The 71722-nt window shown below is 45.1% G+C and overlaps 4 protein-coding genes across 31 annotated transcripts in view; 2 read left to right on the forward strand and 2 right to left on the reverse strand.

Moving 5' to 3' along the window:
* Nucleotides 1–22123: 22123 nt before the first annotated feature.
* LOC139390760 (proheparin-binding EGF-like growth factor) lies at nucleotides 22124–29929 on the reverse strand. Of its 2 annotated transcripts, XM_071138117.1 has the most exons (7): nucleotides 29585–29929; nucleotides 28320–28395; nucleotides 27201–27455; nucleotides 25856–26051; nucleotides 25521–25679; nucleotides 23997–24085; nucleotides 22124–23743 (listed from the first exon to the last, which is right to left on the reverse strand). In XM_071138117.1, exons 2-6 carry the CDS (start codon nucleotides 28360–28362, stop codon nucleotides 24013–24015), a joined length of 726 nt encoding a protein of 241 aa, XP_070994218.1. In that variant the 5' UTR covers nucleotides 28363–28395; nucleotides 29585–29929; the 3' UTR covers nucleotides 22124–23743; nucleotides 23997–24012. The 2 variants fall into 2 exon arrangements, with proteins under 2 accessions (XP_070994218.1, XP_070994217.1); XM_071138116.1 differs by lacking the exon at nucleotides 29585–29929 and having other exon boundaries at nucleotides 22132–23743; nucleotides 28320–28583.
* LOC139390757 (RUN and FYVE domain-containing protein 1-like) lies at nucleotides 29639–42553 on the forward strand. Of its 4 annotated transcripts, XM_071138113.1 has the most exons (15): nucleotides 29639–29982; nucleotides 30327–30500; nucleotides 30714–30933; nucleotides 31083–31268; nucleotides 31497–31632; nucleotides 38917–39018; nucleotides 39109–39225; nucleotides 39877–40044; nucleotides 40121–40218; nucleotides 40301–40414; nucleotides 40475–40604; nucleotides 40683–40777; nucleotides 41698–41746; nucleotides 41961–42038; nucleotides 42191–42551. In XM_071138113.1, exons 1-15 carry the CDS (start codon nucleotides 29649–29651, stop codon nucleotides 42329–42331), a joined length of 2142 nt encoding a protein of 713 aa, XP_070994214.1. In that variant the 5' UTR covers nucleotides 29639–29648; the 3' UTR covers nucleotides 42332–42551. The 4 variants fall into 4 exon arrangements, 3 of the variants coding, with proteins under 3 accessions (XP_070994214.1, XP_070994213.1, XP_070994212.1); XR_011629536.1 differs by having other exon boundaries at nucleotides 29649–29982; nucleotides 40301–40604; nucleotides 40683–41593; nucleotides 42191–42275; XM_071138112.1 differs by having other exon boundaries at nucleotides 29649–29982; nucleotides 30330–30500; nucleotides 40301–40604; nucleotides 42191–42553.
* A 1848-nt stretch (nucleotides 42554–44401) lies between these two features.
* Nucleotides 44402–49640, reverse strand: LOC139390595 (heterogeneous nuclear ribonucleoprotein H-like). The gene is made up of 10 exons (XM_071137816.1): nucleotides 49506–49640; nucleotides 48637–48740; nucleotides 48377–48532; nucleotides 48067–48210; nucleotides 47235–47373; nucleotides 46113–46297; nucleotides 45778–45890; nucleotides 45566–45701; nucleotides 45250–45426; nucleotides 44402–45112 (listed from the first exon to the last, which is right to left on the reverse strand). The coding sequence occupies exons 2-10, from the start codon at nucleotides 48719–48721 to the stop codon at nucleotides 45021–45023; spliced, it is 1227 nt and encodes a 408-aa protein (XP_070993917.1). The 5' UTR covers nucleotides 48722–48740; nucleotides 49506–49640; the 3' UTR covers nucleotides 44402–45020.
* Nucleotides 49641–64952: 15312 nt separating this feature from the next.
* The window catches only part of LOC139390939 (ankyrin repeat and KH domain-containing protein 1-like), a 65447-nt gene continuing 58677 nt past the window's right edge, over nucleotides 64953–71722 (forward strand). For all 24 annotated transcript variants that reach the window (XM_071138349.1, XM_071138352.1, XM_071138368.1 and 21 more), the window contains exon 1: nucleotides 64953–65390. In XM_071138349.1, coding sequence (XP_070994450.1) covers nucleotides 65115–65390 — 276 coding nt within the window. In that variant the 5' untranslated portion in view covers nucleotides 64953–65114. The remainder of the gene's footprint in view (nucleotides 65391–71722) is intronic.

The raw sequence follows: 71722 nt of genomic DNA on the forward strand, positions 1-71722 counted from the left end.
CTGCATCTCCCTTTCCTTGTCTTCCTTGCCGTTACCAGTGCACCAAGTCTGGAACAAACAGGACCCTAAACAGCTTCTACCCCCAAGCCATTATACTGCTAAACAAGACTGCAAAATAGCTAATCAAATGGCTACCTGAACTACCTGCATTTATCCTTTTTGCACTGACTTTGTTGAACTGAGTTATGAAAACACACTGGACTCTGCCCACACACTGGACTCTACCCATACTACCCACACACTCTACTCTACCCACACTATCCACACACTGGACTCTACCCACACACTGGACTCTACCCACACTACCCACAAACTGGACTCTACCCACATTACCCACACACCAGACTCTACCCACGCAACCTATACACTGGACTCTACCCACACTACCCACACACTGGACTCTACCCACACACTGGACTCTACCCAAACACTGGACTCTACCCACACTACCCACACACTGGACTCTACCCACATTATGCACTCACTGGACTCTACCCACACTACCCACACACTGGACTCTACCCACTCACTGTACTCTACCCACACTACCCACACACTGGACCCTACACACACTACCTACACACTGGACTCTACCCACATTACCCACACACTGGACTCTACCCACACTACCTACTCACTGGACTCTACCCACACTACCTACTCACTGGACTCTACCCACACTACCTACTCACTGGACTCTACCCACACTACCTACTCACTGGACTCTACCCACACTACCTACACACGGGACTCTACCCACACACTGTACTCTACCCACATTACCCACACACTGAACTCTACCAACACTACCCACACACTGGACTCTACCCATATTACCCACACACTGGACTCTACCCAAACACTGGACTCTAACCACACTACCCACACACTGGACTCTGCCCACACTACCCACACACTGGACTCTGCCCACACTACCCACACACTGGACTCTACCCACACTACCTACATACTGGACTCTACCCACACTACCCACACACTGGACTCTACCCACACTACCTACATACTGGACTCTACCCACACTACCCACACACTGGACTCTGCCCACACTACCCACACACTGGACTCTACCCACACTACCCACACACTGGACTCTGCCCACACTACCCACACACTGGACTCTACCCACACTACTTACATACTGGACTCTACCCACATTACCCACACACTGGACTCTACCCACACTACCCACACACTGGTCTACACACACTGGACTACCCACACTACCTACGCACTGGACTCTACACACACTACCCACACACTGGTCTACACATACTGGACTCTACCCACACACTGGACTCTACCCACACTACCCACACACTGGACACTGCCCACACTATCCACACAGGACTCTACCCACACACTGTACTCTACCCACACACTGCACTACCCACACACTGGACACTACCTACACTACCCACACACTGCACTACCCACACACTGGACATTACCTACACTACCCACACACTGGACTAACTTTACACATTGGACATTGAAATAGTGTGTGTGTGTGTGTGTGTGTGTGTGTGTGTGTGTGTGTGTGTGTGTGTGTGTGTGTGTGTGTGTGTGTGTGTGTGTGTGTGTGTGTGTGTGTGTGTGTGTGTGTGTGTGTGTGTGTGTGTGTGTGTTGGAATGTAGTATGTGTGAGTGTGTGAGTGTGGGTAGAATCCGGTTAGTGGGCATAGAGCTGGTGCAAGAAAGTCCATGCAAATTAAAAGGGGTCACCTTTTGCATAACAGGTGCAAGTCTCTTGGGGTATGTCTCTTTATAAGCTTGGCACATCTAGCCACTGGGATTTTTCCCCATTTTTCAAGGCAAAACTGCTTCAGCTCCTTCAAGTTGGATGGGTTCCACTGGTTTACACCAATCTTTAAGTCATACCACAGATTCTCAATTGGATTGAGGTCTGGGCTTGGACTAGGCCATTCCAAGTCATTTAAATGTTTTCCCTTAAACCACACAGGTGTTGCTTTAGCAGTATGCTTAGGGTTATTTTGTTGCTGGAAGGTGAACCTCCATCCCAGTCTCAAATCTCTGGAAGACTGAAAAAGGTTTCCCTCAAGAATTTCCCTGTATTTAGCGCCATCCATCATTCCTTCAATTCTGACCAGTTTCCCAGTCCCTGCCGATGAAAAACATCCACACAGCATGATGCTGCCACCACCATGCTTCACTGTGGGGATGTTGTTCTCGGGGTGATGAGAAGTGTTGGGTTTGCGCCAGGCATTTTCCTTGATGGTCAAAAATATCAATTTTAGTCTCATCTGACCAGAGTACCTTCTTCCATGTGTTTGGGGAGTCTCCCGCATGCCTTTTGGCGAACACCAAACGTGTTTGCTTATTTTTTTCTTCAAGAAATTTCTTTTTTCTGGCCACTATTCCGTAAAGCCCAGCTCTGTGGAGTGTACGGCTTAAAGTGGTCCTATGGACAGATACTCCAATTTCCGCTGTGAAGCTTTGCAGCTCCTTCAGGGTTATCTTCAGTCTCTTTGTTGTCTCTCTGATTAATGCCCTTCTTGCCTGGTCCGTGAATTTTGGTGGACAACCCTCTCTTGACAGGTTTGTTGCGGTGCCATATTCCTTCCATTTTTTTATAATGGATTTAATGGTGCTCTGTGGGATGTTGAACTTTTTCTGATATTTTTTATAACCCAACCCTGATCTGTACTTCTCCACAACTTTGTCCCAGACCTGTTTGGAGAGCTCCTTGGTCATCATGGTACCGCTTGCTTGGTGGTGCCTCTTGCTTAGTGGTGTTGCAGTCTCTGGGGCCTTTCAGAACAGGTGTATATACACTGAGATCATGTGACAGATCGTGTGACACTTAGATTGCACACAGGTGGACTTTATTTAAATAATTATGCGACTTCTGAAGGTAATTGGTTGCACCAGATCTTATTTGGGGGCTTCATAGCAAAGGGGGTGAATACATAATCACCTACCACTTTTCAGTTGTTGTTTTTTTATAATTTTTTGAATCAAGTCAAAATTCACTTCACCAATTTTACTATTTTGTGTATGTCCATTACATGAAATCCAAATAAAACCCCATTTAAATTACAGATGGTAATGCAACAAAATAGAAAAACGGCAAGGGGGATGAATACTTTTGCAAGGCACTGTAGGTATTACAAACTGGGTCAGGGAGAGGTTGAAAATGTCAGTAAAGACACTTTCGAGCTGGTCAGCGCATGCTCTGAGTACGCATATTGGTACTCCATGGCCCTGCATCCTTGTGAATGTTAACCTGTTTGAAGGTCTTACTCACATCGGCTGCGGAGAGCATGATCACACAGTCGTCCAGAACAGCTGGTGCTTTCATGCTTGCCTCGAAGGAACATGGAAGGCATTTAGCTCGTCTGGTAGGCAGCTCCTGGCTGTGATTCCCTTTGCAATCAGTGATAGTTTGCAGGCCCTGCCACATTTGATGAGCATCAGAGCCAGTGTAGTAGGATTTGATCTTGGTCCTGTATAAATGCTTTGATTCGTTGGAGAGCGCAGCGGGATTTCTTATAAGCGTCCGGATTACTGACCTGCTCCTTGAAAGCGGCAGCTCTAGCATTTAGCTCAGTGCAGATGTTGCCTGTAATCCATGGCTTCTGGTTGGGATATGAATGTGCGGTCACTGTGGGGATGACATCATCCATGCACTTACTAACGAAGCCAATGAATAATGTGGTAAACTCCTCAATGCCAACGGATAAATACAGGAATGTATTTAAGTCTGTGCTTCTAAAACAGTCCTGTAGTTTAGCATCCGCTTCATTGGACCACTTCCGTATTGAGTACGTCACTGGTACTTCCTGTTTTTGCTTGTAAGCAGGAATCAGGATGATAGAGTTGTGGTCAGATTAAGCCAAATAGAGGGCAAGTGAGAGCTTTGTATGCCTCTCTGTGTGTGGAGTAAAGGAGACCTAGAGTTTTTTTTCGCCTCTATTTGCACAGGTGACATGCTGGTGGAAATTGGGTACTGTTTCCTGCATTCAAATCCCTGGCCACTAGGAGCACCGCCTCTGGGTGAGCATTTTCTTGTTTGCTTATGGCCCTATACAGCTCGTTGCATTGGGCATAAACGTTTTTGACTCTATGCACACACACTAGACTCTACCCACACACTCACACATACACTGACACCCCAACACACACATACACACACACACACACACACACTACATATGCCCACACACATAACACACACACACTGCATACTGGCGCCACACATTCACACACACACAAACACACACTTCTCAAACCCATCACATATGCTGCTGCTACAGTCTATTATCTATCCTGTTCCCTAGTCGCTTTACCCCTACTTACTGCATATGTACAGTACATAGCTACAGTTGATGTTTACGTACTGTTGTCATGACTTCCACCGAAGCTGGCTCCCCTGCCTGTTCCGAGCTGCCACCGATCCCTTTTTCCTTTTCTGTTTGTTATGTCTGTATTGATTTCACCTGTTCCTTGTTTGAGATTTCTGCGATAACCCATGAAGGAAACGGCTTGTTTTGAGAACACACATTTCTCAGCCTTGACGTACAGGTCATGCTCCAGCAGTCGCCCAAGTACTTTGCGCACCAGAGACACATGCGTGGCGCGTGTGGCGGAATAGATCAGGATATCATCGATATACACCACCACACCCTGCCCGTGCAGGTCCCTGAGAATCTCGTCTACCAAAGATTGAAAGACGGCTGGAGCATTCTTCAACCCATACTGCATGACGAGGTACTCATAATGGCCAGACGTGGTACTAAACCCGATCTTCCACTCATCTCCCTTCCGGATACGCACCAAATTGTATGGGCTTCTGAGGTCCAGTTTTGTGAAAAAACGCGCTCCGTGAAATGATTCTACCACTGTAGCGATTAGAGGTAGCGGGTAACTAAACCCCACTGTGATGGAATTTAGACCTCTATAATCAATGCACGGACGCAGACCTCCCTCCTTTTTCTTCACAAAAAATAAACTCGAGGAGACGGGTGATGTGGAGGGCCGAATGTACCCCTGTCCCAGAGATTCAGTGATATTTGTCTCCATAGCCACTGTCTCCTCCCATGACAACGGGTACATGTGACTCCTGGGAAGTGCGGCGTTTACCTGGAGGTTTATCGCGCAATCCCCTCGTCGATGGGGTGGTAATTGGGTCAAATAAGCCAAATCGGCATATTCTGAGGGAATGCGCACAGTGGAAACCTGGTCTGGACTCTCCACCGTTGTGGCACCGATGGAAACTCCTCTACACCTACCTGAACACTCCTCTGACTACCCCTGGAGAGCCCCCTGTTTCCACGAAATCATAGGATTGTGATTAGCCAGCCAGGGAATCCCCAGCACCACTGGAAACGCAGGTGAATCAATAAGGAAGAGACTAATCTGCTCCCCATGATCCCCTTGCGTTACCATGCCCAGTGAAACCGTGGCCTCCCTGACCAGCCCTGACCCTAACGGTCGGCCATCTAGGGAGTGCACGGGGAAGGGTTGATCGATTGGCACCAGCGGAATCCCCAGTTTACGGGCGAGTCCGCAATCCATAAAGTTCCCAGCTGCGCTTGAATCGACTAGCGCCTTGTGCTGGAGAGAGGGAGAAAACTCAGGGAAAGAGATTAGTAAAAACATGTGACCAACATGGAGCTCTGGGTGAGTCTGGTGCTGACTCACCTGGGGTGACCGAGTAGTGCTCTGCCTGCCCTCTCAACTCCCAGACGAGATCCTCCAGCACCGATCGGCAGTGTGTCCTCTCCGACCACAACTGGTGAAGTAGGAGCCTCCTCCTCCGGTTCCCCTCGATGCGCCCCCCCCCCCCCCCTAACTCCATAGGGATTGGAGCAGGAAGGCCAGGAGGTGGAACTAACAAGACCCTTTCTGGACGCCCGCAGGCAGCTAGCAGGTTGTCCAGTCGGATCGGTATGTCAATCAGCTCGTCGAGGTAGAGGGTGGCATCCCGACAAGCTAGCTCCCTGCGGACGTCCTCCCGGAGGCTACACCAGTAGTGGTCCATCAGGGCCCTGTCGTTCCATCCCGCTCCAGGGGCCAAGGTCCGAAACTCAAGCGCGAAGTCCTGTGCGCTCCTCGTCTCCTGTCTCAGGTGAAACAGACGTTCACCCGTCGCTCGGCCCTCTGGTGGGTGGTCGAACACAGCCCGGAACTGGCGGGTGAACTCTGGGTAGTGGCCCTCGCCGAGTCTGGGCCATTCCACACTGTGTTGGCCCACTCCAGGGCTCGACCCGTCAGAGAGAAGACGAGGACGCTCACGCTCTCCTCCCCAGAGGGAGTCGGGCGAACGGTAAACAGGTACAGCTCTAACTGGAGCAAGAACCCCTTACACCCAGCCGCCGCTCCATCGTACTCCCTTGGGGGCGTGAGACGAAGAGCGCTGGATCTGGACACCGCCGGAGGAGTAGGTTGAGGAGGAGGAGCTGGAGGCGAGGTAGGGAGGCCACTCCTCTCCCATCGGTCCATTCTCTCCATCATCTTATCCATCGCTGACCCGATTCGGTGAAGGATGGCCGTGTGATGGAGGACACGCTCCTCCATAGATGGGAGAGGGGGTGCAGCTGCTCCTGCTGACTCCATGAATGGTGAAGGCTTCTGTCACACAGCTAGGAGTGGTGGGTGCAGAGTCAAGGCACAGAGAGCAGAGGATTCATAGAAAACCAACTTTATTTCGGTAAACAGGTAAGTGGTCAACGACAACACAACAGGCGCACAAAATATGACCGACCCAAAACAGGACACCAAAAACGTCTGAGAACATACTAAACGCAACCATCCACAGGCAAACAGTTTTTCACCAGATTTCAGTTTACCATCTCCTATAGGCCAGGTTCCCTTAATACTAAGGCCGACGCGGTGTCCCGTCTCTATGACACCGAGGAGCGGTCCATCGATCCTACTCCCATCATTCCAGCTTCATGTCTGGTAGCACCGGTGGTATGGGAGGTGGACGCGGACATCGAGCGGCCGTTACGGTTGGAACCTGCGCCTCCTCAGTGTCCAGCGGGTCGTCAGTACGTAGTGCTTGGTGTTCGTGATCAATTGATTCGGTGGGCCCATACGCTACCCTCTTCGTGTCATCCGGGGATTGAGAGGAGAGTGCGGGGTCTTAGGGGGAAGTACTGGTGGCCCACTTTAGCTAAGGACGTGAGGTTTATGTCTCCTCCTGTTCGGTGTGCGCTCAGAGTAAGGCTCCTAGACACCTGCCTAGAGGGAAGTTACAGCCCCTCCCCGTTCCACAACGGCTGTCGGTGGATTTTTTTCACCGACCTTCCCCCGTCTCAGGGGAACACTACAATCCTGGCTGTTGTGGAACGGTTTTCTAAGTACTGCCATCTCATCCCGTTGCCCGGTCTCCCTACGGCCCTACAGACTGCAGAGGCCTTGTTTACCCACGTCTTCCGGCACTACAGGGTGCCTGAGGACATCGTTTCTGATCGGGGTCCCCAGTTCACGTCCCGAGTGTGGAGGGCGTTTATGGAGCGTCTGGTGGTCTCGATCAGCCTGACCTCGGGTTTTCACCCCAAGAGTAATGGGCAGGTGGAGAGAGTGAACCAGGATGTGGGCAGGTTTCTGCAGTCATATTGCCAGGACCGGCCTGGTGAGTGGGCGAGGTACTTCCCATGGGCGGAGGTGGCTCAGAACTCACTCCGCCACTCCTCCACTAACATGTCACCTTTCCAGTGCGTGTTGGGCTACCAGCCGGTCCTGGCACCGTGGCATCAGAGCCAGACCGAAGCTTCTGTGGTGGTGGAGTGGGTGCAGCACTCAAAGGAGACCTGGAGAACCGTCCAGGAATCACTCAAGCAAGCTGGTGGGCGGCAGAAGCTGGTGACCGTCACCGCAGTGAGGCCCCCTTGTCTGGCTCTCGACCCGGAACCTGCCCCTCCGCCTGCCCTGCCGGAAGATGGGGCCACAGTGTGTGGGGCCATTTAAAGTCCTGAGGTGGATAAACAAAGTGTGTTATAGGTTACAGCTTCCGTCTTGTGTCGACGCGCTGCGGTGTCGGCGCGCTGCTGGGGACGTGCGTCAGGGGGGTAGGGGGGGTACTGTCACGACTTCCACCGAAGGTGGCTCCCCTGCCTGTTCGGGTGGCGCTAGGGCGGTTGTCGTCACCGGTCTACTAGCTGCCAATGATCCCTTTTTCCTTTTCTGTTTGTTATGTCTTTATTGATTATGTCTTTATTGATCCCTGTTCCTTGTTTGAGATTTGTTTTAGGGCTATTTAAGCCGGTTAGGCCCGCCTGCTTTTGTGCGGGCTTGTTTTCTGTTTGTCTGTGGATGGTTGCGTTTAGTATGTTCTCGGACCTTTTTGGTGTCCTGTTTTGGGTCGGTCATATTTTGTGCGCCTGTTGTGTTGTCGTTGACCACTTACCCGTTTACCGAAATAAACTCTGCACCCAGCATTCCTAGATGTGTGACAACTCTACACTTGGTTTGGAGTCATTAAAACTTTTTTTTCAACCACTCCACAAATTTCTTCTTAACAAACTATAGTTTTGGCAAGTCGGTTAGGACATGTGCATGACACAAGTAATTTTTCCAACAATTGTTTACAGAAAGATTATTTCACTTATAATTCACTGTATCACATTTCCAGTGGTTCAGAAGATTACATACACTAAGTTGACTGTGTCTTTAAACAGCTTGGAAAATTCCATAAAATGATGTCATGGCTTTAGAAGCTTCTGATAGGCTAATTGACATAATTTGAGTCAATTGGAGGTGCACCTGTGGATGTATTTCAAGGCGTACCTTCAAACTCAGTGCCTCTTTGCTTAACATCATGGGACAATCAAAAGAAATCAGCCAAGACCTCATTAAAACAATTGGACCTCCACAAGTATGATTCATCCTTGGGAGTAATTTCCAAACGCCTGAAGGTACCATGTTCATTTGTACAAACAATAGTATGCAAGTATAAACACCATGGGACCACGCAGCCATCATACCGCTCAGGAAAGAGACGCGTTCTGTCTCCTAGAGATGAACATACTTTGGTGCGAAAAGTGCAAATCAATCCCAGAACAACAGCAAAGGACCTTGTGAAGATGCTGGAGGAAACAGGTACAAAGTATCTATATCCACAGTAAAACAAGTCCTATATCGACTTAACCTGAAAGGCCACTCAGCAAGGAAGAAGCCACTGCTCCAAAACCGCCATAAAAAAGCCAGACTACTGTTAGCAACTGCACATGGGGACAAAGATGGTACTTTGTGGAGAAATGTCCTCTGTCCTGATGAAACAAAAATAGAACCGTTTGGCCATAATGACCATCATTATGTTTGGAGGAAAAAGGGGGATGCTTGCAAGCCGAAGAACACCATCCCAACCATGAAGCACGGGGGTGGCAGCATCATGTTGTGGGGGTGCTTTGCTGCAGGAGGGCCTGGTGCACTTCACAAAATAGATGGCATCATGAGAAGGGAAAATTTTGCGGATATATTGAAGCAACATCTCAAGACATCAGTCAGGAAACTAAAGCTTTGTCGGAAATGGGTTTGCAAATGGACAATAACCCCAAGCATACTTCCAAAGTTGTGGCAAAATGGCTTAAGGACAGCAAAGTCAAGGTATTGGAGTGGCCATTGCAAAGCCCTGACCTCAATCCCATAGAAAATTTGTCGGCAGAACTGAAAAAGCGTGTGCGAGCAAGGAGGCCTACGAACCTGATTCAATTACACCAACTCTGTCAGGAGGAATGGGCCAAAATTCACCCAACTTATTGTGGGAAGCTTGTGGAAGGGTACCTGAAACGTTTGTTAAGTTAAACAATTTAAAGGCAACGCTACCAAATACTAATTGAGTGTATGTAAACTTCTGACCCACTGGGAATGTGATGAAAGAAATAAAAGCTGAAATAAATCATTATCACTATTATTCTGACATTTCACATTCTTAAAATAAAGTGGTGATCCTAACTGTCCTAAAACAGGTAAGTTTTACTAGGATTAAATGTCAGGAATTGTGAAAAACTGAGTTTAAATGTATTTGGCTAAGGTGTATGTTAAATTTCGACTTCAACTGTACCTCAAATACCTCATACATCGACTCGGTACTGGTACCTCCCTGTATATAGCCATGTTAGTTTTACTTGTTATTTGTTATTCCTTATTCACTGTGTATTTATTCCTCGTGTCACTATTTATACTTTAAAAAATATAGATCTTTATCTTTAACTCTGCATTGGAAAAGGACCCCTAAGTAAGCATTTCACTGTTAGTCTACAAATGTTTTTTACGAAGCATGTGACAAATACAATTTGATTTGATTTGTAAGTGGTGATATTGGTAGTAAATATAGTGTGCTTTAGTGATAGTGGTAGTTTATATAGTTTACTGTAGTGGTAGTGGTAGTTTATATAGTATACTGTAATGGTAGTATATACAGCACACTGTCGTGATAGTGGTAGTATTTATAGTATACTGTAGTGGTAGTGGTAGTATATATAGTATACTGTAGTGGTAGTGGTACTTTATATTGTATACCGTAGTGGTAGTGGTAGTATATATATTGTACAGTAGTGATAGTGGTAGTACATATAGTTTTCTGTAGTAGTTGTATGTATTGTATACTGTCGTGATAGTGTTCAGTATATATAGTGTACTGTAGAGATAGTAGTAGTATATATAGTGTACTTTAGTGTTAGCGCCATCTGAGCCGCCCGTCTGCCCAGCGCCATCTGAGCCGCCCGTCTGCCCAGCGCCATCTGAGCCGCTCGTCTGCCCAGCGCCATCTGAGCCGCCCGTCAGTCAGGAGCTGCCAGATCCGCCCGCCAGTCAGGACCCTTTGTTAGGGTTCCTAGGCCAAGGTCAGCGGCGAGGGTCGCCACTCAAAGGGCGCTAAGGAGGTGGACAAAGACAATGATGGAGTGGGGTCCAGCGCCAGAGCCGCCACCGCGGACAGATTCCTTGGGGGGGGGGGGGGGGGGGGGGGGGGGTACTGTCACGTTCTGACCATAGTTCTTTTGTGTTTTCCTTGTTTTAGTGTTGGTCAGGACGTGAGCTGGGTGGGCATTCTATGTTTTGTGTGTCTAGGTTGTTTTTCTGTGTTCGGCCTAGTATAGTTCTCAATCAGAGGCAGGTGTCGTTAGTTGTCTCTGATTGAGAATCATACTTAGGTAGCCTGGGTTTCACTGTTTGTTTGTGGGTGATTGTTTCCGTGTCTGTGTTTTACACCACACGGAACTGTTTTCGGTTTCAGTTATTCACGCTACGTTTATTGTTTTTGTATGGAGTGTTCAGTTTATGTGTTTAAATAAATACCATGGACACTTACCACGCCGCATATTGGTCCTCCGATCCTTCTCGCCTTTCCTCTTCAGACGAAGAGGAGGAAAACCCTTACAGTGGTAGTATATATAGTATACTGTAGTGATGGTGGTGGTATATATAGTATACCGTAGTGGTAGTGGTAGTATATATAGTATTCTGTAGTGATATTGGTCGTATATATAGTGTACTGTAGTATTAGTAAATAAAGTATATTGTAGTGGTAGTATATAAAGTATGCTGTAGTCATAGAGGTAGTATATATAGTGTACTGTAGTGATAGTGGTAGTATGTATAATATACTGTAGTGATATTGGTAGTATATATAGCATGCTGTAGTATAGTGGTAGTATATATAATATACTGTAGTGATAGTATATACAGTATACTGTAGCGATAGTGGTAGTATATATGGTATACTGTAGCGATAGTGGTAGTATATAGAGTATACTGTAGTGGTAGTGGTAGTATATATAGTATACTGTAGTGGTAGTATATATAGTATACTGTAGCGATAGTGGTAGTATATAGAGTATACTGTAGTGGTAGTGGTAGTATATATAGTATACTGTAGTGGCAGTATATATAGTGTACTGTAGTATAGTGGTAGTGTATATAGTATACTTAATGTTTTGTATACTCATTGTATATGGAGTGTACTGTAGTGTTAGCGGTTGTGTATAGCACAGTGACTTTCACAGCTTCTGACTGTCAACTCACAATGGCTGTGTCACCACCTCATCCATCAGACTCTGAGTGGCACAGAGAGACTGGCACTTACCTCAGTACCACAGCAGCTGGGGCACGCCATGCCAACACAAGCACATGGACATATGCTCACACACATACACACACACACCCACACATGCATACACAAACAGACACGGGCACACATACACAGGCACTCTCTCGCACATGCACACACACACGCACACACTCACGCACGCACGTACGCACACACACACATATCCCTAATCACTGAATCCAGGTAAGTCTTAATGTGTTCCTGTTGATCGAATCCAGTAAGAGAATGATTACTTTTCCAGGTGTCGGTGTGCGCACTTCCATATTGCTGTGGAAACGACCCATTGTTGCTCGGCTGCTGAGACAGGAAGCACCTTTCACAACAACTCCTTGACACACACACTCCAAGCATTGCCTGAACAACTCACACACTAATAAAAATGGCCAAAGATTCTCCAGGCTCAGACAAACATACTCTTAAACAGCTTCTATCCCCTGGCCATCGTCTACTGTTCGCCATCTCCCACAGACTATTCACACTGACTCTGTGCCCCTCCACATGTCTCTACCTACTCAGACACAACCTAAGCTGCTGCTAAAGTGATTATTGATTAGGTGTGTTATTCCATTATGCTGCTGCTCATTGATAATTTATTACCATTAGTATCTATCTATTTATCCTGTTACTGGTCACTATTACTCCTGTTTACATGTATATATTACCATTAGTATCTATCTATTTATCCTGTTACTGGTCACTATTACCCCTGTTTACATGTATATATTACCATTAGTATATTACAAGCATTTAAAGTGCCTTCAGAAAGTATTTACACCCCTTGGCTTACAAAGTGGGATTCAAATGTATTTAATAGTCATTTTTTTGTCATCGATCTACACAAAATAATGTCAAAGTGGAATAAGATTTGAATGTTTAAAAAATAAAATTAAGGAAAATGAACCACTAGTATATCACAGCTGAGGAGAGGAGTAAATGGAATGGCATCCAACACATGGAAAATGTGTTTGTTACCTTTTTAGTTTTATAATATTTTTGTTTACATGTCTCCCCACACCAAATATTAACATAAACATACAAAACAACAACTTACAGACACACACAAACAATGACTACATCTCCTCTGCCCAGACCCGAAAGCTCACACCCCCATCCCTAGTGCCTGTCCACACCCCTATCCTTAGTGCCTGGCCACACCCCCATCCCTAGTGCCTGGCCACACCCCCATCCCTAGTGCCTGTCCACACCCCTATCCTTAGTGCCTGTCCACACCCCCATCCCTAGTGCCTGTCCACACCCCTATCCTTAGTGCCTGTCCACACCCCCATCCCTAGTGCCTGTCCACACCCTCATCCCTAGTGCCTGGCCACACCCCCATCCCTAGTGCCTGTCCACACCCCAATCCCTAGTGCCTGTCCACAACCCCATCCCTAGTGCCTGGCCACACCCCCATCCCTAGTGCCTGGCCACACCCCCATCCCTGTGCCTGGCCACACCCCCATCCCTAGTGCCTGTCCACACCCCAATCCCTAGTGCCTGTCCACACCCCCATCCCTAGTGCCTGGCCACACCCCCATCCCTAGTGCCTGTCCACACCCCCATCCCTAGTGCCTGGCCACACCCCTATCCTTAGTGCCTGGCCACACCCCCATCCCTAGTGCCTGTCCACACCCCCATCCCTAGTGCCTGGCCACACCCCCATCCCTAGTGCCTGTCCACACCCTCATCCCTAGTGCCTGTCCACACCCCTATCCTTAGTGCCTGGCCACACCCCCATCCCTAGTGCCTGTCCACACCCTCATCCCTAGTGCCTGGCCACACCCCCATCCCTAGTGCCTGTCCACACCCCAATCCCTAGTGCCTGTCCACAACCCCATCCCTAGTGCCTGGCCACACCCCCATCCCTAGTGCCTGGCCACACCCCCATCCCTGTGCCTGGCCACACCCCCATCCCTAGTGCCTGTCCACACCCCAATCCCTAGTGCCTGTCCACACCCCCATCCCTAGTGCCTGGCCACACCCCCATCCCTAGTGCCTGTCCACACCCCCATCCCTAGTGCCTGGCCACACCCCTATCCTTAGTGCCTGGCCACACCCCCATCCCTAGTGCCTGTCCACACCCCCATCCCTAGTGCCTGGCCACACCCCCATCCCTAGTGCCTGTCCACACCCTCATCCCTAGTGCCTGTCCACACCCCTATCCTTAGTGCCTGGCCACACCCCCATCCCTAGTGCCTGTCCACACCCTCATCCCTAGTGCCTGGCCACACCCCCATCCCTAGTGCCTGTCCACACCCCAATCCCTAGTGCCTGTCCACAACCCCATCCCTAGTGCCTGGCCACACCCCCATCCCTAGTGCCTGGCCACACCCCCATCCCTGTGCCTGGCCACACCCCCATCCCTAGTGCCTGCCCACACCCCAATCCCTAGTGCCTGTCCACACCCCCATCCCTAGTGCCTGGCCACACCCCCATCCCTAGTGCCTGTCCACACCCCCATCCCTAGTGCCTGGCCACACCCCCATCCCTAGTGCCTGTCCACACCCCAATCCCTAGTGCCTGTCCACACCCCCATCCCTAGTGCCTGGCCACACCCCCATCCCTAGTGCCTGGCCACACCCCCATCCCTAGTGCCTGTCCACACCCCTATCCTTAGTGCCTGGCCACACCCCCATCCCTAGTGCCTGGCCACACCCCCATCCCTAGTGCCTGGCCACACCCCCATCCCAAGTGCCTGGCCACACCCCCATCTTTAGTGCCTGTCCACACCCCCATCCCTAGTGCCTGGCCACACCCCCATCCCTAGTTCCTGGCCACAACCCCCATCCTTAGTGCCTGGCCACACCCCCATCCCTAGTGCCTGCATTATTGTTTGGCAGCGTTATTGTTTGCTACATGGCCTTAAATTATTCCAATTAGTTATTTATTTATTTTTCCCCGAGCCTTTGCAGCTCAGCAGGGCTAGGCTGTCCAGCCGAACGGGTATGCAGACTTGAGATCCAGAGTTGTCTGTACGGCACTACTACCGGTCATTATGTGTCTACATGTCCCTTCAAGAGACCCAGCTCATTCGTTGGAGTGAGTACTCTGGTGGGCCTTAAAGATTTTTCGTCTCCCCTTGCTCGCCCCCCTCTCCGTGGCATCCTGCGGTGGGGCAACCAGTCCAAGTCTCTTCAGGTACTCATCGACTCGGGGGCCAATGTGAGTCTCATGGATGTTACCCTGGCGTCCGAGCTGGGCATCCCCACTCAAACCCTCTCCATTCCCATGGGTGTTAGAGTCAAGCCCTAATCTGTTTCACCTGTCCTTGTCTCCACCCACTCTAGGAGTTGCCCATCTTCTCCACTTATCCCCTGGGTATTTATACCTGTGTTTTCTGTCTCTGTGCCAGTTCGTCTTGTTTGTTCAAGCTTACCAGCGTTTTGTCTAAGCTCCTGCTTTTTCGTCTCTCTTTTCTCGCCCTCCTGGTTTTGACACCTGCCTGTCCTGGCTCCGAGCCCGCCTGCCTGACCACTCTGCCTGACCCTGAGCCTGCCTGCCGTCCTGTACCTTTGCCCCTACTCTGGATTATCAACCCCTGCCTGCCTTGACCTGTCGTTTGCCTACCCTTGTTACAATAAACATTGTTACTTCTACACAGTAGGCACTTAGGTCTTACCTGAAACTTGATAGATTTCCATGTTTTTAGTATACATTTTTCAAGATGAGAAGAGAATAGTCCAGTCCATTGGGTATCTCACTACAACTCCTTATGCCATGTCTTGAAATATGCAGACATATTAAAGGTAAGTTTACATTGTAATACTTCTGACAGCCAACTTTCTAGCTCCGCCCATAACTTTGCACTTGGTACTGTATTTGACACCATTCCTCTCCAGCCATTACCACGAGCCATTCCCTCGCAATTAAGATGCCACCAACCTCCTGTGTAATATATCTTTATTAGATAAGTATTCACACCCCTGAGTCAATACATGTTAGAATCTCCTTTCGCAGCGATTACAGATTTGAGTCTTTCTGGGTAAATCTCCAAGAGCTTTCCACACCTGGATTGTGCAACATTTGCCCATCATTTTTCAAAATTCTTTAATCTCTCTCAGGTTGGTTATTGATCATTGCCACACAACCATTTTTAAGTCTTGCCATAGACTTTCAAGCCAATTTAAGTCAAAACTGTGGCTAGGTCACTCAGGATCATTCACCGTCTTCTTGGTAATCGACACCAGTGTATATTTGGCCTTGTGTTTAAGGTTATTGTCCTGCTGAAAGGTGAACTTGTCTCCCAGTGTCTGTTGGAAAGCAGACTGAACCAAGCTTTCCTCTAGGGTTTTGCCTGTGCGTAGCTCTATTCCATTTCTTTTTATAAATAAAAACAACTTCATATTACTTGACGATGGCAAGCATACCCATAACATGATGCAGCCACCACCATGCTTGAAAATATGAAGAGTGGTACTCAGGGATGTGTTGTGTTGGATTTGCCCCAAACATAATGATTTGTACTCAGGACAAAAACCTTTTGCAGTATTACTTCAGTGCCTTATTGCAAACATGATGCATGTTTTGTAACATTTTTATTCTCGAAAGACTTCGTTCTTTTCATTCTGTAATTGATAGTATTGTGGAGTAACTACAATGTTGTTGATCCATCCTCAGCTATTGCCTATCACAGCCATTAAACTCGGTAACTGTTTTAATCTTCATTGGCCTCATAGCAAAATTCCTGAGCGGTTTCCTTCCTCTCCGTCAACTAAGTTAGGAAAGGGCGCCTGTATCTTTGTAACGATAGAGTGTATGAGCTCAAAGGGATAGTCAATGTCTGTTTGTTTTTTATACCCATCTACCAATAGATGGCCTTCTTTTCGAGGCATTGGAAAACCTCCCTGGTCTTTTTGGTTGAATCTGAACTTAAAATTCACTGCTCGACTGAGGGACCTTCCAAATAATTGTATGTGTGGGGTACAGAGATGGGGTAGTCGTTTAAAAATCCTGTTAAACACCATTATTGCGCACAGAGTGAGTCCATACAACTTATGTGACTTACTCCTGAACGTATTTAGGCTTGCCATAACAAAAGGTTTGAATACTTAATGACTCAGTACATTTCAGCTTTACATTTTTTATTAATTTGTAAACATGTGTAAAATCCTTCTACTTTGGGGTATTGTGTGTACATCAGTAATGCAAAATCTCAATTCAATCCATTTTCCTGCTACCAGTCACTTTTCAGCCCTGTTTACCTGTATATCCTGCTACCAGTCACTTTTCAGCCCTGTTTACCTGTATCTATTCCTGCTACTAGTCACTTTTCAGCCCTGTTTACCTGTATATCCTGCTACCAGTCACTTTTTATGTATAAACTCACCTCAACCACTCCAGTATCCCTGTATGTTGAATAAGGTACTGACACTGACCTGTATATACAACCACTCCAGTACCCCTGGACATTGAATAAGGTACTGACCTGTATATATTTGTATTGTCATGTTTCTTTAACTCTCATCGTTACAGAGTGGGGCGGCAGGGTAGCCTAGTGGTTAGAGTGTTGGACTAGTAACCAAAAGGTTGCAAGATCAAATCCCTGAGCCGACAAGGTACAAATCTGTCATTCTGCCCCTGAACAGGCAGTTAGCCCACTGTTTCTAGGCCATCATTGAAAATAAGAATTTGTTCTTAACTAACTTGCCTAGCTAAATAAAGGTTTTTAAAAAATTGTAGTTCTTGTGTGGTTTTATTCTATTTTCTATTATTATCTATATTATTATTATTATTATTGTTATTATTATTATTGTATCGTATCCTGTGCTCTTAATCGCTATTCTACCCAACTTGAAACACACACACACACACACACACACACACACACACACACACACACACACACACACACACACACACACACACACACACACACACACACACACACACACACACACACATTTCCTGAACCCGATTAATCAACCACACTTGCTTGTTTGGTAACTTAGTAATTTCAACAGCACTGTGACTGTGGCTAAGACTGACCAAGATGACATAGGACTGGGAGGATTGGAATGTCTACCACAGGGTCCACCCTATCATACACCTCGTCAGTTTACTGTTCTTTCAAGAGAGAGAAAAATCCCTGAGCATTGAAATTGTTCAGTCGCTTCTAACGGTACACATAGAAGCATGGGATAATCATGTTGGCACGACAGAACGGCATTGTTAGGATACAGGATTGTCACCTGTAAATGTGTCTAGATTCTACTAGAATTTATCTGAGAGGAATCGTCTCAGAACCCTCGTAAACAAGGAACATCAGATGCTGTAGCCTGTTTGTGTGTCACCATACTAAGGTACCTGATTCAGCTGGAGGTGGATAAACATGATCATGACGTTCACTCATCAGTGTTCTGAGACATAGAGGAGCTGTAGAAGATTCTCTCTAGTTCTGTCTCTCTCTCTGGGAGTGTGTGTCTGTCCTGCCTGCCTGTCTGTCAGTCCCTGGAATAGCAGCTAACTATGTGACCATGACTACACTCAACTATTTCTGTGAGGACAGGCTTATGGGAGGCTCCACTACTGTACATGATAACACACACACACGCACACACACACACACACACACACACACACACACACACACACGCACGCACGCACGCACGGACACACACGCACGCACACGCACGCACACGCACGCACGCACGGACACACACGCACGCACACACACGCACGCACACACACACACACACACACACACACACTGAATAATCACTGTACAACTCAGTAATAGTTTGACAAAAATCTGTCAAAGCCATTTCCAGTTTAAAAACAATAGCAGATGTTACAGCCTCAGCTATATGGTACTGCGTCCTTCTTAGTCTGCATCGATTTCAAACGGGGCACAGCACTCTCCCTATTGCTCAACATATGGTTTGAGCAGAACACTCTTAAGACACACCCTGCATGTTGCAGCTGAATTTCTGGCTTCAACCAGTTCTCACTCCCTGTCACCAAAATCTCTGCCAAAAGAATCAGAAGAAAAAGACAATGGGAATCTTTAGACCTTTTACTGTGTGAAGAGTACTAACAATTAACTTCACAGAGACAAGACTGTTTTAATTTTACTTTTGAGTCAGCAATTTCAGATCCATCAACAATTGACTGTTAGGGGACCCATTTAACCATTTACCACCACCCCTCTCATCTCTCCAACCCTCTCACCCTCACTGCATTCCAGAGGGGGTCCCTAAACCAACAAAGACCCCACATCAAACAGCCAGGCCCATGGCTGGGGGAAGCAGGTCGCCCACACACACACACACACACACACACACACACACACACACACACACACACACACACACACACACACACGCACACACACGCACGCACAGATACAGTCTTGTAAAACTAACACACACACACATATACACACACCAGCAGCAGCAGCAGAATCCGGACAGGAGGTGATTTCACTGTCTGAGTAACAGTTGGTTGAGTCTGGCTATGAATCCATAGACTAAACCAGACCATTATTCCAGGCGATGTTATGTTACACAGCAGCACAGCATTGTTGTTTAGCCACAGGGTATTTAGGGGCTGGTGTGAGCTCTACATCACCTCTGTGGGGCGTTGCTATTCAGGGGTGCTCAGTGGTGGAAGGATTAAGTGTTATAGTATAGTTGCGTGTGTGTGTGTGTGTGTGTGTGTGTGTGTGTGTGTGTGTGTGTGTGTGTGTGTGTGTGTGTGTGTGTGTGTGTGTGTGTGTGTGTGTGTGTGTGTGTGTGTGTGTGTGTGTGTGTGTGTGGTAGAGTTGCTCAGATGTTACATTAGTAGACAGCGTCTCTGAGCGTGCCATCTGTTGGCTGTGTGACTAATGCTGTGGTGGTGTAGTGGAATGATGCGGTGTACTCTCAGATCAGGTGTCCCAACTTCATCTGCTCCCCCAAAGGCTTCCTGTTCCTGTTCCTGGCTAGAGTGCAGCAGGTTCATGTCCACCCACCCACCCACCCACTTTAACCAGCCACTTAGTAATATATCGTCTGATTGATGATCTGTCAGAGCACCTGATGGGGTCCTGTCATCATAACTACATAGTCTTATAGCTTCAGATTACTGTAGATCAAAGGAGAACAGCCGAGAACACACTAGATTACTGTAGATCAAAGGAGAACAGCCGAGAACACACTAGATTACTGTAGATCAAAGGAGAACAGCCGAGAATACACTAGATTACTGTAGATCAAAGGAAAACAGCCGAGAATACACTAGATTACTGTAGATCAAAGGAAAACAGCCGAGAATACACTAGATTACTGTAGATCAAAGGAGAACAGCCGAGAATACACTAGGTTACTGTAGATCAAAGGAGAACAACCGAGAACGCACTAGATTACTGTAGATCAAAGGAGAACAGCCGAGAACGCACTAGATTACTGTAGATCAAAGGAGAATAGCTGAGAACACACTAGATGACTGTAGATCAAAGGAGAACAGCCGAGAATACACTAGATTACTGTAGATCAAAGGAGAACAGTCGAGAATACACTAGAGTACTGTATATCAAAGGAGAACAGTCGATAATACACTAGATTACTGTAGATCAAAGGAGGACAGACGATAATACACTAGATTACTGTAGATCAAAGGAGGACAGACGATAATACACTAGATTACTGTAGATCAAAGGAGAACTGCCGAGAATACACTAGATTACTGTAGATCAAAGGAGAACAGCCGAGAACACACTAGATTACTGTAGATCAAAGGAGAACAGCCGAGAATACACTAGATTACTGTAGACCAAAGGAGAACAGCCAAGAACACACTAGATTACTGTAGATCAAAGGAGAACGGCTGTGGATATACTAGATTACTGTAGATCAAAGGAGAAAAGCCGATAATACACTAGATTACTGTAGATCAAAGGGGAACAGCTGTGGATATACTGATTACTGTAGATCAAAGGAGAACAGCTGTGGATATACTAGATTACTGTAGATTGAAAGGAGAACAGCTGTGGATATACTAAATTATTGTAGATCGAAAGGAGAACAGCTGTGGATATACTAGATTACTGTAGATCGAAAGGAGAACAGCTGTGGATATACTAGATTACTGTAGATCGAAGGGAGAACAACTGTGGATATACTAGATTACTGTAGATCGAAGGGAGAACAACTGTGGATATACTAGATTACCATAGGTGGGTAGCTTTCTAGCCGGGTAGCTTTCCAGCTGGGTAGCCAGGTCTGCTTGTGATTTTGCCAGCTCTTCTGTCATTGGCATGAACACATGTGGAGATGATTCATGGAAAGAGAAAATGCTCTTAAATTAAACTTAAGTTACTTAAGAAATTACTTAAGTAGGAACTCTTCAGAATGCTTGCAAGGGCTGGCTATACATCTTGAAGGTGACCCTTGGCCAGGATACAGGGGCTCTGGTTGAAAGGAGTAGCTGAAGGGTGGGGCGAGGTGAGGAGGGGTGAAAGGGAGGGTGAGGGGAAGGGAAGACAAATATTATCCTTTCTATAATTACAGCCAGTGACTGAAAGACCTAAAGGACACAGTAGTGTTGTCGTCCCAGACCTGGTCTCTCTTTATGAGGCCACGCTGACACACTCATACAGGAAGTTAGCTATATAAATACCAGATAGCTATATAAATGGTGACCTTAACTATCAAGGTGAAGCCTAGGACATTGGTATAGAAATATTATTCATCTATAATAACAGATAGGAGGAGTAGCTTGAGGTAAAAAAATAAAAAAAACTTCATCTTAAACACCACAGATCTTGAGTAAGATGACCTTCTTCCAATCCAAAACAACGGACCCTAAACTGACAACAGATCAGTGTTCTTGCGTCATGATTCTGAGTTGAAATCACTCATCAGTGTATAGCAGCTGATATGGATGGATATAGGCTGTGTTTACACAGGCAGCCCAATTCTGATCTTTTGTCCAATTATTGGTAAAAGATATGATCTGATTGGTCAAAGGACCAATTAATGGAAAACATATCAGAATTGGGCTGCCTGTGTAAATGTAGCCTTAGTGACACAGACAAAGTATAATAAAAACAATGACTTTGTGAATTCTGAGAAAAAAATACTTTATTTTCAGAGAAAAAAATGAACACTTTTTGACTAGAAATCACTTCAAAACTGCAGGTTGTTTCCAGTATGTTTTTCTTGAGGGTTATTTGTTTTTAAAATGAATTCACATTTTATCATGATCTTAGCATGGATCTCAGTGTATATTACCATACAGTAAATCACTGAGTATATCCCTAACCACACCCATCATGTTAAAACAAAACAACACAACTAACTGGCATGGTAACATAAATAAATAATTGAAATTGGAGATAACATTTTTGGAGATTAATGTCCAACTCGTTTCTCAAAGACAATAAAAAACTTCACCATTTGTGTGTGTTTCTATGTTCCAACATTCACTACAGTGGCTGGACTCGACAAGGCACCAGAGTTTACCTTGGATCTATTCCACATCCTGATTGTAATACAGAAAAATCTAAACTGAATTCTAGATTTTAAACATTCATTTTACATATTTCCTATATTCTATATTTTGGGATTCTAGAGTAGGTTCTATTAAATTAACTTCGTTATCTGGATGTTTTGCATGTCTTCTTCACAGAGTCAAACACAATGCAACCACGTCATAATGGTACAGAAAGAGAGACCTGTCAGTGGTCCTTTGGTGGAATACACCACAGAGCTGTTTAATCAATCAATTAATAAGTCAATCAACCAACCAAGCACAGTGGTGTGTGTTCTCAGCAGCCTGTAACCAGAGTGCCGATATATCAAAGTCAGCAATCAGGTATCCCTATGAGACCAAGAGGACTCTTACTTTGAAATGTCTATTTCTCCAAAATTACTGTACATTTTTTAAATACTTTATCTTCAATTTTTATCAATAAATATGCTTTAACATTTAAATATAAAAACACAATGATGACCTTATAGATAATCTTTACAAACTGGCAGTGCATCTTGGGTGGACGAAGCAGTTAAATATCTGCATAAATACAGCAACATCAACACATCAATAAATACATTAAAAGAGAAGTATATGGTATAAATAAAAGTTTTACAGTACACTAGAAAATGACAACGAACAAACATGTGCAGGAAAATACAAATGTTGATTGGTAAAAACAACACTCCTGTTGAAGAAAGACCTGGCAGATGAAGAGAAGATGGTGTCCTTTCAGTCTGAGATTCCTGGTAGTCTTTTAACAAGAAGCAGCACTGAGTCCAGGCCCGTTTCCACAAGGCATCTCAGAGAAGGAGTGCTGATATAAGGTCTGTTCATATAATCTTATTCATTATGATCTGAAGGCTCCTTCTCTGAGATGCTTTGTGGATACGGGCCCAGAAACATTCCTCCTTTTCCTCTCAGCTTCCATATGCTCATCACCACTTCAGTCTTTTCTCCCAGCCAATCAGAGTTCCAGTTTTAGGCAGGCTCTCTCCTGATAGGTGGCAGGGACTACCTCAGAATCCTGAGCTACCCAATCACATCTGTCCATCAGTGAGAAGGGATGGGGCTATATGTACAGGTCACGCCCATCCAGTCCCCCTTCTCTTCCATACCTTCCAAGTCTCTCTGGGTTCACTCTTGGCTTTTTTTTTTACACTTCTTCTTTTCTATTTTGAGGTAGAATTTCCCTATCCTGTCCTGAAATATAGAGGGAGAAACAATGAGCAATCAAGTTTCCTTCAACACTCAGACCGTATGAAAACAAAACCAAAACTCATCTTTCATCAATCTAAATCCAGTCTCTGTTTCACATTCATACTGTAATGTACAGTAATGTTGAGGTTTCACTTTCTGCCTGACTCCTATCAATTTAGGAGAGGAAATAACATTTCATTTCAGGACTTGAAAATAGAGGATTTTTGTCTTTCCCTGGGTTTCCTTGGTAACTCACCCTTCTCTCCAACTCTTCAGTGGTTGGGTGCTGACCCCAGTTTCACCTTCTCCTCATTCTCTACGTCGTACGCTCCTCGCTTGTGAAACCTGTAGAAAAACAACAACAGAGTTAAGACCTGTGGATCCTGGAACTGTTTTGAAACAACAACAAAAACACCTGTGGTGGGAACAATAACGCTAAACTTTGACCATATTGAACTATGACCATATTGAACTATGACCATGTTGAACTATGACCATGTTGAACCATGACCATGTTGATCCATGACCATATTGAACTATGACCATATTGAACTATGACCATGTTGAACCATGACCATGTTGATCCATGACCATATTGAACTATGACCATGTTGATCCATGACCATGTTGAACTATGACCATGTTGAACCATGACCATGTTGAACTATGACCATGTTGATCCATGACCATGATGATCCATGACCATGTTGAACTATGACCATGTTGAACCATGACCATGTTGATCAATGACCATGTTGAACTATGACCATGTGGAACTATGACCATGTTGATCCATGACCATGTTGATCCATGACCATGTTGATCCATGACCATGTTGAACTATGACCATTTTGAACTATGACCATGTTGATCCATGACCATGTTGATCCATGACCATGTTGAACTATGACCATTTTGAACTATGACCATGTTGAACTATACTGTCATATGTTTGTTATAGCCTCAACTCCCTTTCCCCTACAATCAATTAGGTTGTTTACTATTCATTTCCTGTTGGCCCATTTCCAAAAGACAGTGTCAATACAGACTTTGTCTATCTTCAGCTGCTGCATAATGCAATGTGTGTTGTGTTATACAGCTGCCCTGGTTCTATACATCCCCTGTGTTATACAGCTGCCCTGGTTCTATACATCCCCTGTGTTATACAGCTGCCCTGGTTCTATACATCCCCTGTGTTATACAGCTGCCCTGGTTCTATACATCCCCTGTGTTATACAGCTGCCCTGGTTCTATACATCCCCTGTGTTATACAGCTGCCCTGGTTCTATACATCCCCTGTGTTATACAGCTGCCCTGGTTCTATACATCCCCTGTGTTATACAGCTGCCCTGGTTCTATACATCCCCTGTGTTATACAGCTGCCCTGGTTCTATACATCCCCTGTGTTATACAGCTGCCCTGGTTCTATACATCCCCTGTGTTATACAGCTGCCCTGGTTCTATACATCCCCTGTGTTATACAGCTGCCCTGGTTCTATACATCCCCTGTGTTATACAGCTGCCCTGGTTCTATACATCCCCTGTGTTATACAGCTGCCCTGGTTCTATACATCCCCTGTGTTATACAGCTGCCCTGGTTCTATACATCCCCTGTGTTATACAGCTGCCCTGGTTCTATACATCCCCTGTGTTATACAGCTGCCCTGGTTCTATACATCCCCTGTGTTATACAGCTACTCTGATTCTACTGACCTGAGCACCAGCAGCAGGCTGGTTCTATACATCCCCTGTGTTATACAGCTACTCTGATTCTACTGACCTGAGCACCAGCAGCAGGCCTATGATGGTTAGACAGAGAGAAGACAACACCACTGCCACCACAGCCAGAGCTGTGGTCCGGCTGTATCCTCCCACGTCCCTCCCCTCTGAAGCCAGCGTGAACAGGTGACACCGCTCCCCAGAGTAACTGGGACGACATCTGCACAAGGAGACCGAAAGAGAGAGAGAGGGGGAGAGGGACAGGGGTGAGATGTGATTCATGCAACATACAGTACAGCAGGCATATTGTTATTCTGGAGAGATAGAGAGCCACAGAGCGAGTTAGAGAAAGAGAGAGATTGAGAGAGAAAGAGCGATAAGAGAGGTATTTCTTACATGCATGATGGAGCTTTGATGTCCCTCAGGTAATGACAGCTGCCATGGATACAGAAGTTCTTATACTTCTTCAGACAAGGGTTCCTCTTCTTTCCCTTTCCCTTCTTCCTCCCCTTTCCACCTCTCCTCCTCTTCCCTTCACTCCTCTCAGCTTCCAAGATGGCCGATGGGTCTTTAGGTTTAGTCGACAATGCAACTAAAACAGAAAAGAGCACAGACAAGAAATGTTAATCAACTGAATGCATGGACCTAGCCAACACATCTCATAGAATACAGGTTTTATTGTACACCAGATAGGTGCAGTGAAATGTGTTGTTTTACAGGGTCAGCCATAGTAGTATGATAGGTGTTGTTTTATAGGGTCAGCCATAGTAGTATGATAGGTGTTGTTTTACAGGGTCAGCCATAGTAGTATGATAGGTGTTGTTTTACAGGGTCAGCCATAGTAGTATGATAGGTGTTGTTTTACAGGGTCAGCCATAGTAGTATGATAGGTGTTGTTTTACAGGGTCAGCCATAGTAGTATAATAGGTGTTGTTTTACAGGGTCAGTCATAGTAGTATGATAGGTGTTGTTTTACAGGGTCAGCCATAGTAGTATGATAGGTGTTGTTTTACAGGGTCAGTCATAGTAGTATGATAGGTGTTGTTTTACAGGGTCAGTCATAGTAGTATGATAGGTGTTGTTTTACAGGGTCAGCCATAGTAGTATGATAGGTGTTGTTTTACAGGGTCAGTCATAGTAGTATGATAGGTGTTGTTTTACAGGGTCAGTCATAGTAGTATAATAGGTGTTGTTTTACAGGGTCAGCCATAGTAGTATGATAGGTGTTGTTTTACAGGGTCAGCCATAGTAGTATGATAGGTGTTGTTTTACAGGGTCAGCCATAGTAGTATGATAGGTGTTATTTTACAGGGTCAGCCATAGTAGTATGATAGGTGTTGTTTTACAGGGTCAGCCATAGTAGTATGATAGGTGTTGTTTTACAGGATCAGCCATAGTAGTATGATAGGTGTTGTTTTACAGGGTCAGCCATAGTAGTATGATAGGTGCAGTGAAATGTGTTATTTTACAGGATCAGCCATCGCAGTATAATAGGTGCATACTCTAACCACTAGGCTACCTGGTACATAAAGTAAATGTAACTATTGGTTACATAGGAACAGTTGTTCAAATGGAACTGACAATCTACCAGTTAATCCAATGAATGATAGTGCCATAAATCATGTTTATAATGGGTATTCTAATACATGTGTCAGTGAGGATTCCAGAACCTATAAACTATAGGATGGTGATTTTCAACAGAGCAATAAACAAACATAAATCACAGCGCGTTATTAATTACCTCGAGGTAATTCCACCCCATAGTCCCCTGATGCATCGTCGTCATCTTCATGGTAGTAATCATAGTACTCCTCATCCTCTTCCTCGCTTCCATCCTCCTCCAACACTGGACCCTCCACTCCGTGCTTACTCTTCTCCATCCCTCCCTCCATCCTTCTGTCGCTCAGGACATCCAACAGGTTTATAACTGCTGTGTGCTGCGACCTCTCATTCTCATACCTGTCCACCACAGCTCCACTCACCAACCTCGAGACCACTGGAAAACACAAGGAATCACATGATTCAATTATTGATGCTACACTATTCACATATCTGTAGTTTAGAGATGTAGATTCCGACTGACACTGTGAAGAGTTCACCCAGGGAGCAACACTGGGTGAACATACATCATTTCAATGGAAAGAAAAGCTTGTGTTTCCAGTGAGCCAAAACTGCTTGAAAATAAGTCATTTCAAGCAGTTTTGGCTCACTGGAAACACAAGCTTTTCTTTCCAACACAGTCATTTATTCAGGTGCCAGGAAAATGGAGGGGTTTGAGTGGGCAAGTTGAAACATGTCTCTAGACTGAGAGCCCTGCATGAGGCCCCATGGCCCCTTCAGGTGAGCCTATACAACTGGATAGTTGAATTTCAGCTCCAAGAACTGTGAGGCACCCCAAAACATCATGCATGTACAGTATTCTGTACAGGGGAGACTATAATCCTGCTTGGCTATGGTACACAAAATGTTGCATAGACAGACAGTTAGCTAATGTACAAGAATATGAGTTAAAAATAAGTATATCCAGTTACATAAAGCATGTTTTAAAATAGAAAGATGACCACACTTCGTTCTTGAATAGCATAGGCTGGCCTACACCTTATGAAAATCGTTGACTCTTCTTTTAAAAGTTTAGGAGACTTGCTCAGAAGGTCATGGTTGAGAAGTTCGCACTCTTTTACAGTCAACAAGTGTAACTCCAAGACATGTCTCTTGTGAATAAGAAATATACCATTTAGGAGGAATAAAGTCTAGGATAAACTATTACCACCAACAGTTTATTCAATGTTAAAGTATAAACGCTACAGAAAAGGAACTATATAATCTGACCTGATATATGCAAGTGTAATTTGACACTAACCAAAGGCATGGACGAGCAGGAGCGCAACTCGTAGAATCCTCATGTCTTCAAACTTCAATCACCACCAACTGTAATTCTGTAAAAAGCACTGTATGTCGTTTTCCTTTCACTTGTACACGTAGTCAATATTTGTTCTCCTGAAACGTTCCTGTCTATTCCGTCGGTTCTCAGTGCGACTTTCTTATTCAAGATGCCGGGCGCGTATCGGGTAGCCGTTGCGCACTCAAACACAGCCTTTGCCTATTGGGGAAGAGTGGAAGGAGCGCCAGACTAGAGGCGTCACGATTTATATAGACTGCCTCGACCACGCCTATACAGTTGAATACAGTCACATACATATTACAACATGTTTATATGCTATACACCTTATTATAATGGTTAATATTTACAGTGGTTGAAACCATATACATGGGTTATACAGTTACAACACACTAATGTAGGCTAAATGATCATGTCTAATTTGTTGACTCTTTAGGCATTTTACTTAGAAAAATAACATAAAGGGTGCATTGCTTAACATTATATTGCTGATCATATTTTGTCTCTTTCTGTATCATTTGAATGAAAGTGAATAAAGGACTTACAAAAGGTTATCATTAGACCTGTGACTACATTAATAGAAAACGCATGCAAATTATGACATTTAGGGTCCGTTTTCCAGGCACAGTTTAATAAGCCTGGTCCTGATTAAAATCCATGTTCAATGAAGAGTATCTATTGAAATATCTACTTAAGTCAGGACAAGACTTAATCTAAAGCTGGGAAAACAGCTAAACATGTTTGAAACTGGTTTAAATAATAACATGATGTCAATCAAAAGCCACTGATCTAAGCATTTCGCTACACTCGCATTAACATCTGCTAACCATGTGTATGTGACAAATAAAATTTGATTTGATTTGATTTAAATGGACTTCTAGGTCTGTGACTTCAGCTGTTTCATCATAGGCCTTCACACGCAATGGAGACACACCTGAAGGACACGGGACAATATCAATAGTGACATCTAGTGGTGTGAAATGGCTACACATCTATAACCTCGTAAACATTAGCTGTTGTACCCAATACGTAGCTTATTTTTTATTTTTTTAATCATTATATACACATGCGTAATATTGGTATTATTGTTGCAATTAAAAACATATATATAATAAGAATAATAAGAATGAAAATACAAATACTTAGCCTCGCTTAAATATGGTAAGAAACATTTCTAATAATGCGAAGTGAATAAAAAAAAACACCGAGAATCATAAATTGATTACTTTGGACTTTCGCAAGCATCATAGGCGACGGCTCAGGCCTTGTCACGTGTCCCATTATGGAAAAATGGCCGACGGAGTAAGTGAAACAAACACAGCTGCTGAGGAAAGCGACGCCAAAGAAGAGGACCCCAAAGTTTTGGAAGTTCTTCCAGACAGCCACCCTGTTGGCGTTAGCAGCGATGAAGAGACTTCAAAAGACAAACCGGTGACCGAGAGCAACTGGTCAACACCGACCATGTCACTGGCACGGAAGGCAACCGAGACGATCAGCAGTGGGGTCAACTACGGTGCAGCGTTGAGAAACGCCACATCTTCGGGATCTGCCGCGAGCTCTCTGAAGTGTCCGACTAAACAAAACTCTACGGAGAATGACACCAACGCTAACCAATACCTACCGGGTACGTAACAAGAGTATTGTATTGCACGCCAATGTGGAGGTATATAAACTTGGTAGGGAGTTTCGTGCTGAACCAGTGACTTCACTCTTCTGTATCTCAACCGTCATTAGCTGTAAACACAATACATCAGAATGGCATAGTCCAACATCATAAATATAGACGACTGTATTCTAACAGTCTATATTTGTCCGTGGTCATTTCTTAATGTGCTTTTTTTTAAATGACTTTTGAACCGGAAACTCCCCTCTTTCTCGCCTTTCTTTCTCTCGCTCACCTCTTTTTTTTCTTTCTCTCCTGTCGTTCTCTTAATTTCCCTTTCTGTGTCTCTCCCTCTCTATTTGTAGCAGTGAAGGACCATATGGCTGTGGAGCGCTCCAACCTGTTCAGTATGATGAAGCTGAGTATTAAGGGTCTGATCCAGTCTTCTCTAAGTCTGGGCAGAACCCTGGACTCTGACTACCCTCCTCTGCAGCAGTTCTTTGTGGTTCTGGAGCAGTGCCTCAAACACGGACTGAAAGGTGAGACTTGCTCTGGAACAGGGGTGACTGGACAACCCTCAGTCTGGAGCGCTACTAGGTCTGTTTCAGACTTTTATCAGGGTCTTGATTAGCTGAATCGGGTGTGTTAGTGCGGGGCTGGAGCGAAAGCCTGCACAACCAAGTTGGAGACTTGGTAGTTTTCACCCTTTAAAGAACACTACCTAAACATTCACCTTACTTCTCTCTCTGTAGTAAAGAAGTCATTCATCAATCAGAATAAGTCTATCTGGGGTCCTCTGGAGCTGGTTCAGAAGCTGTGTCCTGATTCTACTGATATTACCACCAGTGCCAGAGACCTGCCAGGGATAAAGACTGGGTTGGGTCGGGCTCGGGCCTGGCTGCATCTGGCCCTTATGCAGAAGAAGCTGTCTGACTACCTGAAAGCCCTGCTGGACCATAAATACCTCCTGGTGTGAGTAGAGCTTAAGGCTCTGTTGCGAGAACTAAATCAGTGTAATAAGTATGTAATAAACATGTAACACCGGTAAGCATGTGTCCTATTCACGTTTACAGTAGTTATTGTATCTAACTTAATATATCTCTCCCTCCTTCCTCCCACAGTGAGTTCTATGATCCAGGAGCGTTGATGATGGAGGAGGAGGGAACAGTGATAGGAGGGATGCTGGTGGGGCTAAACGTCATTGATGCTAACCTCTGTATCAAAGGAGAGGACCTGGACTCCCAGGTCGGGGTCATAGACTTCTCCTTGTACCTGAAGGACCCTATGACCACTGAGACCACTAAGGAGTAAGTACAAAGACTCCAGCCACTCTAGTCATAGACTGTTCTCTCTGCTACTGCACGGCAAGCGGTACCGGAGCGCCAAGTCTAGGTCCAAAAGGATCCAACAGCTTCTACCCATACACTATGTATAAACCACACTCATCTCTCTATGATACAAATATGAACCACACTCCTCTCTCTCTGTTATACTTTGTCTCTTCTCCTGTAACCTCTCCTTCTCTCCTCTGTCAGTGATACTAAGATGACAGCCATATTGGACCAGAAGCACTACATTGAGGAGCTGAACAGACACCTGAGCTGCTCTGTCTCTGACCTGCAGGCCAAGATGGACTCCATAGAGAAGACCAACGGCAAGCTCATTGAGGAGGTCAGAGGAGCTTATGTGTTTTAATCCTTGGTAGTGTTTATTAACCCCCTAGAGTTGATGCCTGCGGAAATCAAATTGGCGTAATACAAAATTCCCATAAATCTGTAAGTTTAAGCTAGACGTGTTTTTCCACTGCATCTGACGATGTTTCCCTTCCGCATCTGACCATGTTTCCCTTCCGCATCTGACGATGTTTCCCTTCCGCATCTGACCATGTTTCCCTTCCGCATCTGACGATGTTTCCCTTCCGCATCTGACGATGTTTCCCTTCCGCATCTGACGATGTTTCCCTTCCGCATCTGACGATGTTTCCCTTCCGCATCGGACGATGTTTCCCTTCCGCATCGGACGATGTTTCCCTTCCGCATCGGACGATGTTTCCCTTCCGCATCGGACGATGTTTCCCTTCCGCATCTGACGATGTTTCCCTTCCGCATCGGACGATGTTTCCCTTCCGCATCGGACGATGTTTCCCTTCCGCATCGGACGATGTTTCCCTTCCGCATCGGACGATGTTTCCCTTCCGCATCGGACGATGTTTCCCTTCCGCATCGGACGATGTTTCCCTTCCGCATCTGACGATGTTTCCCTTCCGCATCTGACGATGTTTCCCTTCCGCATCTGACGATGTTTCCCTTCCGCATCTGACGATGTTTCCCTTCCGCATCTGACGATGTTTCCCTTCCGCATCTGACGATGTTTCCCTTCCGCATCTGACGATGTTTCCCTTCCGCATCTGACGATGTTTCCCTTCCGCATCTGACGATGTTTCCCTTCCGCATCGGACGATGTTTCCCTTCCGCATCTGGGGTGAAAGGTGGCAGAGCTAGAATGGTGTTTGTCAGACCATGTGACATCCTGAAAACTGTTGTTCTCACAGAAACGTCTGTATTATGCGAACGGTTTGACCTACAAAGAAACATGAGACTCACGAACATGATGGTGTTCTCCGTTTTGCTTTACGACCCCCATCACATGACTCGTCCTGAAGTCGGTACCGCTGATCTGTCAACTTCTGTCTGTAGTGTCTGAATAGTTTAGCTACACACTAATATGACCCCTCTGTGGAATGGTTAGTCTCTCACAAACACAGATGAACTGAGCAAAACACAGATAGACACTTCAGAACAACTTCCTTTAGATAGTAAAAAAACAATAATCTGTTTAACCATGTATGAAGCTGTTATTCAATGTCTTTCTATGGGCAGTAAGGCCAAATTCAATGTTTCAAATCCAATTTTATTTGTCACATGCTCCGAAAAGAACAGGTTACAGCGAAGTGCTTACTTACAAGCCCTTAACCAACAATACAGTTTTAAGAAAGAAAAAGTGTTAAAGTATTTACTAAAATAAGTTTAATTGTTTTTTTTTATCTGTATATAAAACTAAATATTTATTGATATTAGTTGGCAGGAGTCTTCAACATTATATATGGTCATTTGTATATAGAGTTAATAATTTCATAACGAGGACAGCAATCACTTTTGCTACCGCGCTGCATGGTCGAAGCAGGAGAAGAAGAGAAGCTCACTCTGAGTTGTCATGACTTCCAAACAGTCAAACCATTCGATTACAAGACCGGAGGAAATCCAAATTTGTGCTATATACACCAAAGGCATATACACTGAACACAAATGTATAAACCCAACATGCAACAATTTCAAAGATTTCACTGAGTTAAAGTTCATATAAGGAAACCAGTCGATTGGAATAAATACATTAGGTCCTAATCTATGGATTTCACATGACTGGGAATACAGATATGCATCTGTTGGTCACTGATACTGTTAAAAAAACATGCCTTTAAAAAAAAGTTAGGGGCCTGGATTAGAAAACCAGTCAGTATCTGGTGTGACCACCATTTGCCTCATGCAGCGTGACACATCTTCTTATCAGAGTTGATCAGGCTGTTGATTGTGACCTGAGGAATTTTGTCCCGCTCCTCTTCAATGGCTGTGCAAAGTTGCTGGATATTGGAGGGAACTGGAACATGCAGTCGTACACATTGATCCAGAGCATCCCACACATGCTCAATGGGTGACGTGTCTGGTGAGTATGCAGGCCATGGAAGAATTGGGACATTTTCACTTTCCAGGAATTGTGTACAGATTATTGCGACATGGTGATGGCGGCGGATGAATGGCACGACAATGGGCCTCAAGATCCCGTCACGGTAACTCTTTGAATTCAAATTGCCATCAATAAAATACAATTGTGTTCGTTGTCCATAGGTTATGCAAGGGGCTCCTGAGTGGTGCAGCGGTCTAGGGCACTGCATCTCAGTGCAAGAGGCGTCACTGCAGTCCCTGGTTCGAATCCAGGCTGCATCACATCCGGCCGTGTTTGGGAGTCCCATTGGGCAGCACAGAATATGCCCAGCGTTGTCCGGGGTAGGCCGTCACTGTAAATAAGAATTAGTTCTTAACTGACTTGCTGAGTTAAATAAAGGTTCGATTTAAATAAATAGATAAATGCCTGCCCATATCATAACCCCACCGCTACCATGGAACACAAGCTAGACATCAGCAAACCGCTCGCCCACACAATGATCTGCCCGGAACAGTTGAAACCGGGATTCATCCATCCGTGAAGAGCACACTGTTCCAGCGTGTCAGTGGCCATGGAAGGTGAGCATTTGCCCACTGAAGTCAGTACGACGCTGAACTGCAGTCACGTCAAGACCCTGGTGAGGACGACAAGCAGATGAGCTTCCCTGAGACGGTAAACCCACAGTTCCATCAGCTGTCCGGGTGGCTGGTCCCACAGTTCCATCAGCTGTCCGGGTGGCTGGTCCCACAGTTCCATCAGCTGTCCGGGTGGCTGGTCCCACAGTTCCATCAGCTGTCCGGTTGGCTGGTCCCACAGTTCCATCAGCTGTCCGGTTGGCTGGTCCCACAGTTCCATCAGCTGTCCGTCCGGGTGGCTGGTCCCACAGTTCCATCAGCTGTCCGGTTGGCTGGTCCCACAGTTCTATCAGCTGTCCGTCCGGGTGGCTGGTCCCACAGTTCTATCAGCTGTCCGTCCGGGTGGCTGGTCCCACAGTTCTATCAGCTGTCCGTCCGGGTGGCTGGTCCCACAGTTCTATCAGCTGTCCGTCCGGGTGGCTGGTCCCACAGTTCTATCAGCTGTCCGTCCGGGTGGCTGGTCCCACAGTTCCATCAGCTGTCCGTCCGGGTGGCTGGTCCCACAGTTCCATCAGCTGTCCGTCCGGGTGGCTGGTCCCACAGTTCCATCAGCTGTCCGTCCGGGTGGCTGGTCCCACAGTTCCATCAGCTGTCCGTCCGGGTGGCTGGTCCCACAGTTCCATCAGCTGTCCGTCCGGGTGGCTGGTCCCACAGTTCCATCAGCTGTCCGGTTGGCTGGTCCCACAGTTCCATCAGCTGTCCGGTTGGCTGGTCCCACAGTTCCATCAGCTGTCCGGTTGGCTGGTCCCACAGTTCCATCAGCTGTCCGTCCGGGTGGCTGGTCCCACAGTTCCATCAGCTGTCCGTCCGGGTGGCTGGTCCCACAGTTCTATCAGCTGTCCGTCCGGGTGGCTGGTCCCACAGTTCTATCAGCTGTCCGTCCGGGTGGCTGGTCCCACAGTTCTATCAGCTGTCCGTCCGGGTGGCTGGTCCCACGGTTCTATCAGCTGTCCGTCCGGGTGGCTGGTCCCACGGTTCTATCAGCTGTCCGTCCGGGTGGCTGGTCCCACAGTTCTATCAGCTGTCCGTCCGGGTGGCTGGTCCCACAGTTCTATCAGCTGTCCGTCCGGGTGGCTGGTCTCAGATGATCCCACAGGTAAAGAAGCCAGATGTGGAGGTCTTGGGCTGGAATGGTTACATGTTGTTTACGGTTGTGAGGCCGGTTGCACAGACTGCCAAATTCTCTAAAACAAAAGATGATAATTTATCTAGCAACATCTCTGGTGGACATTCCTGCAGTCAGCATGCCGATTGCACACTCCCTCAACTTGTGGCAAAACTGCACATTTTAGTGGCCTTTTGTCCCCAGCACAAGGTGCACCTGTGTAATGGTCAGGCTGTTTAATCAGCTTCTTGATATGCCACACCTGTCAGGTGGATGGATTATTTTGGCAAATGCACACTAACAGGGATGTAAACACATTTGTGCACAACTTTTGAGATACGCTTTCTGTGCATATGGAACATTTCTGGATCTTTTATTTCAGCTCATCAATCAATCAAATGTATTTATAAAGCCCTTCTTACATCAGCCAATCTCACAAAGTGCTATACAGAAACCCAGCATAAAACCCCAAACGGCAAGCAATGCAGATGTAGAAGCACGGTGGCTAGGAAAAACTCCCTAGAAATGGCCAAAACCTATAGAGGAACCAGGCTATGAGGGGTGGCCAGTCCTCTTCTGGCTGTGCCGGGTGGAGATTATAACAGAACATGTCCAAGATGTTCAAATGTTCATAGATGACTAGCAGGGTCAGATAATAATTGTCACAGTGGTTGTAGAGGGTGCAACAGGTCAGCACCTCAGGAGTAAATGTCAGTTGGCTTTTCATAGCCAGTCATTCAGCGTTAGAGACAGCAGGTGCGGGAGAGAGAGTGTCGAAAACAGCAGGTACAGAACAGGAAGCACATCCGGAGACCAGGCCAGGGTTCCATAGCCGCAGGCAGAACAGTTGAAACTGGAGCAGCAGCACGGCCAGGTGGACTGGGGACTGCAAGGGGTCATCATGCCAGGTAGTCCTGATACATGGTCCTAGGGCTCAGGTCCTCCAAGAGAGCGAGAATTAGAGGGAGCATACTTAAATTCACACACACCGGATAAGACAGGAGAAATACTCCAGATATAACAGACTGACCCTAGCCCCCCCTACTGGAGGCTGAGACAGGAGAAATACTCCAGATATAACAGACTGACCCTAGCCCCCCCTACTGGAGGCTGAGACAGGAGAAATACTCCAGATATAACAGACTGACCCTAGCCCCCCCTACTGGAGGCTGAGACAGGAGAAATACTCCAGATATAACAGACTGACCCTAGCCCCCCCTACTGGAGGCTGAGACAGGAGAAATACTCCAGATATAACAGACTGACCCTAGCCCCCCCTACTGGAGGCTGAGACAGGAGAAATACTCCAGATATAACAGACTGACCCTAGCCCCCCCTACTGGAGGCTGAGACAGGAGAAATACTCCAGATATAACAGACTGACCCTAGCCCCCCCTACTGGAGGCTGAGACAGGAGAAATACTCCAGATATAACAGACTGACCCTAGCCCCCCCTACTGGAGGCTGAGACAGGAGAAATACTCCAGATATAACAGACTGACCCTAGCCCCCCCTACTGGAGGCTGAGACAGGAGAAATACTCCAGATATAACAGACTGACCCTAGCCCCCCCTACTGGAGGCTGAGACAGGAGAAATACTCCAGATATAACAGACTGACCCTAGCCCCCCCTACTGGAGGCTGAGACAGGAGAAATACTCCAGATATAACAGACTGACCCTAGCCCCCCCTACTGGAGGCTGAGACAGGAGAAATACTCCAGATATAACAGACTGACCCTAGCCCCCCCTACTGGAGGCTGAGACAGGAGAAATACTCCAGATATAACAGACTGACCCTAGCCCCCCCTACTGGAGGCTGAGACAGGAGGGGTCAGGAGACCAACGCGTTACATGCTGCGTTTTATATTTCTCCAGTATACATCATTCAGACAGACAGAAGTCAGCTCATGAGTTCCATCAGCAGCAGATTTTCATTTAGAAAATGAATGTGTTTATGCAATGCAATGTTAGTGCTTCAAATCGTATCGCACCGAATCGCACAGAATCGTTTCAAACTGAAACGTATCGTATCGAAGCCCATGTATCCAGATACATGGAATGTCTTGAAAGGTAGAGATGCACATCTGTAGTTATAACCCTACATAATGCTTGTGGATCTGTTATATAACCCTATGTAGTTGTTATGTGTTCTATTACTATATGTAATGATTATGGATGTTTATAACCATATAGTCCTTACAAATGTGTTGGAACCGTACATAGTGCTTATGGATGTGTTAACCCCACAGTCCTTACAGGTGTGTTAACCCCACAGTCCTTACGGGTGTGTTAACCCCACAGTCCTTACCGGTGTGTTAACCCCACAGCCCTTACGGGTGTGTTAACCCCACAGCCCTTACGGGTGTGTTAACCCCACAGCCCTTACGGGTGTGTTAACCCCACAGCCCTTACGGGTGTGTTAACCCCACAGCCCTTACGGGTGTGTTAACCCCACAGCCCTTACGGGTGTGTTAACCCCACAGTCCTTACGGGTTTGTTAACCCCACAGCCCTTACGGGTGTGTTAACCCCACAGTCCTTGCGGGTGTGTTAACCCCACAGTCCTTACGGGTGTGTTAACCCCACAGCCCTTACGGGTGTGTTAACCCCACAGCCCTTGCGGGTGTGTTAACCCCACAGTCCTTGCGGGTGTGTTAACCCCACAGCCCTTACGGGTGTGTTAACCCCACAGCCCTTACGGGTGTGTTAACCCCACAGCCCTTACGGGTGTGTTAACCCCACAGCCCTTACGGGTGTGTTAACCCCACAGCCCTTGCGGGTGTGTTAACCCCACAGCCCTTGCGGGTGTGTTAACCCCACAGCCCTTGCGGGTGTGTTAACCCCACAGCCCTTGCGGGTGTGTTAACCCCACAGCCCTTGCGGGTGTGTTAATGTTTTTATTTTTTATTAATCAAGTTAATCGCAGGATTTGCTGTGATTAATTGCAAATTCCCTAATTTGCTCAGTGTGAACTGTAGTTTAAGATTTTTCATACAAAAAAGCATTACAAGAATATTCTGGTGTTGAATTTGTCTAAAGTAATGAGGTAAAGTGAGAAAAGCAGACGTTCTTTAGCCTCCGTGTCAACATGTTTTTACATGGTAGATTTGAGCTGGATAGATTTATTTAGGTGTTTTCAGTGTATTTTAACACTTTCAGACAATGAGATTAATGGGGGGAAAATAACCCTACATAGTGCTTATTGATGTGTTATAACCCTACATAGTGCTTATTGATGTGTTATAACCCTACATAGTGCTTATTGATGTGTTATAACCCTACATAGTGCCTATTGATGTGTTATAACCCTACATAGTGCTTATTGATGTGTTATAACCCTACATAGTGCTTATTGATGTGTTATAACCCTACATAGTGCTTATTGATGTGTTATAACCCTACATAGTGCCTATTGATGTGTTATAACCCTACATAGTGCCTATTGATGTGTTATAACCCTACATAGTGCTTATTGATGTGTTATAACCCTACAGTTGACAGCAGCGACAGACAGAATTAACTCTTTACGGGAGGAACAGGAAACACTGAAACATGAGAATGAGACCATCGTCCAGAGCAACCAGAAGAAAGAGGAGGTCAGGACTCACTGTTTTTACTCTGTGTAACTTTAATCTAACTCAGACAACATAAAGAGCTGCCATTTCACGTCCTGTGTGATGTCCTAGGTGACCCTGGAGGACAGTGCAGTAGAGCTGGAGACATACAGACAGACACGACAGGGCCTGGATGAGATGTACAGTGTGGTCTGGAAACAGTACCAGGAGGAGAAACGCATCAGACAGGTGTGTGTGTGTGTGTGTGAGAGAGAGAGAAACAGTACCAAGAGGAGAAACGCATCAGGTGTGAGTGAAACAGTACCAGGAGGAGAAATGCATCAGACAGGTGTGTGAGAAACAGTACCAGGAGGAGAAATGCATCAGACAGGTGTGTGAGAAACAGTACCAGGAGGAGAAATGCATCAGACAGGTGTGTGTGTGAGAAACAGTACCAGGAGGAGAAAAGCATCAGACAGGTGTGTGTGAGAAACAGTACCAGGAGGAGAAATGCATCAGACAGGTGTGTGTGTGAGAAACAGTACCAGGAGGAGAAATGCATCAGACAGGTGTGTGAGAAACAGTACCAGGAGGAGAAATGCATCAGACAGGTGTGTGTGTGAGAAACAGTACCAAGAGGAGAAATGCATCAGACAGGTGTGTGAGAAACAGTACCAAGAGGAGAAATGCATCAGACAGGTGTGTGTGTGAGAAACAGTACTAGGAGGAGAAAAGCATCAGACAGGTGTGTGTGAGAAACAGTACCAGGCGGAGAAATGCATCAGACAGGTGTGTGTAACAGCAAGATGAACAACGAGCTCTACATTTCTTTAAGAGATCCTAGCTAACTGCCTCTACAATAGGTGTGTGTGTTCCTGTACATTTTATTTCTGTGTGTAGGCGTTGGAGAGGGAGCTGGAGCTGCAGATAGGACTAAAGCAGGAGATGGAGATGGCCATGAGGCTGCTGGAGAAAGACACACATGAGAAACAGGACACACTGCAAGCCCTCCGACAACAACTAGACCAGGTCAAAACCCTCAACCTGCAGATGTTCCATAAGACACAGGTAACACACACACACTCTCTCACTTACGCAGCAACACCCTCGTGAGTACACACCTCTTGACAGAATGTGTGTGCAGGACTGTGAGCGTGAGGCCCAGAGGAAGCAGGAGGAAGAGGGACAGCTGGAGGAGAAGATAAACCAGATGAAGACCACCATTAAGGAGATGGAGCAGAGGTGTGTGTGTGTGTGTACAGGGTGGTTTCCATGATGGTTTCTTTGTTTTAACAGGATTGAATTGTAGCCCATGTATTTTCAGACTGCAGAACTCTGAGCGTGATCGCAGACAAAGTGACCAGATGGTCATGAGGACAGAGCTGGAGGGCAGGGTAGCCTCCCTACAGAAACAACTGTCTGACCTGGACACACTGAGGTACGTAAGCACGGGGATACACACACACAGACGTTGTGACCCACTCCCCTGTCTCCCTAGGCTGGGTCTGGAGAGTGATCTGTGCAATGAGAAGGAGCAGAGACAGGCCATTCAGAGAGCTCTACAGAGAGAACAGGACAACAGCACCGAGCTACGCACCCAACTACAGCAGATACAGGGGCTACACACGGTCAGCTTCTCACAGACACAGAGAAAAGAGAAGTCTACCTCCTGTTTTTCTTCTGAGCTGGTTTCTGTGTGTCTCTAGGAGCTGCAGGATGTTCGTCAGGAGAAGCAGCAGCTCCAGCAGACCTGTCAGGAGCAGGAGACGGCCTTACAGGAGATGGGCCTACACCTCAGCCAGTGAGTACTGTAGTAGACGGCCTTACAGGAGAAGGGCCTACACCTCAGCCAGTGAGTACTGTACTAGACGGCCTTACAGGAGATGGGCCTACACCTCAGCCAGTGAGTACTGTACTAGACAGCCTTACAGGAGATGGGCCTACACCTCAGCCAGTGAGTACTGTACTAGACGGCCTTACAGGAGATGGGCCTACACATCAGCCAGTGGGTACTGTACTAGACGGCCTTACAGGAGATGGGCCTACACCTCAGCCAGTGAGTACTGTACTAGACGGCCTTACAGGAGAAGGGCCTACACCTCAGCCAGTGAGTACTGTACTAGACGGCCTTACAGGAGATGGGTCTACACCTCAGCCAGTGAGTACTGTAGTAGACGGCCTTACAGGAGATGGGTCTACACCTCAGCCAGTGAGTACTGTACTAGACGGCCTTACAGGAGATGGGCCTACACCTCAGCCAGTGAGTACGGTAGTAGACGGCCTTACAGGAGATGGGCCTACACCTCAGCCAGTGAGTACTGTACTAGACGGCCTTACAGGAGAAGGGCCTACACCTCAGCCAGTGAGTACTGTAGTAGACGGCCTTACAGGAGATGGGCCTACACCTCAGCCAGTGAGTACTGTAGTAGATGGCCTTACAGGAGATGGGCCTACACCTCAGCCAGTGAGTACTGTACTAGACGGCCTTACAGGAGAAGGGCCTACACCTCAGCCAGTGAGTACTGTAGTAGACGGCCTTACAGGAGATGGGCCTACACCTCAGCCAGTGAGTACTGTAGTAGACGGCCTTACAGGAGATGGGCCTACACCTCAGCCAGTGAGTACTGTACTAGACGGCCTTACAGGAGATGGGCCTATTTACATCTCTCTTCCTTCCTGTGTTCCATCTGTTTATCTTTGTGTGACTCATCTCTCTTGTAGGTCTAAACTGAAGATGGAGGACTTCAAAGAAGTCAACAAAGCCCTGAAGGTAAGGTGTTCCCTGTCCTACATGAACACTTCCCCTAGCCCACCGTTATACCAAGTCTCTACGGTGAAGAACAGACGAGACATCGGCACTCACCGCTGGTCTTAGAATTCTCCTTGTACCTGAACGACCCCATGACCCCCACCTTCACAGCACAGACACACACTCATTTCTGTAATCATTCGTGATTGAGCATTGTTGTCTCTGTGTCCATCAGGGCCAAGCCTGGCTGAAAGATGATGAGGCTACACAGTGTAAACAATGTCAGAAGGAGTTCTCCATCGCTCGCAGAAAGGTACGGCTCTGTCCATCCATCTCTTCGTTGTGGACTCTGGTCTGTGGCAGATGTTTAGAAAGGCATTTGTATGAAATGCTGTCATTTGCCACAAGGTTAACAAATACAGTTCTACTAAATGTCCCTGTTTTTTCCTGTCTGTTTGTCTGCAGCACCACTGTAGGAACTGTGGAGATATCTACTGTAACAGTTGTTCTAGTAATGAGTTGGCCCTGCCCTCCTACCCTCGACCTGTACGAGTCTGTGACATCTGCCACTCACTACTGCTGCAGAGGAGCATCTCTTCCTCCTGACGGAACACACACACACCTCTTCTTCCTCCTGACGGAACACACACACACACCTCTTCTTCCTCCTGACGGAACACACACACACACCTCTTCTTCCTCCTGACGGAATACACACACACACCTCTTCTTCCTCCTGACGGAACACACACACACCGCTTCTTCCTCCTGACGGAACACACACACACACCTCTTCTTCCTCCTGACGGAATACACACACACCTCTTCTTCCTCCTGACGGAATACACACACACCTCTTCTTCCTCCTGACTGAATACACACACCTCTTCTTCCTCCTGACGGAATACACACACACCTCTTCTTCCTCCCGACTGAACACACACACCTCTTCTTCCTCCTGACTGAACACACACACCTCTTCTTCCTCCTGACTGAACACACACACCTCTTCTTCCTCCTGACTGAACACACACACTGCTTCTTCCTCCCGACTGAACACACACACCTCTTCTTCCTCCTGACTGAACACACACACCTCTTCTTCCTCCTGACTGAACACACACACCTCTTCTTCCTCCTGACTGAACACACACACTGCTTCTTCCTCCTGACGGAACACACACACACACCTCTTCTTCCTCCTGACGGAACACACACACACACCTCTTCTTCCTCCTGACGGAACACACACACACACCTCTTCTTCCTCCTGACGGAATACACACACACCTCTTCTTCCTCCTGACTGAACACACACACCTCTTCTTCCTCCTGACTGAATACACACACCTCTTCTTCCTCCTGACGGAACACACACACACACCGCTTCTTCCTCCTGACGGAACACACACACACACCTCTTCTTCCTCCTGACGGAATACACACACACCTCTTCTTCCTCCTGACTGAATACACACACCTCTTCTTCCTCCTGACTGAATACACACACCTCTTCTTCCTCCTGACTGAATACACACACCTCTTCTTCCTCCTGACTGAATACACACACCTCTTCTTCCTCCTGACTGAATACACACTCACACACCTTCTTCCTCCTGACTGAACACACACTCACACACCTTCTTCCTCCTGACGGAACACACACACACACCTCTTCTTCCTCCTGACTGAACACACACTCACACCTCTTCTTCCTCCTGACTGAATACACACACCTCTTCTTCCTCCTGACTGAATACACACACACCTCTTCTTCCTCCTGACTGAATACACACACACCTCTTCTTCCTCCTGACTGAATACACACACACACCTCTTCTTCCTCCTGACTGAATACACACACCTCTTCTTCCTCCTGACGGAACACTCACTCACACGCTTCACTAATAATCTTTCTTCCCTCACTGTGCTCAAAGCCCACAGAGAACATTTTAATCAAATTTGTGCAGGGAGGCTGTGTTAAGTAATGTTTTGCCACTAACCTGAAATTCAGGATGTTGGGGCACGGTTGACTGTTGAACCCTCTGCCTTTTCTCATCTTTTAAACTCCCCTGGGTGGATTTCAAAGTAAGATGGATAAAGAATAGTTAGTTAGCCAGCTAATTGTCATTGTTACTAACTCCATATTCCTCTAGGATGCTGAATTTAAAATGATAGTTGTGTGGGGTGGGGTGTAGAGTATGGAACACGTCAGTCTTTGTTGTATTATGAATGACCCAGAATGCAACAATGTCACAATTGTGGGAAAATGTTAGATGAACTGACCTTCAATAATTTCATTGTTGATTCACTTATTATAGACCTTTTCAAAACTCTTCATTTAAATGTCTGAGGCGATATAGTTTCACATGATTCTTTCACTTCCATTGAAGCAAAGGAACCAAGTTCATTTCCTCAACCTGCCTTGCTGAACAATTGTGGATTTGTTAAGCTTTGTTGTTGTAAATGACTACAGAATGTTAACACGTACCAAGAAAGGTCTATTTTACAATGTATATAAATAAGATCATTTTGTGACTAGTGCTACTAAACAGCCAATTTCTGCCGATTCATTGGGGCTTGTTTTGAGCAACATGTTTTCTAATTTAATAAAACGTATCTGAATGTGTTTCTTGACTGTCTAAGGAACCACTCATGTCAAACAGGACAAAGACATTTATCGATCTTAAAATTGTATTTACTCTTGTCCACCTTACAAGAAATACGAAGAGAAAATTCCACATGGGCAGTAGAAAGAAACCTTTATAAACAGGAAAAACTTAGTTTGCTAAATAAGTATCCATCCGGCATGGAGAATTCCCCATAACAATCTTCATTATAAAACAAACATGCTCTTTGTTCCATGTTAACTTCACACTATTTTGACATTGTTTCAAACTTCGACAGAAAGTCCAGAAATTTTTTGCACCTACTGGAGAAAAGAGAACATCTAGAAGACTATTTACAGAAGTGTTGGTTCATCCACTCAGGGATGGGGCCAATTACAAAAATGTGGTTTACTTTCTGAATTGACTAGTTTACCGCAACCCTTCACAGTGAACTACTCTGGGTCACAGTTGGTTATTTGAATCTTCCAGGTAACGATGATGAAACAAGCATTCCGACCACGGTCATAGTTTGCATTGCTGCAGTCATGTCAATAACAATAGTAGGAGCAGGTGAAAACAAAAAGTCAAAGGGACCTCAATCATTAATACGATCAGTCTAAAACAAAACATCCAGGTGAGAACTACAATTCCAGTCCTTCCAGCAGAATGCATGCTTGGTTAAAGAACTACATCCCCCATCCTGCCCCCAGGCCATTGGAACTCCTGTCTCCTCGTCCACCGCCGCTATAGTAACTGCTGCTCATACCGCCCTGGTTACCTGACAGGAGAGAGATACACACTATAGGACCGAGGAGTTCAGAAGTCACACACAGTAAAGCTTGATAGTTCAAGGCTGGTCAACAGTGGTGGAGGTGCATGTGAACAGGGGGTGTGTTTTACAGAGCTGATACTCACTATAGTCACTGTAACCCCCCATGCTGCCCTGGCTGCTGTAGCCTCCAGAGTATCCAGAGCTCAACCCTCCACTGCTATAGGAGGACTGGTTCCCCATACCCCCCTGCATCGGACTGCCGTACGAGCCATTACTGCCTCCTGCTGTAGAGTTGAGGAACAGCTCCACATAGCGGTGCTCTGCAGGACAGACAGATGGTTAGTACATGTATTAATCATTAAGGTAGGAAAATAAGGGGGGGGGGCACAAGGAGGGATTATGGGGTAGGAGGAAGAATTGTGTGAGGGGGGGTACATTTTAAAGTGCCAACACACTCACGCATGTTGGCTTTGTCCTTTGACATGGCTGTCACAGCATCCTCGTGTGTAGCAAACTCCACGTCAGCCTCTCCTGTCACTCTGCCGTCTGGCCCGATCTCTACATGCACTCTCACTGGGTTCAGAGGAGAGAAGAACTACGGAGAGAGAGGGAGCAGTGTTATTCTCACCGTCTCTCACAGACCATTCTTAGTAGGAGATCCTAGAACTCACATTGTAGATGTCAGTCTCTGTGGCTCTGTAGGGCAGACCCCTCATGTGAACACAGTGACCCGTGGTGCTCTGGAAGGAGGAGCTACTGTCACCATACCGCCCATCAGACACACCTAAGGTTAGACACACCTTAGTTACGGAGAGACTGGTCTGGGACATTGGGGCATATATAGTCTCATGATAGAAATGTACATAGAGGGCTAGGAAGAACATGACTGGGAGACCGTTATGATCCATAATCATGACCCTTTTGACTGATCATCGTTCCCTCTTACTCCGTTCAGATGATCAAAAACAAACTTTCTTCTTACACTGGGTAGATATTATACACACACCTCCACCATAGCCTCCGCGTCTGGCCCTGTCGTAAGAGCCCCCTCCTCGGCCCCCCATCATGTTGTACCCACGGCCCCCAGACGGTCTGTCATAGGGCCCCGGTCTCTGCATCCCCATAGGTTTCCTCTGGGGTTCGTAGTGGGTCCTCACCTCGGCACGGCTGCTCTTGAAGATCTCAATGTACCTGAGATGCATACAGTACACACACCACCATGAAGACCCCACCACACACAGGAGGGGGTGTAGACTAGAGCTAGCTACTGTACAGCTCCTAAGGCTGAATCAATGTGTGTTCAAATGGAAAGGGCACCAATAAAGTTGGATGTTCACTATTCAGTTGCTGAGCTGACATTTTTCTGTAGTTGCTGGTCATTGAGGGTACTGATAAAAGTTGGGTTATTCAGGCCAGGTGCTGCCATGTGCACTACTGTTTCGTAGGTAGGTGAGACTTGATCTAGTGGGTAACAGTATACTGTGCAGTATAAAGCCTTGACAGTACAACAGGCACTTTTCTTATGCTCACCTGCAGGTACCCGATACAGTTAACACTGAGGTTACAGTACAATCTGTGTCCCTGTTGTGGTCATTGTCCTGTTGTTATCCATGGAGACACACTTTCATTACCTGTGAGTGACAGTGGGCGGGGTCCTTGTCCTCATGTTGAATGGCCCTCAGAGTTAGAACACCTGGGAGAATCGTATCTGTCTATTCATTGGCTACCTGTACTGATGTTTAGTGCCTAGGAACCAATCAGTTTCACTCTTAAAATGGATATGCCAAATTAAACTGCAATTTTTACTCTGCGACGAACCTGAGAGCTTACAAGTCACCTCGGCACTAAACTCAGAATATGATCTCTCTCCCAATGGTTTTAAGAACAAGAGAATGTGCTTAATTTTCCCAACGACTGCTGTGAGTGAATGAGTGTTAGTGTGTTTTTATCCAATATTGTAACTATGTGTCTTTACAGTCAATATCTGAGTACGTGTTGTCTTAAATTAATAGATATAACTTTTCACTGTTCTGTTGAGTGTCAGTCAGTTATACCTGTGGTTAATGTTTAGAAGTTGTACACCATAAGAAATGCAACTTTATCCAGCCAACCAACCAACCATCCCCACCTGTGCCCTATTCTTTCCTTGTGTTTCTTTAGAGCCTTTTCAGCTATATCCTGTGAAGCAAACTGCACGAAGGCCTCCCCCGTACTCCTCCCCTGGAAGTCCAGCGGCAATGTTATCCCATTTGGCACGATTTCCAACCCTTCAACCCAAGGACAGATAACCCCAGTGGGGGACACAGTAAATCACATGCCCAGTTACAGAAAGGTAGCTTTCTCTGTTGTTGCTTTATTTCTTTTGTATGATAGATTTTTTTTAAATAAAAAAAATAAAATAAAAAAAGAGATAATGAAAACTTTACATTATGTAATGTACACACCTGGTGAGTGTTTTTAACCAATGAGTTAATGACCATTCATGGTACTTAATTTTACTGCAACATAAAGGAGGATGAGAGGAAAGAGTGAGCGAAAAAGAAAAGGAGAGAGAAGAGGACACAGAAGAGACTGTAGATGTGAAGGAATGAAAAGGAGTGGCTCTGGCGGTACCTTTAGTACCCACCCATTCTATAATTGTCCCAATGGGATGAATTAAAGGACCACTGTCAATGAGTGACAGAGACTAGCATGTCAGGCCTGATTGGTCAAATCTTTGGACAGAATAATTATTTTTGTTTTAAGTATTGGTTGGGACCAAAGCAGTGATAGAGAAAATTAGGTGATGGGGGAAATCCTGGACAAACTATAGCTTATATAATGTAAGTCACTCTGGTTTAGACTGTCTGCTAAATGTCTGAAAAATGTAGATGATCCTGGATCATTGATGAGGGCTGAGGACGGTCACCTACTCCTACAGGCTGTTATGGGGCTGTTCTTGTGAACCAAGCTACTAGTACCTGAGAGGAACTGGACGATCTCCTCCTTGCTGCAGCCGAAGGGGAGGCCTCGGAGCCTGACCAGGCCGTCTCCAGTCGTCTCTGGGCTGCTTGAACCAGAATGTTTCATCACCCAGTCCATCTCCACATTGTTGGATTTGAACACTGAGAAAACACATACAGTCACTACTGATAGTGCTACACAATGTAAACAGCTGAGAAATGTAGCCCAAAATGAGGTCCCAAGGCACATATTATGCTTCTGCTGCAAATATTGAAACTTCAAGATGTGCAGTGACACAAAAACACACACACAGAGAGACGCACACACCTTCCACATATCTGTGGCCCATGGTTTCTCTGTCCTTCTTCACAGCGATCTTCAGGTCATCCTCGTTCTCCAGCTCAACGAAGGCCTCTCCGCTGGGTCTGCCCTCACGTGTGGAGGTAAAATGGATGCTGGTGCCATTGTTGGCGATTTTACAATCTATATACCAAGAAGAGTTTAGAGGGACTCACAGTTATCTCAGCTGTGAGAGGCTATAAAACGTGTAGTATAAAGCTATACAGGTGTTATCGTAAAGGTGTTACCTGAGAAGAACCTCTGTATTTCATCCACAGAGCAGGACCATGGTAGACCTCTCACACGCACCACGTAACCCTCTCCATCAGACATGGTTGGTATTCTCTTAAACCTGAGGAGAGTAGAAGCATATCAGTATGTTTGTAATGGAGCTGAGTGGCACAGTCTAAGGCACTGCCTCGCAGTGAGAGAGGTGTCACTACAGTCCCTGGTTCGAATCCGGGCTGTATCACATCCGGCCGTGATTGGGAGTCCCACAGGGCGGCATACAATTGTTTCAGCATCGTCCGGGTTTGCCCGTCATTGTAAATAAGAACTTGTTCTTAACTGACTTGCCTAGTTTTTTTTTTTTAAATACGTAAATTAACTAGCTACCTTTACTCAGCTAGCCTAAGTTTCTTGGCTAATAATATTTACCTACGTAACTAGTTAGCTAGCTGGCCATCTACATTGCATTTTACTTTTAGGTAAGTGAATGCAGTTAACTAGCTAATCGTGTCTTATAACGTTAGACTTTTTAAATTGCTGCAAATGCTAGCTGGTAGCTATCTAACAATGTTAGCACATTGTGAATTTAGCTAGCGCATTGTTGCTAGTAGCTTACGTTAAATACATTTTGCTGGCTATAGTAGCTAAATTCATTACCATGAAACACATGATTGCGCCTAACAAAATAGCTAGATGAAGTTAATTTGGCTAACGTTATTAGATCATAATTTGATCCTCAGACAGTCATACACAAATGGCAGGCCTGGCGTTAGCTACCTGGCTTGCTACCAGTAGCTTGATCAAATTGGATGGCATAAACCGCAAGCAAGGACTCACAAGGTAAAGGTAATATCACAAATCATATTCGTTGAAAAATAGACATAGCTACCTGTTAATTTGGATTCAGTGGCAATATTATCAAAACCAGGATTGTTAGTATAGCTAGCTGTGCATCGGTATCAGGTCGGTCTTTTTCTGCTAGTTAGCGCCAATCTCGCTAACTAGGTCCACGCCCTAAAAGCATGACGTAGCCTGTCTGGGCCCTATATCTGTGGACCCATTTTTTTTATTTTTTTTTACTGAGGACACGGAAGTGAAAACTGAACTGTATTAGTGCTGTAGACTACATGACACCTTGCTAGCTTCTTGGAAAACTTGGAAAGCTAGTTCTTGCTTTCAGATTCAACATTTACATTGCTTTCCTTTTGCTCTTGAGAAAGAATGCACTCACATTACTCTAAGGTACATTCCTGATCTAGAACTTAGAAATGTACATTTTAACATTAAAGGCCCAGTACAGTCAAAAAAACAACAGCTGATGAAACTAACACTGGAAAAGTTTTTAAAACATTTATCAGTGTTTTTATTTCCTGATAGTTGTCTGGTTGAAAATACAATCTACAAAGTACCTAATTAGCAGGTTTGCATCGGTGGGAGTTTTGGCTTTCCATGGTGACATCACCATGCAGTAAATTAGTTAATAGACCAATAACAAAGAGAGTTCCAAACCTCTCTGCTAATGGGCGGATTCGATTATGCTGAGCCGCAGGGAACCGGTCTATGGTCCGTGACGTGAATGGGAAAAAGCGGTGAGGGAGGAGCGCCCTTCTCAAATTGAACATTAATCTGTATTGCTCATTCATGTTGTCAACAAGGCAGCATAGTCCAGAAACATACATCTATTTTCTACAAAACACATGTTTTAATTTTCTAACTACACTGAACAAAAATTGGTGCTGAGGAGTATTTCTGTCTGTAATAAATACCTTTTTGGGGGAGGGGGAATGTCTGGGCCTGGCTCCCCAGTGAGTGGGCCTGGCTGCCAAGTGGTTGGGCCTATTTTTGTGTTCAGTATAGTTTTAATTGGGAAGGCAGATAAAGGGTTTTTATTTAAAGAAATCACTTTTGCATGTGTAGTCACAGAATCCTACTCATTACACTTTGTGCTTAATTAGGTCACTTTTGTTTTGTGGGCTTTGAACATGCACTTGGTTCATGCCTGGGAGGCAGACCAGTTTCAAAATGAATGTAATCAACTTTCACCCGGTGCAAAACACGCCTACGCCTACCTGGGCCAGATTAATCGAACCGCCTAATGAACAGCTAGTTTTCACTTTCCCTTTCCCCACTCAGACTTCTCCCAGACAGTCCTTGGAAAATTCTTGCTTGAGATGTAGTTTTTGCTAAAAAAATATCATTGTCCATTTAAATAGAAATCTATTACACTAAGGTACTTAATAGTTACGCAGAAATTATTAGATATTGTTTTTGTTTTTTTACGGCTGCATTGGGCCTTCAACTAAATTACTTGAGTTGAATTTGTTTTCCTCTGTGAATCTGTGAACTTGGAAGACGGAGATTTAAGGCATGTTCTAGGATAGCTTGTTTTCATGGCCAGGCACACTTCACAGATGATCAGATCGAATGTGATCTTGAACAAGGCACTTAACCCCATTGCTCTAGGGTTGCTGTTGATAATGGCTGACCCTGGCCAAGGCCCAACTCTCCATGGGTGTCTCAGGGGGAGTAAAAAACACATTTCCAATTCACACGAGGGATATAGGACAAATATAAGCACTTACCAAATTATTGTTAAATTATACACTAATACACATTATCTCTTACCTCCTCCATTACCAGATGGGTAATCTCTGCAATCCAGAAAAAAATATTGCGTAAATACTACATCTGTCTTAGACAGATTATCAAATGGGGAAGGGTTAGGCTGGGTTAAGGCAAATCTATCCTGATCTAGGATCAGTTTACTTTATCTCAATCCTTACCATGCCCAGTGTTAAGGAGGGAACCTACCCCACATGGTTGCCAAATGTATTGGTCATGGGTTGCAGGTTTTTGGCTACTTTCCACTGCAGCCAACATTGAATTTCTATAAATAAATATTTTTAAAAAGATCTCACTGTGACCTGCTGCTGCTAACCATTGGTGTACTTAAGTAAAAATACTTTAAAGTACTACTTAAGTCGTTTTATGGGGTATCTGTACTATACTTTACTATTTATATTTTTGACAACTTTTACTTTAACTTCACTACATTCCTATAGAAAATAATGTACTTTTTACTCCATACATTTTCCCTGACACACAAAAGTACTTGTTACATTTAGCAGGACAGAAATTTGTCCAATTCACACACTTATCAAGAGAACATCCCTGGTCATCCCTACGACCTCTGATCTGACAGACTCACTAAACACAAATGCTTCGTTTGTAAATGATAAAAACAAGAAAATTGTGCTGTCTGGTTTGCTAAATGTAAGGAATTTGAAATGATTCATACTTTTACTTTTGATACTTAAGTATATTTAAAACCAAATACCTTTAGACTTTTACTCAAGTAATATTTTACTGGGTGACTTTCACTTTTACTTGTCATTTTCTATAAAGGTTCTTTAGTTTTACTCAAGTGTGACAATTGGGTTCTTTTTCCACCACTGCTGCTAACTATCACCCGCGACTTCGTCCTCAGAGCATGCGCAGACCAGCTGGCTGGAGTCTTTACGGATATATTCAATCTCTCCCTATCCCAATCTGCTATCCCCACTTGCTTCAAGATGTCCACCATTGTTCTTGTAACCAAGAATGCAAAGGTAACTGAACTAAATGACTATCGCCCCGTAGCACTCACTTCTGTCATTATGAAGTGCTTTGGGAGAATAGTTAAGGATCATATCACCTCTACCCTCCAAACTCATCATCAAGCTCAGGGCCCTGAATCCCGTCCTGTGCAACTGTGTCTTGGACTCCCTGACGGGCCGCCCCCAGGTGGTGAAGGTAGGAAACAACACCTCCACTTTGCTGATCCTCAACACAGGGGCCCCACAAGGGTGTGTGCTCAGCCCCATGACTGCGTGGCCATGTACGCCTCCAACTCAATCATCAAGTTTGCAGATGACACAACAGCAGTTGGCATGATTACCAACAATGATGAAACAGCCTACAGGGAGGAGGTGAGGGCCCTGGCGGAGTGGTGCCAGGAAAATAACCTCTCCCTCAATGTCAACAAAACAAAGGAGCTGATCATGGACTTCAGGAAACAGCAGAGGGAGAACGCCCCTATCCACATTGACGGGACCGCAGTGGAGAAGGTGAAAAGCTTCAAGTTCTTTGGTGTACACATCACTGACAATATGAAATGGTCCACCCACACAGCAGGTGTGATGACGAAGGCGCATCAGTGCCTCTTCAACCTCAGGAGGCTGAAGAAATTCGACTTGGCCCCCAAGACCCTCACAAACCTTTACAGATGCACAATTGAGATCATCCTGTCGGGCTGTATCACAACCTGGTACGGCAACTGCACCGCGGTCTGCCAAACGCATCCCCGGGGGCACACTGCCTGCCCTGTAGGATACCTACAGCACGCGATGTCACAGGAAGGCCAAAAAGATCATCAAGGACATCAACCAGCCACGGCCTGTTCACCCTGCTATCATCCAGATGTCGAGGTCAGTACAAGTGCATCAAAGCTGGGGCCAAGAGAATGAAAAACAGCTTCGATCTCAAGGCCATCAGACTGTTAAATAGCCATCACTAGCCGGCTACCACCCTGCTCCTCAACCCTGCACCTTAGAGGATGCTGCACTATATACATAGACATGAAATCACTAGCCACTTTAATAATGGAACACTTGTCACTTTAGTAATGTTTACATACTGCTTTACTCATTTCATATGTACAGTGGGGAGAACACGTATTTGATACACTGCCGATTTTGCAGGTTTTCCTACTTACAAAGCATGTAGAGGTCTGTAATTTTTATCATAGGTACACTTCAACTATGAAAGAACCTAAAACAACCTAAAACAACAATCCAGAAAATCACATTGTATGATTTTTAAGTAATTAATTTGCATTTTATTACATTTTATTGCATGACATAACTATTTGATACATCAGAAAAGCAGGGTGGTAGTCGGCTAGTGATGGCTATTTAACAGTCTGATGGCCTTGAGATCGAAGCTGTTTTTCATTCTCTTGGCCCCAGCTTTGATGCACTTGTACTGACTTATACTGCCCACTGTATATACTGTATTCTATTCTACTGTATTCTAGTCAATGCCACTCTGTATTTTAGTCTCCCCCAATGTGAGCAAGACAAAGGAGCTGATCATGGACTATAGGAAAAGGAGGGCCGAACAGTCCCCCATTGTTACATTCCCCAGTTTCGGTGTTGTGGTTTTGTATGTGTGTGTTTCAGGATGGCTTCTTGGAATCCCCCAAGTAGCTGATTGGTCGACTCCATGGCAAATTGGAGCTGACCCCGCCCTCTTGTCAGAGGACGCAGCTGTCTTCAATTACCGACTCCTTCTGAAGCTATATAAGCCAGTGTTCTGTTGCTCAGAGAGGGAGATGAGTGTGTCCTGTGTTGGTTGTTGTTGAGAGAGCTGATTGGTATATCCTATGTTGGTTGAGAGAGAGAGAGAGAGAGAGAGAGAGAGAGAGAGAGAGAGATTATTAGTGTGTCCTGTGTGTGTAAATAGGACGCAGTGTTTTGATTATTGAAATTGTTTTTGTTATTCTATTTATGTTCCCAGGGGGGAAGGGGAAGGCACCTTGGGAGTGCTTAGGCAAGAGGCCCGCGGGCATACATATACCCGTAGTATATACCCTGTCTATGCACACTAGGTAAGACCTGGGCGGACCATCCCCTGTATTTTGGTTAGTGTACCAGGTGGTGCTAGTTAGGTAAGTTGTGGGTAGGCAGTTAAAACCTCTCTGAACCACCCATCCCGGATCCGGTATAATTGTCATCAGTAACGCTGGAATAGCATAGCGCCACAGTCAAATAATATTACTAGAAAATATTCATATTCATGAAATCACAAGTGCAATATTGCAAAACACAGCTTAGCCTTTTGTTAATCGACCTGTCGTCTCAGATTTAGAAATTATGCTTTACAGCGAAAGCAATACAAGCGTTTGTGTAAGTTTATCGATCGCTCGACAAAACAATAAGTACACTTAGCATCAGGTAACTTGGTCACGAAAATCAGAAAAGCAATCAAATTAATCGTTTACCTTTGATGATCTTCAGATGTTTTCACTCACGAGACACAGTTAGACAACAAATGTTCCTTTTGTTCCATAAAGATATTTTTATATCCAAATACCTCCATTAGTTTGGTGCGTTATGCCCAGGAATCCACCGGAAAGAGCAAAAAAAATCCAAATTATATCCATAATGTCCACAGAAAAATGTCAAACGTTTTTTATAATCAATCCTTAGGGTGTTTTTCAAATATCTATTCGATAATATATCAACTGGGACAGTTGGCTTTTCACTAGGACCGGGAATAACAATGGCCGCCTTTCTCTTTTGCGCACAACTCACTCTGAGAGCCCCCTCCTATCCACTTACGCAATGTGGTCGTTCACGCTCATTCTTCAAAATAAAAGCCTGAAACTATGTCTAAAGGCTGTTGACACCTTATGGAAGCCATAGAAAAAGGAATCTGGTTGATATCCCTTTAAATGGGCAATAGGGATGCTTAAGAACAGAGAGGTTTCAAAAACAGGGGCACTTCCTGATTGAATTTTCCTCTGGTTTTAGCCTGCAACATCAGTTCTGTTTAACTCACAGACAACATTTTGACAGTTTTGGAAACTTTAGAGTGTTTTCTGTTTTCTGTCAATTATATGCATATTCTAGCATCTGGTCCTGAGAAATAGGCTGTTTACTTTGGGAACGTTATTTTTCCAAACATAAAAATAGTGCCCCCTAGCTTCAAGGTAGGAGAGGAGGCGTTGACATTTACTTTCTTTGCTTTGGTTCCGTCCGGCCCCTTTTCCCCAAAATTACCGTGTGACGGAATAAATTCCCTGTAAATGGTACTCATCTCTGCCTTTGTCATCCTTACTCGCACCTACAATCCCATACCTCTTTCACTCCACAGGAGTTGCGTTGTAGCAGGGTGTTGCGTTCCCTCTTCCTAGAGGCATACTTAACACCCCTTCTGTCTCCTAGAGATGAACGTACTTTGGTGGAAAAAGTGCAAACCAATCCCAGAACAACAGCAAAGGACCTTGTGAAGATGCTGGAGGAAACAGGTACAAATGTATTTATAACAGGTACAAAAGTATTTATATCCACAGTAAAATTAGTCCTCTATTGACATAACTTGAATGGCCGCTCAGCAAGGAAGCCACCATAAAAAAGCCAGACTACAGTTTGCAACTGCACATGGGGACAAAGATAATACATTTTGGAGAAATGTCCTCTGGTCTGATAAAACAAAAATTCAACTGTTTGGCCATAATGACTATTGTTATGTTTGGAGGGGGAGTCTTGCAAGCCGAAGAACACCATCCCAACCGTGAAGCACGGGGGTGGTAGCATCATGTTGTGGGGGTGCTTTGCTGCAGGAGAGACTGGTCCACTTCACAAAATAGATGGCATCATGAGGAAAGGAAAATTATGTGGATATATTAAAGCAACATCTCAAGACATCAGTCAGGAAGTTAAAGCTTGAAAAAAAACTGAAAAATTGGCCGTGCAAAATTATTCAGCCCCCTTAAGTTAATACTTTGTAGCGCCACCTTTTGCTGCGATTACAGCTGTAAGTCGCTTGGGGTATGTCTCAGTTTTGCACATCGAGAGACTGAAATTTTTTCCTATTCCTCCTTGCAAAACAGCTCGAGCTCAGTGAGGTTGGATGGAGAGCATTTGTGAACAGCAGTTTTCAGTTCTTTCCACAGATTCTCGATTGGATTCAGGTCTGGACTTTGACTTGGCCATTCTAACACCTGGATATGTTTATTTTTGAACCATTCCATTGTAGATTTTGCTTTATTTTTTGGATCATTGTCTTGTTGGAAGACAAATCTCCGTCCCAGTCTCAGGTCTTTTGCAGACTCCATCAGGTTTTCTTCCAGAATGGTCCTGTATTTGGCTCCATCCATCTTCCCATCAATTTGAACCATCTTCCCTGTCCCTGCTGAAGAAAAGCAGGCCCAAACCATGATGCTGCCACCACCATGTTTGACAGTGGGGATGGTGTGTTCAGCTGTGTTGCTTTTACGCCAAACATAACGTTTTGCATTGTTGCCAAAAAGTTCAATTTTGGTTTCATCTGACCAGAGCACCTTCTTCCACATGTTTGGTGTGTCTCCCAGGTGGCTTGTGGCAAACTTTAAACAACACTTTTTATGGATATCTTTAAGAAATGGCTTTCTTCTTGCCACTCTTCCATAAAGGCCAGATTTGTGCAATATACGACTGATTGTTGTCCTATGGACAGAGTCTCCCACCTCAGCTGTAGATCTCTGCAGTTCATCCAGAGTGATCATGGGCCTCTTGGCTGCATCTCTGATCAGTCTTCTCCTTGTATGAGCTGAAAGTTTAGAGGGACGGCCAAGTCTTGGTAGATTTGCAGTGGTCTGATACTCCTTCCATTTCAATATTATCGCTTGCACAGTGCTCCTTGGGATGTTTAAAGCTTGGGAAATATTTTTGTATCCAAATCCGGCTTTAAACTTCTTCACAACAGTATCTCGGACCTGCCTGGTGTGTTCCTTGTTCTTCATGATGCTCTCTGCGCATTTAACGGACCTCTGAGACTATCACAGTGCAGGTGCATTTATACGGAGACTTGATTACACACAGGTGGATTGTATTTATCATCATTAGTCATTTAGGTCAACATTGGATCATTCAGAGACCCTCACTGAACTTCTGGAGAGAGTTTGCTGCACTGAAAGTAAAGGGCTGAATATTTTGCACGCCCAATATTTCAGTTTTTGATTTGTTAAAAAAGTTTGAAATATCTAATAAATGTCGTTCCACTTCATGATTGTGTCCCACTTGTTGTTGATTCTTCACAAAAAAATACAGTTTTATATCTTTATTTTTGAAGCCTGAAATGTGGCAAAAGTTCGCAAAGTTCAAGGGGGCCGAATACTTTCGCAAGGCACTGTATATGTGCTTTCTTGAGGATTTCAGTCCTTCATGGCGTAGTGTGTTACCAATTGTTTTCTTGCTGACTATGCTGACTATGTTCCCAGCTGCCTTGAGATCATTGATAAGATCCTCCAGTGTAGTTCTGGTCTGATTCTTCACCGTTCTCATAATCATTGCAAATCCACGAGGTGAGATCTTGCATGGAGCCCCAGGCCGAGGGAGATTGACAGTTCTTTTGTGTTTCTTCCATTTGCGAATAATCACACCAACTGTTGTCACCTTCTCACCAAGCTGCTTGGCGATGGTCTTGTAGCCAATTCCAGCCTTGTGTAGGTCTACAATCTTGTCCCTGACATCCTTAGAGAGCTCTTTGGTCTTGGCCATGGTGGAGAGTTTGGAATCTGATTGATTGATTGCTTCTGTGGACAGGTATCTTTTATACAGGTAACAAACTGAGATTAGGAGCACTCCCTTTAAGAGTGTGCTCCTAATCTCAGCTCGTTACCTGTATAAAAGACACCTGGGAGCCAGAAATCTTTCTGATTGAGAGGGGGTCAAATACTTATTTCCCTCATTAAAATGCAAATCAATTTATAACATTTTTGACATGCGTTTTTCTGGATTGTTTTGTTGTTATTCTGTCTCTCACTGTTAAAATAAACCTAACATTACAATTATAGACTGATTATTTCTTTGTCAGTGGGCAAATGTACAAAATCAGCAGGGGATCAAATACTTTTTTCCCTCACTGTACGTATTTGGCTAAGGTGTATGTAAACTTCCGACCTCAACTGTATACACTAGACGGTGTCAGAGGAAGGCCCAAAAAATGGTCAAAGACTCCAGTAACCCATGTCCTAGACTGTTACCGCACGGCAAGCGGTACCGGAGCGCCAAGTCTAGGACCAAAAGGCTCCTTGATTTATTTATTTCACCTTTATTTAACCAGGTAGGCTAGTTCAGAACACCTTTATTTAACCAGGTAGGCTAGTTAAGAACACCTTTATTTAACCAGGTAGGCTAGTTGAGAACACCTTTATTTAACCAGGTAGGCTAGTTGAGAACAAGTTCTCATTTACAACTGTGACCTGGCCAAGATAAAGCATAGCAGTGTGAACAGACAACAACACAGAGTTACACATGGAGTAAACAATAAACAAGTCAATGACACAGAACATAACATAGAAAAAAAGAAAAAAATAGTCTATATACATTGTGTGCAAAAGGCATGAGGAGGTAGGCGAATAATTACAATTATGCAGATTAACACTGGAGTGATAATTGATCAGATGGTCATGTGCAGGTAGAGATACTCCCTCCTCCCAGCTGCCCACTGCACTGAAGATAGGAAACACTGTCACCACTGATAAATCCACCATAATTGAGAATTTCAATAAGCATTTTTCTATGGCTGGCCATGCTTTCCACCTGGCTACTCCTACCCCTGTCAACAGCACTGCACCCCCAACAGCAACTCGCCCAAGCCTTCCCCATTTCTCCTTCTCCCAAATCCATTCAGCTGATGTTCTGAAAGAGCTGCAAAATCTGGACCCCTACAAATCAGCCGGGCTAGACAATCTGGACCCTTTCTTTCTAAAATTATCTGCCGAAATTGTTGCCACCCCTATTACTAGCCTGTTCAACCTCTCTTTCGTGTCGTCTGAGATTCCCAAAGATTGGAAAGCAGCTGCGGTCATCCCCCTCTTCAAAGGGGGGGACACTCTTGACCCAAACTGCTACAGACCTATATCTATCCTACCATGCCTTTCTAAGGTCTTCGAAAGCCAAGTCAACAAACAGATTACCGACCATTTCGAATCTCACCATACCTTCTCTGCTATACAATCTGGTTTCAGAGCTGGTCATGGGTGCACCTCAGCCACGCTCAAGGTCCTAAACGATATCTTAACCGCCATCGATAAGAAACATTACTGTGCAGCCGTATTCATTGATCTGGCCAAGGCTTTCGACTCTGTCAATCACCACATCCTCATCGGCAGACTCAACAGCCTTGGTTTCTCAAATGATTCAAATGGTTCAGAGAAGTAGTTGGTGATAGTTCACCAACTACTTCTCTGATAGAGTTCAGTGTGTCAAATCGGAGGGTCTGTTGTCCGGACCTCTGGCAGTCTCTATGGGGGTGCCACAGGGTTCAATTCTTGGACCGACTCTCTTCTCTGTATACATCAATGAGGTCGCTCTTGCTGCTGGTGAGTCTCTGATCCACCTCTACGCAGACGACACCATTCTGTATACTTCCGGCCCTTCTTTGGACACTGTGTTAACAACCCTCCAGGCAAGCTTCAATGCCATACAACTCTCCTTCCGTGGCCTCCAATTGCTCTTAAATACAAGTAAAACTAAATGCATGCTCTTCAACCGATCGCTACCTGCACCTACCCGCCTGTCCAACATCACTACTCTGGACGGCTCTGACTTAGAATACGTGGACAACTACAAATACTTAGGTGTCTGGTTAGACTGTAAACTCTCCTTCCAGACCCATATCAAACATCTCCAATCCAAAGTTAAATCTAGAATTGGCTTCCTATTTCGCAACAAAGCATCCTTCACTCATGTTGCCAAACATACCCTTGTAAAACTGACCATCCTACCAATCCTCCTGTTGGCCGAGGTTGGAGTAGCTAGGAGGAAGGCATGGCCAGCCGTTGAGAAATGCTTGTTGAAGTTTTCGATTATCATGGATTTATCGGTGGTGACCGTGTTACCTAGCCTCAGTGCAGTTGGAAGCTAGGAGGAGGTGCTCTTGTTCTCCATGGACTTTACAGTGTCCCAGAACTTTTTGGAGTTAGAGCTACAGGATGCAAATTTCTGCTTGAAGAAGCTGGCCTTTGCTTTCCTGACTTCCCTGAACAGTTGCATATCGCGGGGACTATTCGATGCTATTGCAGTCCGCCACAGGATGTTTTTGTGCTGGTCGAGGGCAGTCAGGTCTGGAGTGAACCAAGGGCTATATCTGTTCTTACTTCTACTTCCAAGCCATAAGACTGCGGAACAATTAATCAGTCCCCCCCACCCTTTGTTTTTACACTGCTGCTACTCGTTGTTTATTTTCTATGCATAGTCACTTTACAAATGACCTCGACTAACCTGTACCACCGCACATTGAATCGGTACCAGTACCCCCTGTACATAGCCTCGTTATTGTTATGTCATTTCTTGTTACTTTTTTTATTATTGTTTTTTTTTTTACTTTAGTTTATTTAGTAAATACTTTCTTTACTCTATTTCTTGAACTGCATTGTTGGTTAAGGGCTTGTAAGTAAGCATTTCAAGGGAAGGTCTACACCTGTTGGCTTCGGCGCATGTGACAAATTAAATTTGATTTGATTTGTAGCCTTGTGTTATTATGCAATTATTAATGGCCATGCTTAATTAATTAAATTGGAAATTATCAAAGCTCTATCGCAGATGCCGATCAATTGTTAAAACGCATTAGGTTGACGGTAACAGTCAGATTAGGCTACAGATAAAAACAATTACAGAAAATAAACACTGGCTGTTGTTAACAAGCATATTCAGTTCATATACATATTATGAATATTTAATTTGGTGATTTAAATTTCGACCCCATCCTCAGTAGCTTATTCAGCAGGCTATTGGGAAACACAAGCACTTCTTGCCTCAAAATCGCCAAGATATTCATCTTGAATAAATTAATTTACATTTTAATTCATTTGAAGCAAGTTGCTAAATCTTTCAGTTTACATCTTGCCTAGGCTACTGTAGACTATCACAAATCAAATCAAATTTTATTGGTCACATACACATGGTTAGCAGTTATTGCGAGTGTAGCGAAATGCTTGTGCTTCTAGTTCCGACAGTGCAGTAATATCTAACATGTAATCTAACAATTCCACAACTGCCTAATACACACAAATCTAAGTAAAGGAATAAGAATATATGCATATAAATATATGGAAAAGCAATGACAGAGCGGCATAGGCAAGATGCAATAGATGGTAGGACTACATCTGAAATAAGATGTAGGCATATCAGGGGCTATAGGCTACCTGCATCTATCTAAGCAAACCATGGCAAAGCTGAATGACAATCATAAACCCAGATTTGAGTCTGTAGCCTATTGAAATGACAAGTCAATCTAGTAAATTGGCCATTTATAACTGTTTGTAGTCTTAACATAATAATGTTATTTTAATAATCTTTTTTTTGTTCGTCCAAGTGTTTCTTGCTCAAAGATTTCAAGATCTTCTGTCGAACTTTCATCACTCAAACTCTCCTGTCGGATTTATTTATAGTTATGCACATGCACGAAAGGGATTTATTTACAATTATAAACCGGGTTCGAGCCCTGAATGCTGATTGGCTGAAAGCTGTGGTATATCTAGACCTTATACCATGGGTATAACATAAAAATACTTCAACGTCTCTTGACGTTGTGCACTTGATCAGGGCACTTAATCCCTAAACGAGGGCACTGTTTTGTGGGGGGCCCTGTCGTACTCCTCTCCAAACAGGTGCAGTGTGTTGGAGGATTGTGCATAGGAAAGGAACAGAAGGATTCTATTCAAAATAATCATGTTAAGCAGCTAAATTGCTCTTCTGGTTAACATACTGTATAGGCCTATTCCACTGAGTGTACAAAACATTAAGAACACCTTCCTAATATCGAGTTGTATCTTTGGCCCTCAGAACAGCCTCAATTTGTCGGGGCATGAACTCTACAAGTTGTTGAAAGCGTTCCACAGGGATGCTGGCCCATGTTGACTCCAATGCTTCCCACAGTTGTATCATGTTGACTGGACCATTTTTGATACACACGGGAAACTTTTGAGCATAAAAATCCCAGCAGCGTTGCAGTTCTTTCCACAAACCGGTGCACCTGGCACCTACTACCATACACCGTTCAAAGGCACTTAAATATTTTGTCTCGCCCATTCACCCTCTGAATGGCACACACACACACAATCCATGTCTCAGTTGTCTCAAGGCTTAAAAATGGTGCTTGAACCTGTCTCCTCCCCTTCATCTACACTGATTGAAGTGGATTTAACAGGTGACATCAATAAGGGATCAGGATCATAGCTTTCACCTGGCTAGTCTATGTCATGGAAAGAGCAGGGGTTCTTAATGAATTGTTCATTCAGTGTATATTGGCAAGTAGGCATAGCTTGACTTGGGCAGGAGCTCACCGGAACAGAGTACCGGCACCTCAAATGTTCTAATGCTTGAGTTCCTGCACCTCTTATATAATATTACCTCAAAAATATGGCAGAGTATGGCAGAGTGCTCCTAAATATAAACAGTACCAGCATCCAAAATGAGTACCGGCACCTATTTCAGTCCAAATCACTAGTAGGTCTACTATACACTAACAACTTCGCCTTCTTAGCATCAAATAAATAAGCTATGCAGAGCTGTGGTCTTGGGTCCATCCAGATATATAAACTGTAGTAGTTACATAGATCCAAGACCTGTGACAATCAAACAGGACCAGACCTGGACCCGGGTTACAAGTTTACATTTTGGACCTGAATCCGAAAGGGTCCCAGGTCCGGTATTTGGTATTCGGTTTGGGTGGACCTGTGAAGACCTCTGCTTTGAAGTACTCCATCAGCTCTCATTAATAGTCACATAGGATTATAGTCAGTACCACAGCCTAACAAGTAACCTAATTGCAGAATGGGTTTATGCTAATCACATAGAATACTGTACTCTACCGTACACTTTAGTTAGGGTCAATCTTTCTATTTTGTTGGTGTTATTAGATTATTAAACTTTAGATGATTAGATGAGTTTATTAGTCACATGCACAGGGACGCACATGTACTTGCAGGGTACAGTGAAATGATTAAGCTCCATCAGTGCAGGTCAAAAAGAGAAGTCAATGAAACAATCATAAATAAACATAATAATAATATATACATATTTACAACTGTAACAATGATAAATGTCCATTGGGGAGTGGGGGTAGGGTAAATGTCCATGGAGGGAGGGTGGGAGGGTTGTGGTGGCTATTGAGCAGCCTGATGGTCTGAGGGTAGAAGCTATTGGCCACTGACAGTTTTTTTCCACGATGCTCCTATACTGCCTGAGTCTAAGTGATGGAAGCAGGGAGAACAGGCCATGGCTCGGGTGGGTAAGGTGATTTATGAACTTATTGGCCTTCTTGCGACACCTGGTGCTGTAGGTGTCCTGGAGGGCAGGCAGTGTGCACCAAATGGCGCGTTCCACCCTCTGTAGAGCCTTGCGGTCAGTGGCGGTGGAGTTGCCATACCAGGCTGTGATGCAGCTCAACAGTATGTTCTCAATGGTGTTCCTGTAGAAAACTGCGAGGGCCCTCGGGCACATTTCTTCAGCCTCCTGAGGTTGAAGAGAGTCGCTGTCATGCCTTCTTCACCACGGTTTCCGTGTAGTTGGACCATTGCAGCTTCTTGGAGATTTGTACACAGAGGAACTTGAAGATTTTGACCATATTGAAGTCGGCCCCGTTGATGAGAATGGGGCGTGCCCAACCTGGTTCCTCCTGAAGTCCACAATCAGCTCCTTTGTTTTGCTGACGTTGAGAAAGACATTGTTTACCTAGCACCACGCGTCAAAGTGCCTATCTCCTCTCTGTAGGCTGTCTCGTCGCTGTTGGTAATCAGGCCCAATACTGTCGTGTCGTCAGAGAACTTGATGGTGGAGTTGGAACTGTGTGAGGCCACGCAGTTGTGGGTATACAGGGAGTGCAGAAGGGGACTGATGACGCACCCTTGCCGGACTCCCATGTTGAAGATCATTGTGGAGGAGGTAATGTTGCCGACCTTCACCATGGGGATAGCCTGTCAGGAAGTACAGGACCCAGTTGCAAAGGGAGGAGTTCAGTCCCAGGGTCGTGAGTTTTGTGGTGAGTTTAGAGGGCACTGTGTTATTGAAGGCCGAGCTGTAGTCAATGAACAGCATCCATTCTTGTCCAGGTGGGTGAGGGCAGTGCCATGGCGATTGCGTCGTCCATAGCACTGTCAGGGTGGTAGTCGAATTGGGGAGGAAGGAATGTGGTCTTTGACTAGCATCTCAAAGCACTTAATGATGATGGAAGTGAGTGCTACTGTTCGATAGTCATTCAGTTCAGTTACTTCCCTACTGATGACCCTGTTTATGACGTTCCAAATATCATATTGACATGACAGTAAATGCCTGAAATATTCCAGTTTAAACCAATTTACTTTTTAATACCAATACCAGTGAAGCCACTGCACGTTGTGACGTTCGTTTTGAGAGACTCGTGATATTGGTAAACCTAACTGACGTCGCGTGCTTCTGCTTGAGAAGCACCAATGTAAACCAATCATTGTCAGCAATGTTTTGACGTCAACCAATAGCGAATTCAGTATTTTGTTTAGAGGCGGGATTTCTGAGAAACATTGAGCAATGGGTTAGGTTGTTAGCTAGAAAGTTAGCTAATGGCTGGGGGAAAGAGATCCTCCTCAACCCTCGCTTCGGGAGAGTTTCAGGATTCCCTGAAGTAAAAACCCCCGAATATTCCACAAGAGATACCCCTGAAGGAAGTTAAGGTCAACAATAACAACGCTAATATACGTATTGTCAAGATAAGTATGCAGGATGCAGTAACCGGGACGAGAATGCTGACGGACGCCTTCGAGGACGAGATCGACTCGGTGACTCCTCGCACCCCAGCGGTAGGGATGGGGGTAGGAGCAACACCAGGAGTCGGACTCCGGGGCATAGGGATTGGTGTGGGCGGAAAGAAAGTACGATTGTTTGGCGAGCCCGGTGGGCCTACTACAGATAGACTGGATTTCAAACTGGCTGCGGCTGCAGTCCTTTCCTCTGGTCCCGGATCCAACAGCGACGAAGACGAGGTCTCAGAGGTAACGTTAGCTAGATATATGCTAGTTAGCCAGCTAGCTAGCGCGAACGTTCATCTCACTGCCTAGCCAGCTAGTTAGCTGTGGGCAGCCACCCCCTCCTAGGCTGACGAAATAACATTATAAACAACTACGAATTTGCTTCAAACATGTCTCCAGATAACTCAATTGCTCATGGGTTGTCAGACATAAGGAGAATAATGCAAGACACCAACATAATTACACGATAACCGATGTAATGTTTTATTTATGCGGCGTAGGCTGTGACCACGGCCTAGTTCGGGTGGAAGCGATCATGCCATCGTCAGTGCTAGCTATTAAGTTAGCAATAGTCTCGCAGCACAGATACACATTCTCAACTTCGGACACTGTACACACTGGTGGGAGAGCCCGTATTCACACTGTCAGAACAAGCACGGGCTGTCAATCTTGCCAATATTAAAACTAGCTACAATTTTAAAGTAATGGTGCAATTACGTCACCTTTTATAAATTATATCACATTTAAATCCGACGGTCTTTCAATTCCTCAACACACGTTTTAGACAGCTAACTTTATTTGACTAACTGTCCTAGCTAGTTGAGTGGTCGATCATCGGGCTGTCATAAATAAAGAATAGAGGGATCAGATGACACTGGTCTCAGCCTCACGAGGCAGTGCCAACTAAATGGCCAACTCTATATAACTGTCCTGCGTTGTAGCAATTTGTAACAGTCCCCTTTCAGAGTTGTGCCCAACTTGACATGTGTTGGTAGGCTTACAGGGCACCACCGTTGAGGTTGATACCTGACAGTTGAACAGACATCGCGAGCTACAACATGGTCACACACAAACCACGAGTTCCTGTTCTGTCATCTGTAATGATGATAACACAACAGGTTCAACTCTAAAATCTTTCTCATGTGGATTAGTTCCCTGACACGTTTGCCCTCTGCTTGTTCACCACCAACCAATCAACATCCGCTTCCATGTCCAGTGAAGGTGTGACTTTTAAAGCCACACCTGTGGTTGCCCTGCCATACCATGCCCCACCATACCCAACCCTAACCTAACCTGTCTGTGGACTTGTGGTGGCCATGACACAATCAAGTTGTTGTTTGACTGACACATTGTTAACTGTCTGGCTATTCTGCTATTCTGGCTATTTCCTACATAGGCACCATGCCTGCCTTGTCATTATAACTGTTGAAATGTAATTAGGCTTGCATGGTGTCATGTGACAGTCTATGGACTGTCACTTGGAACACATTCTAGGATCATGTTTGCCTGGAAACCCAAAGTTGAATTGCATTGAATTCTACATCAGGCAAAAGGAGTGTTTGGATCAGGAAATGTTCCTCTCACGACCTGTACAAGCCAGCAAATTTATATTTAAACAATCTAGACCGGTTGTTACTGCTGTGGGTCCTTTTTATGGTAGGAATGTCAGACAATATATCCACAGGAAAAAATAGTTAAATGACTTTATCAAAGTGCCGGAAGTGCGTTGATTTCTGTCACCTGAAGCATGTGCAGAACCATGTAAACACGCGCTTGGCAAGTATGCATGCTTCCGGTGACAGAAATCTGAACACACTAGCAGCGCTTTGGGCAGTTGTCCTTTTACTTTCCTGTGGATACAATGACCAACCACAGATGACTGGTAAAGTAAGCTAAAATATCATTTTATTCAACATTCTGGCTGATTGAGTTTGTGGAAATGTTCCTGATTCAAACATTAATTTCTGCCCAACATATAATTCAATCCAATCAGGTTTCCAGGCAAGGGTCACATCTGTGTGACCCGTTTTGGAAAGGCCAGACCAGACTATAACCTGACAGTGGCTCAGGGCTAGGGAGCCAAATCACGATAATATGGAAAATCAATCCACTAATAAGTTTCCCATACATTTCAACAAAGGGTTTTATTTATTCATGAGGCAGTGTCATTTTTTTCTGTCATAAGTCTGTCTGTCGTAACATGCACACCTGCAGAGAGCACTTTTCCATGTCATGGTGTTTGATAGATGGAAGCTGTGGAGCCTGGCATGTTAACATGGTGTAGACACTACCTGTTGAGCTACCACCTCCTAACCAAGCCACAAGTGAATAGTGAGCATTACGTCTGGAATGGATTTGAAGTTCTCGTGTTTCATTTTGGAAATGAGAGGGTAGACGAGAGCAGGCAGCTATCTTTCTTGCTCTACCGTCTGTCTGTTGGGAATTGGTTGAGGCTGAATGTACAGTATATGTTTGATACCTGTGTTAAGTTTTATGGCCTTTCTAAAAGGCCTTGAGGATGTGGCTGAAAGGGAGGTATTGTTGTGAAATGTTAGCCTAGTGGAGAGCTCACTCCTGTGGGCTGCAGCTGAACTCTGAGCTCCAGGATTAAGCAGATGCCTTTCCAGGCCTTTCCAGCTCTCCGGATGCAACACAGTGCTGGGAACTGTAGTTTATTGATGGGCAGGAGTGATGTCCATTGTTGTTTGTGAGAACCCTCTTGGAACTACATCCCCCAAAAGTAATTGTTTTCTGCATTCCAGGTGTATAGCTACATTCCTCCACACAGACTTCTGCGAGTCTATCTGTGGACTCCCAGTAGCTTTTCCTTACTGGTCCTCATCTCAGTAAAGAAATACAACTAAAGGCAGACTATTGACCAAGTTAGCTCAGTCCTCTGTTTTTATTTTGAATGCTGTTTGACAGTTGCAGGTGACACATTGTTTTCATTACATATCTTTGCATACTGTAGTGCTAGGAATGTGATCAGTTTGTCTTTATTTCATATTTTTTGGTGAATTTGAAACTGTTTATTACCTGTTGTCTGAAGTTTAAACACATCATTAATGTTGAATTCACATGATCTATTCCCTCATTTTATCTGCACTCCTGTCACGTTCCTCATAAATCTTTGCTAAGCAATGCTAGTAAACAGTACACTAGTTTGGAACTGGAACAGGTTAGCCGGCATGTTGTTGTGTACACAGACGGACTCAAGCCCCTCTCTCCGGCCCTGACCTTGGGCAGCTGCAGTCCCAGCACGGAGCTGTGCCAGGGGCCTGTGCTGTATGTACTGAATTTGCTGCATGCTGTTTCCTCCATGCTGCTGTTCTGTGTTAAAGGATCAGCTATGGGTTAACTGATCCAGGCACCAATACCACACCCTCCTGGAGTACCTCTTCACAGCTACATACAGCCCCATAGCATACGGTCAAGGCAGCCTTTCTAGCAGAGCTAGGAACTGATGGATATGGTTTTCAAATCAAGACTGTGGCTCGCTCTGTTTACACTACACTAACTTCTCAGAGCCTGCTTGGCTTGATTGGCCCCACTCGAGAGAACCTTATGCAGGCTGGTGGTGTTGATATGGAACGGATGTCACTCCATGCATGTTTTTGAGATGTTTATTATGGAACACTTGTTTTGCTCCTTGACCCACATCGAAGTCTCGAGTCTTTTCAGTTATTACACACACAAAGCGACAAACTATTGTTTCTAGTCAAAAGACAGTTTTCCGTTGCAAATCCCCTTAAAGGGATCAGCATAATATGAACCACCATTTTAGAAAACATTTAAGGAGTTTGTACACCGAAAATGCTTGTTAATTAGCGGTCCAAGTTGTGAGGTAGAAAACTGAGATGGGAATCTGTGTCAGTCACAAGGCTACTACATAATGGCCCTGGATCTCAGATGTTCCATAGCTAGGCTGGCCTTTTGCGCTCAGCTCAGGATAACTCACTGTACAGAGCCAAGCCATTCATCAAACAACGGTTCCAGACTGGAGAAACAGCATCTGTTCTCTCCCATCCACATCAAAAATAAAAATGGCCTCTACACATTATCTCCATTTTAAAAAAAAAATCCTAATTTAACCAACACCTGATCTATTTGATGACTACGTGTCTACCATTTGGTTTTGAAGTATTGAAACCAAACCATTTGATTTGAATGATAAGTATTTTTATAATGACCATGAAAAGGTAAGAAGCGCTCATCGTTTCAAATAGTCTACGTATTGAACAGCATATAACACTAAATAGCCGGACGAGTAGCCTATAAAAGGAACAAATTAATTATTTAGGCTATATTATTAGTCTAATTCAATTATTTGGCTAGCAGGAATATTCAGCGCTCAGCTTTTAACCTATTTTGTTGTATTAAATCATGATAGTCTATAAATTACTTAGAATTAAATCAAAATGAAACTGTGCTTTTGACTTCACTTTTAGGAACAAGTTTGGCCAGACTCTCTTGTGGCTTCAGCCTCATGCGGTGGTTCCTGGAGAGCAGGTCAGCAGCGGAGAATACCCTCTCCCTGCTTGCAAAGCCACTGGGGATGCTAAACACCCTTTGGGCCACTCTTGCCAGACCGGGCAGGGATGCGAGGTTGTCTTTCCATAAGGTGATAACGTCTTCGTCTGCTTTTCTTCTCATGGCCTCCGCGTCGGGCGCCGCCTCCTCCGCGTCGGACGCCGCCGCCTCTTAGTCCATCATTTGTGTCCTCAAGACCAGTTGTTTTGAAGGCCTTGACCATGTTGGTAGCGCTGTCAGTCACCACTTGTATCAGCTGTCGCTGCACGTTCTAGTTCCTCAGGACACTTTGACATTTCTGCTAAATGGCCTCTGCTGTGTGGTGTCCTTGTATGTGCTTGTAGCTCAGCAACACCGTGTGGCCTTTATATTTTCCGTCAATTAAACAAGTGACAAGCCCCCCACCCCAGGAAACTGTGCCCCTCCTTCTTTTAGTCCAAATGTCAGTTGAAACAACGAAACCATCACCTAGTTGCAATTGGTCTCTCGGCTTGGCTTTGATTTGGAGGGAGTGGGGAATGAGGGTGTCTCTGACCATACTATAGCAAGGTGGTTTGTAGCCTGGTTGAGTTGCACATACAATGTACCGGATCCCTTCCCAATATCCTTTAGTTAGGGGCTCAAAGTCCATGTAAACCATTTTGAAGCCTCCAATTTGCTCTTTATCTTTACGTCTTGAAAAGTAATATTGGAATGTGTCTTTCTCCTGCAAATTCAATTGCTGCTGCGTCTCCTTCTCTGTAAATACAAATTATGACTGACACCAATTAGTCGACTGGTCGTTTGTTTGGTCGATCAAGTTCTTTTTTGTTGAGCAGCATCAAATATATATATATTTTTTTATGACTCATGACACCTGTCTCATTCACGCCCATCTCATTTAACTAGTCCACTTTTATGACTCATGACACCTGTCTCATTCACGCCCATCTCATTTAACTAGTCCATTGCGGAGGACGAGACTCGTCCATTGCGGAGGACGAGACTCGTCCATTGCGGAGGACTCTCTCGTTGTGCTCTCTCGTCAATGTGTTCACATGAATTGTTTCATAATTTAATTGCGTGAATTGTTTGCATTTGATTGTTAGTGTCTATCAACTCCCCATTACATATATCACCAGTAGTACATCTACAATGTCTATGGTAATTTTTGTTAATGCATTCATATTTATTATTATTATTCCAGTCTCTTGCCGTTCCTGGAACAAAATGTTTTTGTATAATGTTTCTTTAGGTAGGCCTAAAGGTTTTTAGTACACCACCATACTTTTGGGATACGTGTCTTTTCAGATTCCACAATGATTCTTTATTTGTAGACACTCCCTCTCTTGATCCTCCTCTTTGTAAGTCACCTTGATTTTGCACCTCTGTGTTTTATCAACTTCTTGATGAAGTGTTTAGCAAACTCCATGACAGCAATGAAAGCAGCACACAAGTAGCCTGCAAATGCATGCTGGGCTGGGAATGCCCTCCACTCGTGAAGTGAGCGCTACCGGAGAAAAATTTGAGCGTTTAGAAGGCCAACCCTCCAGCCTTGGAAACTTGCCCCGAGCTCCAGTCAAGTTGGGCACTCCTTTACATTCTGCTCACATTCTCTGGAGTGGTGTCGCTTCTCCTCCAACTCTAGCAAACACCGCTGATTAAACAAATTGCATTCTAAACTGAAGGATGTGATTATTGGAGTTTGGTATGTTTGGTATTTTATTAGGATCCCCATTAGCTGCTGCTTTTGGGGTCCACACAAAACATGAAACAGGACAGAACTAGAGACATTTAGCTGGGGGGAAAGTGCGACACCAATCAGACCCCTGAGGACTGGAGCTGCCCATCCATGATCTAAAGCAACTCCCAGCACAGTGAATGCATACATTTTAAGTAGTGATACACCGATATTACATTTTTGACCGATATCTGATATTTTCCTTGCCAAAAAAAAACAATACCGATAAACGATATAAACATTTTTAGTGGCCTTTTAAGCATTCTAGTACAGTTAAATAGTTTACACACACGCATGGACTCCAAGAGGCGTCACTACAGTCCCT

This window comes from Oncorhynchus clarkii, chromosome 31, assembly GCF_045791955.1.
Source record: "Oncorhynchus clarkii lewisi isolate Uvic-CL-2024 chromosome 31, UVic_Ocla_1.0, whole genome shotgun sequence".
In the NCBI taxonomy this organism is placed as follows: Eukaryota; Metazoa; Chordata; class Actinopteri; order Salmoniformes; family Salmonidae; genus Oncorhynchus; species Oncorhynchus clarkii.

Excerpts from the sequence above, each read along its gene's own strand:
- LOC139390760 (XM_071138117.1), bottom strand. The coding sequence starts at position 28,362 with ATGAGGATTCTACGAGTTGCGCTCCTGCTCGTCCATGCCTTTG. Across the intron at positions 26,052-27,200 it reads TGGGGTGGAATTACCTCGAG|TTGCATTGTCGACTAAACCT; the intron begins GTAATTAATAAC and ends TTTCTGTTTTAG. Across the intron at positions 24,086-25,520 it reads GGCCTGCTGCTGGTGCTCAG|GTTTCACAAGCGAGGAGCGT; the intron begins GTCAGTAGAATC and ends GTTTTTCTACAG.
- LOC139390757 (XM_071138111.1), top strand. The coding sequence starts at position 29,649 with ATGGCCGACGGAGTAAGTGAAACAAACACAGCTGCTGAGGAAAGCGAC. Across the intron at positions 31,269-31,496 it reads ACCACTGAGACCACTAAGGA|TGATACTAAGATGACAGCCA; the intron begins GTAAGTACAAAG and ends CTCCTCTGTCAG. Across the intron at positions 31,633-38,916 it reads ACGGCAAGCTCATTGAGGAG|TTGACAGCAGCGACAGACAG; the intron begins GTCAGAGGAGCT and ends ATAACCCTACAG.
- LOC139390595 (XM_071137816.1), bottom strand. The coding sequence starts at position 48,721 with ATGTCTGATGGAGAGGGTTACGTGGTGCGTGTGAGAGGTCTACCATGG. Across the intron at positions 47,374-48,066 it reads GATCGTCCAGTTCCTCTCAG|GGTTGGAAATCGTGCCAAAT; the intron begins GTACTAGTAGCT and ends CTTGGGTTGAAG. Across the intron at positions 45,891-46,112 it reads ACGCGGAGGCTATGGTGGAG|GTGTGTCTGATGGGCGGTAT; the intron begins GTGTGTGTATAA and ends GTCTAACCTTAG.